Here is a 72089-nt window from a genome sequence, read left to right as displayed (position 1 = left end):
CTTTTCATGTTTCTCTCGATTTTTGTGGTTGGATATCAAACTTTCCATTTAGCCCTGGTCTTTTCTGTGCAAATACCTGAATTCTTCAATTTTGTTGAATGCCCATACTTTCCTCTGGAAATATATAGTCAATTTTGATGGGTAGTTGATCCGTGGTTGCAGGCCCAGCTCTCTTGTCTTTCTGAATATCGTATTCCAAGCCTTGAGATCTTTTAGCGTGGAGGCTGCCAGATGCTGTGTGATCCTGATTGGTGCTCCTTGATATTTGAATTGTTTCTTTCTGGCTTCTTGTAAGATTCTTTCTTTTGTTTGGAAACTCTTGAATTTGGCAATTATATTTCTGGGTGTTTTCTTTTCTTGATCGAATGTCGCAGGTGTTCTATGAATCCTTTCAATGTCTATATTGCCCTCTTGTTGTAGGACTTCAGGGCAATTTTGCTGAATTATTTCTGTTAGTTTGGAGTACAGGTTTCTATTAATTTCTAGTTTTTCTGGTAGACCAATTATTCTCAAATTGTCTCTTCTAGACCGGTTTTCTTGGTCTGTCACTCTCTCATTGAGATATTTCATGTTTCCTTCTATTTTTTCAGTCTTTTGACTTTGTTTTATTTGTTCTTGTTGTCTTGAGAGATCATTAGCTTCTACTTGCTCAATTCTAGCCTTTAGGGATTGATTTTCGGCTATAATCTTTCGGTTTTCGGCTATGATCTTTTGATTTTCGGCTGTAATCTTCTGGTTTTTGGCTGTAATCTTCTGGTTTTCGGCCATAATCTTCTGGTTTTCGGCCATAATCTTCTGGTATTCCTTTTCAATCTTGTCATTTCTGGTGTTCAATTTGCTTATCATTTCATTTGGTTTCTGAGTCTCACTTTCCAATTGCAAGACTCTACCTTTTAAACAGTTATTTTCTTGCCAGATTTCTTCCATTTTCCTCAAAATCTCAGTTGAACTCTTCCATAGCTTGTGAGGAGTTTTCCTTATTTGAGGAGGGTCCGGATGCTTATTTGTTCTCCTCTTCTGTTTGCTCAGTTGTCTGGATTTTCTCTGTGTAAAAGTTGTCGAGTGTTAAAGACTTCTTTTTCTTGTTGTTAATCTTTCTCTTCTGAACTTCCTGAGACTGGGTGGCCATTGTTAGCCCAGCAGCTTCTCAGGTTTATCCTCACGGTCACGGTCTGTCCTCAGTCAAGCCCCCCGGTGGACCCCCTTACTTGATCGTCTGCCAGAGGTTTCTTTACAAGTGTCAGGGCGCTGCTTCCACAGTCATATACCAGTCTGCACTGGTTCCCACTCAAGGTTTCAAAGCTTTAGCTTGTGGCTGTGTCTGCCTCCACCTAGGCCTCCTCTCGTGCCTGCGCTCTCAGCTGGAGCTCTGTGCCAGAGCTCTGCGCCCTGCATCCATTCTCGGCGCCCTGCTCCCACTCTCAAATTCGTTAGCTTTTTGGGGTCCTAAATCTTGCTGCTTTCAGGAACAGGCCCCAGAGTTGCCAATGACTCGATGGGTGCCCCAAACTTGCTCTACTATTTTTTAGTTGGCTTTGGTGCTATAGGTGTTGTGTGTGGAGGGGCTCGGGGTGGGGTGGTTGCTCAACCCACGATTTAGTGAGAGCTGTTTCACCCCTTTATAGCATGGAAATGCCTCGATTCCACATACCTTCCACTCTGTGCCCTGTTGTGGGGTTCCTCCATTCCTCTGGACTTGTTTTTATGTCCCCTTGAGGAGTTTTGTGTGTTTTGGTCAGGAGAGGTTAAGAGCTGCTTCTTACTCTGCCGCCATCTTAACCCGGAACCTCTAGGAGAAAATTATTTTAATGATTACTGCTTTATAGAACAGTTTCAGATCTGATACTACTAGGCCACCATACTTCACAATTTTTCCCATTAATTCCCTTGATATTCTTGATCTTTCATTCTTCCAATATGAATTTTATCATTATTTTTCTAGTTCTATAAAATAATTTTTTGGTAATTTGATTGACATGACACTGAATAAGTAAATTAACTTGGCTAGAATTATTATTTTTATTATATTAGGTTTGCCTACCCACATATTTGTGAGAATGGTGTTTTGTAATTTTTTTGCTATAATTCATGTGTTTTTCTTGGCAAGTAGATTCCCAAGTATTTTATATTGTTTAGAGTTATTTTAAATGGGATTTCTCTTTCCATTTCTTGCTTCTGGACTTTGTTGGTAATATAGAGAAATACTGTAGACATCTTTATTTTTATTTTATTTTATACAATAAATAATAATAATATTTTATATAATAAATAATAAAAGGGTTTATTTTATATCCTGCATCTTTGCTAAAGTTATTAATTATTCCAGCTAGTTGTTTAGTTGATTCTAGGATTCTCTAAGCATATCATGATATCATCCACAAAGAGTAATAGTTTAGTTTCCTAGTAATAGTTTAGTTTAGCTCCCTCAATTTCTTATTCTTCTCCTGTTGCTGATGCTAGCATTTTCTGGTACAATATTAAAAAATGGTGGTGATAATTAGCATCCTTGCTTCATTCCTGATATTATCAGGAAGGCTTCTAACTTATTCCCATTGCAGAACATATTTGCTAATGGTTTTAGGCAGATCCTACTTGTCATTTTGTATGGAGTGAAAATTAGTTTATTATTCTCAAGGTATTTCTAGCTAACAGTAGAAACTCCAAGTAGAGGTTAAGGTTAAATCATTAGCTTAATTGGATACAGCTTCCCTCATCCTTTCCCCTTCCTAGTCTTTCACATAAACTTTTTATTGGTACTCTTTTGCTCAGGTGTAGGGCATTGTTTTAGTTTCCTATAAATTAGGCAATTCATTTTTATCTTTGGGCCTCTAACTTAAGCACAATATCCCTGTCCTTTGCACAATATGCAATAAAGCCATATTTGTGTGCATTTTATCATGGCCTCTCTGATTATTTGAGTGATTAATAGTGAAAGACCCTAATGATTTATTGCTATAGTCTCTTTGCTAGGTTTTCATTTAAGATTTTTGTATCAATATTAATTAAAGAAATTGGTCTGTAATTTTATGTATCTGATTTTGCTTCTCCTGGGGTAGGTATTAGTACTATATTTATTTCATAAAAAGAATTAGGTATTTTGCAAAATTATTTAAGTAGTATTGGGACTCATTGTATTTTAAATATTTGATAGAATTCACTTCTGAATACATTTAGCCCTTTGGATTTTTTCTTAGGGAGTTATTTCATGGCTTATTCAATTTCTTTTCTTGAGATGGGATTATCTAGGTATCCTGTTTCCTCTTTTGTAAATCTGGGAAATTTGTGTTTTTGTAAATATCCATCTGGTTCATCTAGATTGTCAGATTTATTGTCATATAATTGGGCAAAATAGCTTCTAATGATCACTTTAATTTACTCTTCACTCATGGTGAATTCACCATTTTCATTTGTATATGGTAATTTGATTTTCCTCTTTCCTTTTTTTTAAATCAAATTAGCCAATGCTCTATTTTATTTTTTAATAACCAACCCTACACTTATTTATTAGTTCCAAAGCTCTTTTACTTTAAATTTTATTAATTTCTCCTTTGATTTTAAGATTTCCAATTTAGTCTTTAATTGGTAATTTTTTATTTATTCTTTCTCTATTATTTTAGTTGCATGCCCAATTCATTATTCTGCTTTTTCTCTATTTTATTGATATAAGCATTCAGAGATATGCATTTTCCCCTAAGTACTGCCTTTCCTGTATCCCATCAATATTGTCCTGTCATTGTCATTCTCTTAAATGAAATTATTATTTCTATAATTTGTTCTATGACCTACTCCTTTTATAGAATTAATTTTAATTAATTTCCAATTATTTTTAAATTTCTTTCCATGAACCCTTATTGATTATAATTTTATTGTTCTATTAGCTGTAAAGGATGCATTTATTATTTCTATTTTTCTGTATTTGGTTGTGAAATGTTTATACCCTAGTAAATAATCAATTTTATGTACATACCATATGCTACTAAAAAGAAGGTATATTCCTTTTTATCCCCTTCAATTTTCTCTAGAGATCTATTAAATGTAACTTTTCTAAAATTTCCTTCACTTCATTTACTTCTTTCTTGTTCCTTTTTTCATTAGATTTATCTATTTTTGAGAGGGGAAGTTTGAATTTCCCCTCTAATATAGTTTAATTCTCTATTTCCTCTTTAAGCTGATATAATTTCTTCTTGGGACTATACCATTTAATGTATATATGTTAAATATTGATAAGCTATGAACTTGAAATTCTCAGACATTCTCTTTTTAGGCAGATGTTCCCTTCTTATGTCTCTCTTTTTGAACACTCATGCTTTCCATTGGTGCCCATGATTAAAATACTATCTGTGCCCATATGTTCTTCAGTTTCTTAAATAAGACTTTTAAGCATCTAGAAATATTTTCTAAATTCCTTCTGGAATTGTCATTTGTGTCCGTGTAAATCACTAGAAGCGAGAAGTACTTATCAATTTGGACAATTTTTAGCTTATTCTTCAGCAGAGATTTACCAAACACTATCTCTTCTTTCTATGATAATTGATCAATCACTTGAAAATACATGTGGATTCATTTCATCATTTTTCAGAGGACCAGAGTGCTTTTATGCCCAGAGGCTCAAACATTTTGCTTTTCATTAAGAGTTTATATCATGGCTCCAAGTATCCAGAAGGAATTTTTATCTTTCTTTTCTGTCAAATTCTTCTATCTTCCAGACCTCTGACCTAAGTCAGGATTACCCTATTCCTATTTCAATTCTATTTTCTTCCATGTTTCAATTTGGAATATTTATAATAGTTAATTATTGTGAGAATAAAATGAGATAACACACATAAAGCATTTTGCAAACCATATAAATCATGTAACTATTGTTATAAGTTGATTGGATGATAGGGATGAGTGAAAAGAAAGAGTCAATTGAAATTGAAGATGTAGACCTAGATAGTTAAGGGGATTATTCAGCCATTTTAAAAAACCACCACCAACAACTATAAAGTTAGGAAGAAGAAATATTTTTCAGGAAAATAATTACCACTTGGACGTATTGTGCTTAAATCACTGGTAAGACATCATCAGGGATATATCCAGCTAGTAGCTGGTCATAGAAGAATGAGGATCTTTGGAGAAATTGAGGTTGAAGATAGACATTTTAGGGATAATTGGATGGAAGTAGGTAAGAACATTAAAGGAGAAACTGTAAAAAAAAAAGAGTAAAAGAATTAGGACATAGTCTATGTGGACATCCACAATTAAGTGTTTGAAAGAGGAAATAAAGAAGATCTCAAAAAGGTATGGTAATCCATCACCGGTATATACCACAATTTATTCAGTCATTCCCCAATTGAAGGACATGTCCTCATTTTCCAGTTTTTTGCCACCACAAAAAGCTCAGCTATAAATATTTTTGTACAGGTCTGTTTATCTATGATCTCTTTGGGGTACAAACCCAACAATGGTATGGCTGGATCAAAGGGCAGGCATTCTTTTATAGCACTTTGAGCATAGTTCCAAATTGTCATCCAGAATGGTTGGATCAATTCACAACTCCACCAGCAGTGCATTAATGTCCCAATTTTGCCACATCTCCTCCAACATTCATTGCTCTCCCCTTCTATCATTTTAGCCAATCTTCTAGGTGTGAGGTGGTACTTCAGAGTTGTTTTTATTTGCATTTCTCTAATTATTAGAGACTTAGAAGAACACTTTCTCATGTGCTTATTGATACTTTTGATTTCTTTATCTGAAAATTGCCTATTCATGTCCCTTGCCCATTTATCAATTTTGGAATGGCTTGATTTTTTATACAATTGATTAAACTCCTTGTATATTTGAATAATTAGACCCCTGTCAGAGTTTTTTGTTATAAAGATTTTTTCCCAGTTTGTTGTTTCCCTTCTGATTTTGGCTGCAGTGTTTTAGTTTGTGCAAAAGCTTTTTAGTTTAATATAATCAAAATCATTTATTTTACATTTTGTAATTTTCTTTAACTCTTTCTTGGTTTTAAAATCTTTCCTTTCCCAGAGATCTGACATGTATACTCTGTGTTCACTTAATTTATATTTATATAATTCAAGTCATTCACTTTATATTCAAGTCATTCACCCATTCTGAATTTATCTTGGTGTAGGGTGTGAGATGTTGATCTAAGCCTAATCTCTCCCATATTGTTTTCCAAATTTCCCAGCAGTTTTTGTCAAATAGTGAACAAATTGTAGTGTATGCTGGTGATGGAATACTATTAAGCTCAAAGGATTAATAAACTGGAGGAATTCATGTGAACTGGAAAGACCTCCAGGAAGTGATGCAGAGCAAAAGAAGCAGAGCCAGAAGAACATTGTACACAGAGACCAATACACTGTGGTAAAATAGAACATGGTGGACTTCTGTACTGGCAGTAATGCAGTGTCCCAGGACAATTCTGAGGGATTTATGGAAAAGAACACTACCCACATTCAGAGGAAGAACAGAGGGGAGACTGCTTGAACACATGGGTTGAGGTGGACATGATTGGGGATGTAGTTTGGAAACTACCACACCAATGCAACTATCAACAATTTGGAAATGAGTCTTAATCAATGACACATGTTAAAACCAGTGGAAATGCGCAACAGCTATGGGAGGGGGGGAAGTTATGGGGTGAAGGGGAAAGTAAGAGCATGAATCATGTAATCATGTTAACTTTTCTAAAAAATAAATATTTAAAAAAATAAAAGTATGATAAGAGCCTAAGAGAGAGAGTGACTTTTCATGGAAAGTGAGGAAAGGGAGAGAAATAAGCCAGTATGATAGGTCAAACATGATGACAAAAGAAAAAAAAATCATACCATTGAATTTAATAATAGGATAAGTTTTGTTTTCATTAGAGTTTTGGTGAGTCAAAAGATTAAGTTTGCAAGGGGTTAAGTAGGTGATAAACAGGTAGTAACCATAGTAACAAACAAAATATAAGAAAAAATTTAAAAAGAATAAATGTAAAGTCCTACATTTAAGCTAAAATATCAGTTGCAAAATACAGGATGTGGGAAATGTGGTTAGTAGATCTTGGCAATAAAAGCCCATTTTTTATTGATTAAAAAATTGATTACTGAAGATTCCAACCTCAAAAAGAGAAACTAAGGGAAAGGTATTGATATATCTTACAACAGAGAAATTTAGGGTAGGTAAAAAAACAAACAATTCTGTGACTTTGAGGGATACAAGTTGGTTACTAAGAAAGTTTTTACATTGCCCTAGACAAGTAAAAGCGAACCTTTTTCATCATATGCTATGCTATGCTCTCCCTAGACTTAGCACTGCACCTCCCCCTTGCTGTCTTACCCAAGACAAGGAAGGGGAAAAAAGATGGGAGTGGCCTGAGCACTCTGCAAAGGAGTGGGAGAAAGCACTTCCATTGGGTTGCTGGGCAGAGGGGCAGGGAGTCAAGATGGAGAGGAGGAAGGAAGCAGCTCCACCTGAATCCCTCTGCTTTTCTAATAACTATCTATTTCTGGTGAAGGCATGTGTGCTGTAGTGCAAATAGGGTGCATGTCAGCCCTGCAAAGCCTTAATGCAGAATTTCTGACAGTTGAGAAGGGTTTAGAATCTTGAGGAAAGTTCAGTTGACCCTGGGTACTCATGGAGAGGAGCAGGGTTAATCTGAGCTCTTTCTTTGGATTGAAACCTTGCCTTTATTCTGTAGCTTTTCTCTTAAAAATTGTTAGCTTAAATATTTCCTTTGAATCTCCATAACCTCACTTATTCCCCATCTTCATTTTCCCTGCCTGAATTTCTGTGAGGTTTCAAAGGAGGGTAGATCAGAGTGTTAGTTTTAAACTTGATAATTTAGATAGTCAAATAGGGCTTACCCTTGTTACAAATTATCTATTGAATCATTGTATCCAACTTTCCTAACCCTATTGATTACAAAAATACTTGAGCTGAGTAAAGGCAGGTCCTTTCTCAGTTTCACGTTCCTGTCTCCCTCCCCCACCTGAAGCTTTCTCTAGGCGGCTGTTAGGGCTACCTTGTATCTGTCATCCCTTCCAATCAACTCTAGAAATCAATAAACACTGTTTGTCTTTTAATCAAAACCTTTGGCTACTTCATTAGTTGATTGATAAGAGAAGGAGGAAGAGAGAGAGAGGAATAACATTCTCTCTGGGTTCTGAGGAATTGAAGGTGTTCATTTTGAAGGAAGTGAAATCTTAATACTTCCTCTGAACTCTTCCTTTGTAAACCTGAGAAACTGACTAGCAGCCCTCTAGTTAGTTTCAAGCCATTCTTGGCTGGCCCTAACCTTTGTCTGTAACAGTGCCCTTCCTAGCTGAGGGGCTCAGTCTGATCCCTTTAGTGTCTCTGTCTTCAAACTTGTGTCCCAGTCTGAGTTTCCTAGGCAGTAGCTGTTTGCCCAAAGTATCTCAACCTATCCTTTACAACTCCTTATACCTCTGTGCTTATATTCCCTAAATCCAGTCATTCCCTTACCTCTCCTACTATCTCAATCTAGTACCTTCACCATTGAACCTTCCTTATACACTTTACTACCTTAGGGATCCACAAAACCCCTATCCACAGTGCCTTATTCCTTATTCACTTTACCTTTAGTCCCTTGCTTGCCTATTCCTCTATTCCAACCATACCTCTGCCTTAATTTCTGTACTACCTCTAGCCTATTCACCCTACCTCTAGTCCCTTGCCTTATTCCCTATTACAACCAGCTACTACCCCTAGCCTAATCCCCTTATTACATCTGCCTAAATTCCCTTATTACAGTGCCCACAGAGAGGTCTCTGAGTGTCATCTTTGACACATGTACCATAGGTTCACCATCATGGCCATAGACAATAGCTTGATACTAGCTCTGGATCCTAGGCTCCAGATAACTCTTTTATTTCTTATGCTTATACAATTTTAATTTATTGTAAATGTTTATTTCTATATGTTTTTCTTACTTTATTTTTATCTTTTACATGAATCTTATTTCTAATAAATTTGTTGTATCATATCATCCTTTCTAAACAATTTCATGTATCATATTTTGTCTGTGCCTCATAACATTCTAATAAAGTAGATATCACAATCTCCATTTAAAAGATAAAGAAGAGGTAAATCAAGGTTCATTGACAAATTGAAGGTCATTGTAACAAGTTAATTTAAGAGGCATGACCAGAATCCCAATCTTTATACATAATAGTTATATAGAGAGTTAGAGAGTTTTATCTATCTATCTATCTATCTATCTATCTATCTATCTATCTGCATATATAGTTATATAGAAAAAGATAGTATGTGTGTAGACACGTTGGAATAGAATTATTTTGTATATATATTGTTGTATATGTACACAGACATACATATCTTTCCCTCTGACTATATGTGATCATTAACTATATGGAATAAGATTAGGTAGGATTAAAATTAACATCACTGTATGCAATTCCTACTTAGAAGACCCTAAACATATGCTTTCAGATACAAAGAAGAATAACAGAGTTCCTGCCTTCAGGAATTTAAAGACTAGTAATATATGCATTCAAATTATTTTAGTATAATTTATCTGGCACTTTACACTTCATGAACTGCTATGCAAATATTATCACATTTTATCCTCACAGAAATTCTGGGAGGTAGATGCTTTTATAACTCCTATTTGAGGGATGAAAGAACTGAGGCAGGCAGAGGTTTGGTGGATTATATATTTTTTAAATGTCTAAGGCCATATTTGCACTAGTGTCTTCCTGGAAACAGATCCAGTGCTCTTTAATACACTGCAGTAAAAAGAGCAGTACAAAGTGCTAGTTTAACATAGGAGGGAGAAGTTAGCTTTCTTCTAGTTAGAGGATTTTTCCATGTCATCAAGCCATTGGATATATTTGTCACCTATTTGATTAGACTCTAAACTACCTAAGGATAATTATTTATTTCTTTTGTTTTGTTTTATTTCAATTGAATATCCTCACACAACCTGGCACAGAGTCCTGAACATAAGAGTTTATCAATCGATATCATAAACTGATTGACAGTTACCCTCCTAGAGTACCTTAATATCAGCTCTACAAAGTCATAGAGAAAGGATAGGTGATCTATTGAGGTAGTCATTCTATAATAAAAGTGTTAGGTTTTGGCAGTCACACAAGTAGATCCCCAGGGCAGGCCTTGTGCTCATTCCTCTGACTGCCAAACCAGATACTTCATTAGACTTTAAGAAGACTTTTACATCTCTATTTTAAGTGGTTGGTGTTTGTTCATTTGAAAGAGAAAGAATGCTTTGGGAACAACAGAAAATATGTCTCTTCACACAAACTTCTCTTGTATGATTCCATCAGGTTGCAGTGTGATCTTCATATTCATTAGTTTAATTAAAATACTATTATGTTCTTCCTCCTCTTTGATAAGGGATGGTCATTTCCTAGCACACCAAGGGGAAAAATTTCTCAAACCTCTTCCTCATATCCATTTTCTGTGTCTGTGATAGGAAGATTGGGAAGCTGCAGAGGGGAAGGATAAGAGGGTCATGTGCTTCTTTGATTAAGTTGATCATTTCTGGTGAGTGTCTGTATATGGATATTTATTCAGGACACAGAACACATCTTATCATTCATTTCTGTTCTTGTTTAGTGTTGGAAGATACTCTGAAAACAATCATTTTCCTAATGTCAAATTGTTGTGAGGAGAAAAAGTGTAGGAAAATGATTTGGAAGAGTGAAATAGTTTTAGAAATTTTTTGCAGTGGCCCAAAAACATAAAAGTATTAAGAAATCATGCATGAGGCAGTGAAGTGGCTCAGAAGTTAGATAGCCAGGCCTAGAGATGGGAGGTCCTGAGTTCAAATTTGGCCTCAGACACCTCCTAGTTGTGCGACTCTGAGCAACCACTTAACCCCAATTGCCTAGCCCTTACCAGTCTTCTGGAACCAAGATATGGTGGCAGAGAGTAAGGGTTTATAAAAAAAGAAAATAGAATCATGTAACTATTAGTATCTATCTTTAACAGATAAGAAAACAAGCCTCATAGTTTTGCCTAAGGTCACAGAATTAGTAAAAGTGACTAGAACTGAGATGTATATTCAGGTCCCCTAACATAGCACAATACTCTTTTCATCATGCTGATGACATTCCATTGTCAATTAAATGTGAGAATTAAAAATAGGGTAGTGAAATGGTAGAGAATAATATTTCTTGAAAGTTTTGATAAACAAAAAGTTCTTTCATGTCTCATTCTTCCTTTAACCCCTGTAATTTTTTCTATGTCTTCTTTTCATACTTAATCAACCCCTACTCTAAGATACCAAGTGTTATTCTTTCTCTTTTCCCTCCTACCAAAATTTCCTCTCATATCTTTCAGTCATCCTGAGTATTATCCCTCATAGTGAACTTTTTTTTTCATTAAGATCTAGGTCTTAAGACTTAGAAATCTAAGGCTGTTAGCTCAAGCCTCAGTGAAGAGTTAGACAAGGTATTTGGAAGGGCAGTGGAAATTTTCCATTATCTTCAAGGTTATATCCTGCAGTTAGCTACCTTCTCTGCCTATAGTCATGCTCTTGACTAAAATAATACAAGGGTTAGTCCAAACTCAACAAGTTAACAAAAATGACTAAGAAATAGTCAATATTGAAGGGATTATACAAAGACAGGAACATTAATTTGTTGGTAGTTAAACTGTGGACTTTTCCACCATTCTAGAAGACTAGTTCAAATTATGCTAAAAGAAAAAAAAAACTATAAACACATGGAGGATTTTTATAGGTGGGTATATACTCAAAAAGATTAAAGATAAAAAAGATTGTTCCATATGTTTGTTTTCAAGAGAAACTTATCAGTATTAAGCAAATTTTGTTAATTTGCCAAGAGTTAAATTATGGCAAAGAGGGATTCTGTTGTCAGAGATCAAAACAACAACAACAACAACAACAACAACAACAACAACAAACCCAGGAACTAAAACAGAAAACAAGTAGCTGTGTAATCCAAATATCAGAGTGGAAAATATCAGGAGAATGCAAATGGTTTAGCCATGGTAAGAATTTGTCTAAGCACAGCATGGGAGTTGGAAGTGATTAGGTTAAAACATTGACTTAGTAGAGTGCCAGGTTTGTAATCCCTTCAAAAAGAAATGATTAGATTTGTCTATGTAGAAGCAATTTCTTGTTTGGTCCAGTCCTCCTCTGCCCTTGTGTCCCAAATATGATTCATGCAGTGTTAATAACTTAGCTTTAACTGTGACCCATGTTGTAATCTTTTGATTCTAGATTGGAATTCCCAGCAACCTGTTGGTCTACATCTTGATCTTGGACAGCCTAGGTAACTCCTAATTAATCCAACTTTCTTTCTGTTTTTAAAAGGATTATAGTAGCCTACTGGCCCTGGGCATCTGATCTTTAAAATACTCCCAACCTGGTGCAGTAGAAGATCAAGTTCAATTAAAAATTGTTATTATCTTTTCTTTTAGGAAATTGGAATAGATAACCTGCCCTTTTCAGAGAGATGGGAAGAAAAAAAAAACCCTTTATTTCATGAGAGAAAAAAATTCTCATAAGAAACTAAATAGCTTTGCAATCCATTGCTGCCAAGACATTAAATAATTCTATATTTTGAATGGCAATTTGCTGGTATTGAAATATTTTATATGTTAAAAAATTCAAGGAAAATGTAATTAACTGTTTCTAATGATATTTCAGAGTTTAATTTGTCAGTATTGATTTTCAGTACTTATATACAAGATTGAATTCCATCAAAGTAATTTTTGGGTAAGGGAGGGAGTTGCTCTTTCTTGATTATTTGAATAATTCAAGGAAACTAAAATGTTATAGGTATGGTTATTCCTTTCACTAGTGCACATGGAAACCTTATACCTTAGTTGATTTTTACCAATTGCCATAACCACAAAATTCATCACCTTGTCAACAACTTGTTCATCACCAAATATAGCTAGGCTTATTCTTGGATTACATATATCTAGTCAGTCCATCACTGAATTCATATTTTCCTGCACAACATTATTATATGCTCTATATGGAATGGATTGTTTCTCAAAACATTTAACAAGTTCTTTGGTTAAAGATGATCTGATCAAATCTCAATTCTCCCACCTCTATTTGTAAGTACATAAGCAGGTCACTTCATCCTAAGTCTCAATTTCTTCATCTGTAAAATGGAAATAACATTTTCCCAGCCTAGATCATAAATTTTTGAGACACTTTATATAATTTGAAAGTGCTTTATTTCTTTCCAGAAGCCTTTAAAACACTCATGAATATTTCATTGCTCTTGATCAGTGCCAGGAAGATATATCATTAGTTGGGGAACCAGATGCTACTAAAGATTTCTTTTTTTCCCCTGAGTTACTTAGACCCAGCATTGTTACCTAAGAGGACATTTCACTGAGGGTTAAAGTTTATTAAGTGATTATGTGCTGGACTAATTAATGGTGTCAGTATAAGAGATTACCTCCACCAAAAGAGATTCAGTTTGGATATGACCTGACAGAAAGGTAAGGTTCTCCAGCCAAGTGCCAAGAAGAGGATTTAACCCTAGATCTTTTGGACTCCACACTTGGTATGCAACCTGCTACACGACCCTGCCACAGTTATGCAAATATTTATTATATTACTATTATTATTACTGAACTTTTCTATATCCCCAGAACAGACCTTGTATGATTTTTGATCTCTAAAATTTTGTCTGTTTCTATTTTAAAAATTGGCTTCCAGTTTAGTTATATTTGAGTAGAGCATCTCTTCCTTATGTCCCCAATCATATGGCCCTAGAACATATAGAGAAGAGTGTGAAAGAACAGGAGGGAAATCTTACATTAACAATTCAATCCTCTTGGATCTTTCTGGGCATAGTATGTTTCAGAAAATATACAATTCAAATGTCATCACTTCTGTTATGTTTATTTGATAAAACTGCCCCAAGTTATGAAGAACCGATTCACTTGAGGCTTTATAGTATAATAGACGAAGACACAGACGATGTCAAAATGATACAAGTTCAAGACCTGATTCTAATAAACATTGACAGTGTGACCCTTGACAACACATCAATCAACCTCTCAGTATTCTAGGCAATTTTCTAAAACTCCATGTTGCAAAAAATTTAATGATCTGCATTTGTAGAAGCTTTCTCACAAGGAGTTCCTTGTTCCAATGAAATCATAATCCAGACCCAAAAAATATTTTCTGGGTCCTTCCTTCTTCTGCAATTTTTCATCTTACATCAGTGAGAAATTAGAATCTTTATATCTTCTTTAAGTTTGTTTGAGGATGCTAACACAATTTGAAAATAGGGTTGAAACATTAAAAATGGGAGGGGCACATACCATGCTTCCTATTTCAGTAACTTGCCTGTTCCAGTATGTGCCCTACATCTCTGGTATCACTTAATAAACATTGACCCACAATGAAGTGATCTCTAAGGGGACACACACTGGGTTTAAGTAACTCAGAGAGGGAAAGACATCCAGTAGCATCTGGTTTCCCAACTAATGGTATATCTTCCTGGCACTGATGAAGAACAATGAAATATTCATGAGTTTCTTAAAGACTTCTGGAGAGAAAATGTTTTGGAATGGAGCATTAATGTACCTGATCCTTTCCTGAATCTTTCCCACACCCAATGCTCTCAGGGATGCTAAATAATTAAGATGCAACAAGCTAGAATGAACAAAAAAAAAATAGTGAGTGAAAGAAGGCCCTGGAAGGCTATTTCTTCCATAGTGAAATAAACAAGCAACAGATTCCAGGTACTTCTAGTTCCAAATGGGAATTTTCTCCAAAAGTTTATTAGAGCCCTGAGCAAGTTAATAACCTCTCCAGGGTTTCACATATCCTCATCTGTAGAATAAGGGCATTGAGTCTATTGACTTCTAAACAATTTTCAGCTCTAAATCTATGATCCAGTGTTCTTATCCCTTTCATTTCCTCATCACTTGGCCTACTATTCCACCCTTCCAATCATACTTTTTATCACAACTTCCTAGCATCCTAGCTTCTCTACTTCTTCCTCCTTTTCAGAACCATTATCCAATTAACTTTGACATTATTCATGGGAGTGTTATAACAATTTATTCTTCTTACTACACTAACCATTCTAGTACTTTTCCTAAGCTTTGTATCACATTATACAGTACTTGCTTAATTAATGCTTTTGAATAAAATGAATAAATGTGCTCATGGAGTTATTTCTGATTATGTAAAGGTATATTTACAAACAAATATATTGAAATATTTCTAAAACCCATCTGTGAAGGGTGATTGACAGCTGTCAAGATGGAACATAAGGGTGGTCAAAGAGAACAATATTAATCTTTTTAGGTTACAAGTTTGGAATTATATCTATTTAGTGTGGAGCTTTGAAACTGCTTGTGAGGTACATACACAGTAAATTCTCCAGAACTCAATTAGTCTACTTTGCTGATTCACCAACCCAGCTCTAGCTAGAATCTCAACTCTTCATATTCCTAAGAGTCTGAATGTTCAAAATGGGTTTTAAACCCTTTATTATTAGTCTATTTATGCCTCTGGGGTGTGAAGCCTTGCTTTAAATATTATTTCTGTGGGTTGGGGAATGGAAACTTTGTTTATTTCCCATCTAGTTACTTGCAATAATTTCATAGGATCTTATTTTCCCTTTCCTCTCAGTCTCCTGCTTCTATGCCTTATCTTAAGTTTATTTTCTTTTCTCCTGAAAGACATACAGATAAAGTGGCATTTACCACCCAATCTCTGCATTTCAGAAAGTACCTTAAGAGAGATAAGGGATGTGCCCAAATAGATTCAAAACTAGTTATGATCTGTAACAAGTGAGTAGCAGTACTATTATAAGGAGTTCAGAAAAACAATGAGAGATTGGAGAAGACTTGGAGAATTACTTCAGCACAAAGTGGTTTTTTAAATTTGTTTTCACCCATTCTTTTCTTCTGAACAAAGACTTGGTGCTGGGAACCACTCAGAGAAATAAAGGTCTCCATCAGTGTCCATCTAGTCAATGTAGACAGCAGAACCTTACATTGATCCCTATTGTCTGAAAATCAGGTCACAGAATGGATGGATACCCAATCAGACCCCTCTGTGTGACTCTTCTGACCAACATTTTTTTATTATTAAAATTACTATAATCTATATTTTTAGGATAGCCTCAAGTTTTCAGTATAGATATAAAATTTCTTTGTAGAGATCCATTTATAGAACTCCCATTATAGAATTCCCCTTAATACTCCATAATAAACCAGCATTTAATGAGTTAATAGTTCATACCCTTGAAGCTGCTTTAATTTTTTCCTTTCTCTCTACCTTGAGAGTAGGAAGGACACAGCATGGCAAATCAAAACATAATACACTCTCACTTGTTTTCTCATGCTGAATTTAACCCTATGAAACCAAAACATTCTATGTTGGATTTGGGTCAGAATAGCAATGGTTTCTTCAGGTCCCAGATCAGAGGAGAAGCAGGCAAGCTTAACTGAAGGGGAGGGGCAGGAGTGAGTAGAGTTCTTCTCTTCCTCCCCCACACTGGAAGCAGTTGGAAACAGTTAGCAGAATACCCTCAGAGCTGGCTATGGGGGATATTCAAGCTTGGTAAATTCTGGGCCAAGATGGTAAATGGTTAGGGACTAAACCCCTTGAGATATTAACTTTCTTTATATAAATTATTACCCCACAGAATAGGAATAAATGAAGCTTGGTCTTCTTCTGATCAGACCACAGGCTCTTAGGACTGAGAGAGCATCAGCTTCAGCCTGGATGGAGAACTTGGCTTAGTGAAGTGAGAGATGGTGAGTATGGCCCAAGGTAACTGGATACAGGCTCAATATCCAAAGAATAAAGGATTTAATAGTTTCAGGGAACAGGGAGAAGGGAACTGGTTTAAAGAAGGCTGAGGGAAGGTAAGCTAACTGAAACTGCTAAATGCTGGCTAGAAGCACATTGCCTGGGGGCAGGGGTGGGAGGAAAATGTGTATTGAATGGCTGGATTCTTATCTAAACTCCTAAATAATCTTCCTCTAAATCCTATACAGCCAAACTGAAGGTAGATAGTGGATCTTGCTTGAAGGTCTATCTTGAGCTTAGTTATGAAAGTAAAGCAGCCCCTGGCTGTCAGAGACTGAATGCCTCAGCCCATGAACCTACACAGAGTGTATACCAAGAGCCCCTGCAAGAGGGGTAACCTGGCTTTTATACCAGGTCTCCCACTGTCCTTAACTACTCCCTCTCTTGGATTTCTTGGGGGCACTATGGAATTCTGGGATGCAGCTTTAACCCCTCTCAGGATCATGGATGCTACATCTCACACTTTACTACTTTCCCACGTTCCCTGAATTTGGGGCTTCTCATGCTCTAATCAACTTTTGAAATATGTTGAAGGTTCTTTTTATAAAAATAAAACTTAGATAAAGTAGAGTTTTGGTAGTCTTGAGGCATGTGTAGTCTCAGTGTAATCTATATGTAGGATTTTGTAGAAATTTATTAGGTGTGCCAGCTTAACCAGTATAACCTTGAGTTCTTCTATGTTTTGGGATTGAAATGTAAATTTTCCCAGCATTTGTGTGACTGTGAAAGGAAAGTATAAAAATAAAGATTCACAGGAAGTCTGGGAGAACAGCTTCTGGAAATCCACTGTGTCTCCAACTCTCTCTTCCTCCATTTCGGCTAAACCATCACACTTCTCAAGACAACTGGAAACTGCTAGCTGGCTTCCAGCAATTTGGGACTTAGTCAAGATTATAATAAGGATACATAATCCCTTTCTACATATTACCATTATACTTCCTGTGATATTCACTATCATTGAAATTGCTTAGATTTGTAAGATATACCTGCTAGTAGTCAGATTCTAGAGCCTCAGGGTCATTTTATAACACCTAGGGTTAATGATGATGCCTTTAATGGCATCACTCTCCACTTCGTAGAAGTTATTAAACCTGAAGTTACTGGGAATTGATCAAAGGAGGAAAAAAGTCCCTACTTGATAAATATCCAACCTACGTTAATGATGGCAAATATATCAAAATTATTTATAATACAGAAATAAAAATTTGTTCAACTATATAATTCATTAACTCAGAAAAGTGTTGAAATCCATTAATAATTCTACCTTAGGATTTTTTTTTTGTATGTTATAGAAGGAAAAGATGTGGTAAGAGGAAGAAACAAGGGTGAGAGAGAAGAAAGGAAGAAATTTATTTCAATAGTTAATGAAATAGAGAAAGGAGAAACCCATTCTAAGCTTTTAGTGAACAAAATTATGAAAATTAGCTAGCATGAGATAACAGCAAAAGATGCTGAGTAGCCTCCTTCACTACAAATGATCAGGTTGGCAAGAGAAGAGGAGTAATATGAGAGAAAACTAGAAAAAGTGACTTGTATCAGGTTATAGAGGGCCTTAAGTGTCAAGATCAGAATTCTATATTGAAGCATTTGGGAATCTTGGGAAAAGTTTTGGTCAGAACAAAAGGGTGCATTTAGAATGTGAGCAGACAAGGATGGATTAGAGAGGCAAGAAAATAAAAGTCAAAGAATCATCTGGTAGGAAGAAACAACGTGGCAAACTAAAGGTAAAAGGTAACTAAAAGAAAGAAAGAATCTGAACTAGTATTATAACCTTACTGGTGTAGAGAGAAAAGGTGTAATGGAATACGGTGATTAATTGGATATAATGGGTAAGAAAAATAACAGCCATTTTTTTGTTAAGTTTGGACGATAATGATACTATCTAAATTACATTCTTAATTTGATTCTTCATGCTTACTTGAAAATCAAGCTCCAAATTTTGTTCCAGTATTCAAGTTTAACTCCCACCTATGCTGTCTGGTATTCTTGGATCTCTTCAAGTATTATTTAAATATTAATAATCAATATTTTGTCAATAATGATAATTTTTTATTATAATAGTAACAATGATAACACATTGATATGTCAGTTTACAGTTGCAGAGGGCTTTCCATATATTATCTTATTTGATCCACACAATAAATCCATGGGGCAGATAACTTATTAATATTAATCTATACATGAAGAAACTAAGGCTCAGAGATTATAACTTGTCCAAGGTCACACAGTGAGCAAATAGTGAAGCTGTCAGGCCAACTGACTTTCTGACTCCATTATGCTTCTGTTTGTGTCATCTTATTTGCTTTAGATATTTGGATACTTATTAGTAGTCTATATGCTTTGTGTTCCCACCACAGACTTTTATGTATGCTTCAGATCTCATTGATAACCTTGGTCAGCTTTCCTACATCTTTTGATATATTATGTTGCCCCAAACTCTGATTTCAGATTTGCTCTTACAACTTCTAATAGGGACATTTTTAAAAACCTTACCTTCTGTCTTAGAATCAATACTAAGAATCAGTTCCAAGGTTGAAGAGCAATACAGGCTAGGCAATATTAAGGTCAAACAGTTGGGACGTGTCAGAGGTCATATTGGGATGCAGAACCTCCAGTCTCTAGGCCTGGTCCTCTATCCACTGAGTCATGTTGCTGCCTCCAAACTCACTTTCTATAAAAAGGATCTACTGATCATGTTATCTAGGTTCACAACAAGATATTCTTTCTCCCACTATCCCATCTCATCCCACGGCTTGAAGCTAAGACAAGGCACATGTATGTATTCACTACATTTAAATGATATACATACTTGGTGGGTGCTGTGTCTAGGTGGACAGATAGATAATTTAGAAAGTACTTTTTTTAGATCAGATCACTGCAACAATGCCCCCCACCTCCTAAACACACACACACACACACACACACACACACTCACACTCTTCTCCTACATATCCTTAACTTAGCTGAATCAATGATGAGATTCACATGAGGCTGCATAGTATAGAAACATAACTCCTTATAGTCAGGTATGTGTGGGAAGTGATATTCTGCTCACCGTCACCCAGAGTGCTGTTGAACATCTGGCACTCATTTCCCACTTCAAAACCCTGCTAGCACACCAGTCCCCAACATGAATATAATTACCGTAACTAGAAAATCCCTTGACTCTTTAATTGTTTTGAAGTTGAAACTTCCAAGCTGCTAAATTAACCTTGCTCTGCTGAGAAACAAACTCCTTGTTGAGAGCTGTTGTCAACCTTGATTTTTACTGTAAAACGTAAATTGTCATGATAAAATTTGCAAAAAGGAAAAAAGGAGAGACAATCTCTGTCCCTTTGCTTTGATTCTTTTAGTTCCCTCTGTGCATGTGTTTATGTGACTAGTACTACAAAGTCTAGATTACCATTCACTGTTAACATAACGGATTCTCTCTTTCGTGGTCCCTCAGCTGGGATAGCCTAGAGTGGCAATCAGGCTACGTTTTTCTTTCTTTTTTTTTTCTCAAGTCAGATTCTTTATTATTCTCACACTATTCTTTTCCTGGGGCTGAGTTTTTATTAAGGTTATAAAAGCTTTGACCTTGATGCAGGTGCAGCGACTTTTCTTTTAAGTCCAAAGCTGTTAATGAAGAAGAAAAATTCAGAGGCATCCGATAGCAGCCTCTCTCACCAGCCAAGGAGGATATTCTCATCATTAGCAGCGAGTCTCTAAAAGCTGATAAAGAGTTGTCTCCCCAGCCTTGACAACACGGTTGAAACACTTGACAAATTGCTTTTCAACCTGTGATATAATGTTAACAATGTGACAGCCCAGTGATGTTGCTCGCTCTCTATATTCCACCTCTGTAAGCTTAGTAATTGACGGTGTTTAGGTCCAAGGGTCAAACGATGTTGGTAAGCTTTCAGTGAAAAACTCCACCAGATAGGTGTGACAGGGCTCAGGTGGCTAGGACTTGCAGTGTCTGTTACATTAACACCAGAGGCTAAAAGGAGAAAGGCCACATTTCAGCAGCAATGTTACATTTGCATAAGACTCTTCATGAAAACATGTTAGAGCATCAGTGGAAAATTGGATGCTGACAATGTAAGACAAAGTTACTGATCTGTTACCCAGTGTATTAAGATTTCCTCTCCTTCCTCCTCCCTCTTCAACAAGTCAGCTTGCACCACTGTATATGACAGGTTGTGCAATGCTGATGACAGTGAAGAAAAAGAATTCTCCTTATAAAAAAAACTGTCGAGTAAATTCTTCATTCCAAAAGGACAGTGAAAACCCGGTAACCTTGAGAGGCCATTTCAACTAGCCTACTTCTTTCATGTCTGGCCATGTCCTTCCCAGGAGACTTAGGAGGTAGTGAGATACAGTGGAAAGAAAGCTAGATTTGGAGGTGAAAGAACATCGTTTTGCATCCTCACTTTGTCTTTTACTTACCTGGATGATCTTGAGCAAATAGCATACCCCTTTGTTGCCTCAATTTTCTCATCTATAAAATGAAAACTCGAAATATATAACCTTCAAGTTTCATTCTAATTCCAAATCTATGATCCTGTTATCATAATATTGAGGAGAATGTTGTTGTTACCCAAACTTACTTTCCATGTATAGTTTTTTAAAAGCCACTGAAGACATTTAATTTAAGAGGGCTATATAATGACCTCAGGATCTCCTGAGCATGAAGGTTTAGGGCAAAAAAAACAAAAACAAACAAACAAAAAACATCAGAGTTGTGAAAGACAGATTTTTTTTGGCTTTATTTTATAGAAGAGAACATCTATTTATTTTATCGATGAGCTTTATTTTATAGATGAGAAAACTGAGCCCCAGAAATATTAAGTGACTTGCACAAAGTTATTTGGCTATTTAGTACTACAGCCAGGACACAGATCTCATAATATATGATTCCTAGTTCAGTTCTCTAGGTTGGAATAATGTCTGAGATATTGTGGTATAGTGGATAGAGCACTGGACTTGGGATTGGGATGAATGGATGTGTGAATCATGACTCAGCTACTTAATAGATGTGTGACCCTGGGAAAGGCAAATTAACTTCTATGGGACTCAGTTTCTTCATCTGTATGAGTTTGTTGGATGATACGATTATTCTTTCCATTATAAACTTTTTTTTTTTTTTTGCTTATAGGTCTGGAGAGTATTTTCCAGCTAAATATCTACAATCATTTCACCATATAAGATTTTAATCAATCAATAAGCATTTTTAAAAATTATGTGCTTTTATGTACTAAGCCTTGTGCTCAAGACTAGAGACACAAAGAAAAAGATGATATAGCCCCTGCCATCATGGAGCTTATGCTCTTCCCAGAGATAGCATAGCATAGGCAAGGTCGGCCTTGAGAATAAGAAGTCTTGGCTTCAAGCCTTATCCCTAACTTATTTTTGTGTAACGGAATTATATTAAACTCTCAGTGTCCCAGACAAGTCAAAGGTTTATAAATTAGAAAAGGAATGTCTACTCAGGAAGTCCTCCAAAGGAGCTGAAATCATATGACCTAATTATATCACCACTAATTCCCTTCCCTAATGATTCCAAGTGTAGTTCTGTAAAAGTTATGAGTAGGATGAAACTTAATATGTTCCAAGTTACATGTAATTCACATTCAAAGGAAAAAAAAAGACAGAAGGAAAAGAACATGCCTGACAGATGTATGATAATTTATGATAAATGTATTGGCAGCCATTTCAGCTCCCCACTTAATGGGCACTGATCCACATCACAGGCAATCACCAGACTGAGAAAAGAACAGCTTTTGGTGAGGAACTAGCCAAACCACAAATGTGTAACATTCCAGTTTGACTTTGTAAAGTATATAGTCCAGGGCCTTAGATCTTGCTGCTTTTAGGCAGCTTCCCTGGAATTCTTACCTCTCCCCAGGACACATTAATATTCATCCTCATGCTTTATTCCACTGATTTCTGAAACTAATCTCTAACTCTTGGATTGAAATACTAGGCTTCCTAATGCTTTTGATCCCTGATAATTCAAGAGTTCCCCAGGATCAGAGATCTGCCACACCAAGTTCCAAATTATATTTTCCTCATTTTTCCATTTCTCCTGCCACTGTCACATTTGCCTGCCTATCCTAGCACTCATTTCCTCTGATAATAAGGGAAGGTTGATCATGATTTTAGCTATATCAGCTTGATGATGTTATCATGATGGGACCATTGTTTATTGTTCTGATTACATCTGTTTTATAGAAGATGAAGGCATCTTTTTGGCAATTTCTTGAGAGGAATAGTCATATCTCCCAGACCTGGGTCATTATCAATTGATTTATTCCTCACTGAAAATTAAGGAATACTCCCTCATTGAAGATGAGGGATCCTGTGTAGTGTTGTGAGGAAGATTATTTAGTTATTAGTTAGGAGACCTAACAGGAAGGGCTGGAGAATTCCAAATGGAATGGGGAAGGAGGAAGTGTGCTTGCTCTCTGAGATGGACTCCATGGTGGTTGGGACAAGCTGTAACTGACCCTGGAAGACTTCAGAGCTAGTGGAGTTGTACCCTGATTCCCTGGGATCCTGGAGAGCAGTGAAGGTTGACAGTAGAAAACATCAACCCTGCAAGGTAACACTGAGTAGGAAAGTGGCCTGTGATCTGGTGGACAGTTTGCAGACTTCACTCCCTACCTGGCTACTTTGGATCATCAGTTCTGGAGGAGTTGGTTCCTGGTATCCTGAAAACATCCCTGGAATAGTTGTGAGATCCCAAGTTCAAGCCCTCTTCCTCAGGTCCTTAGCCAAAAGCCTGGCAGAAGCCAGGTTGGCTAGGGATCTTACCCTTTTTTGACTCCAGTCCTGGGGAAGAGGGCTTGAACTTGGGATCTCACAACTATTCCAGGGATGTTTTCAGGATGCCAGGAACCAACTCCTCCAGAACTGATGATCCAAAGTAGCCAGGTAAGGAGTGAAGTCTGCAAGCTGTCCACCAGATCACAGGCCACTTCCCTACTCAGTGTTACCTTGCAGGGTTGATGTTTTCTACTGTCAACCTTCACTGCTCTCCAGGATCCCAGGGAATCAGGGTACAACTCCACTAGCTCTGAAGTCTTCCAGGGTCAGTTACAGCTTGTCCCAACCACCATGGAGTCCATCTCAGAGAGCAAGCACATTTCCTCCTTCCCCATTCCATTTGGAATTCTCCAGCCCTTCCTGTTAGGTCTCCTAACTAATAACTAAATAGTCTTCCTCACAACAGTAGGTACAATATGACTGGTTTAAGCTTTGTGATTATGAAGCATCTCTTTGTATTGTACCCATAAGGAAAGGAATATAGACTATTTTGAAGAGACCTATATCAATACCTGCGTAGACAATGAGAGTGAATACAGAGAACAAAGTCAGAAATTGATCTTCAGAGAATGGTGAGAAGGGAAACCAATGAATTCATCCTTTAACTGGAAACCACTGATGTCAGATTCAGAGCAGAAGAATTATATATATATTAGTGTCTTGGATTCTCAAACCCATAGTCAAAGAGGTGGCAGGGTAATGTAGTAGTAGATTATCTTCATCACAAAGACCAAGAAGAGAATGGTACTCTATGACAAGGCCTCTATTATGAAAGAGGTAGTGGTGGTAGAAGTATCTGGATCCCAAGTTCTTAACTCCAATCATGGAGAATCAGTAGTATAATTTCTGTTAAGGAGAAGTGGAGAAAGGGACAGCATGACTAAATCGCTAATAAATTTTATAAATAGCAAATTTCCTGAGGACCTATTTTGTGACCCTGAAATTTTGAAAAAAAGAGCAAAGGAAAAATCTCTATGAGAAGCATCAAAAATCTGAATTTTTCTTTTGCTACTATGCTTAGTAGTAGTCCATGTTGATGATCCAATGGAAAAAGAGATTTCTCTTTTAGTTACCTGAAATTTCTTTTATTCTGTGAAGGGTATAAACCCTTAGGTATCATTGTAAGTCAGAAGGCCTCTATAGGCCCTTTGGGGTACAGACCTACTTGTGATATTGTGGAATCAACGACCTTTGAGTTTGTTCTCGAGAATGGTCGAATCAATTCACTACTCCACCACGAGTTCATTAATGTACCTATTTTCTCTCATTCCCTCTAGCATTTGTCATTTGTCATTTCTGATAGATGTGGTTGGTATCTCAGAGTTATTTCAAATTTCCTTTCTCTAATCATTAGTGACTTAGAGGACTTTTTCATGAGTATGAATAACTAATTTTTTTCTGAAAATTTCCTATTTATATCCATTTACCATTTGGCCATGAGAAAAAATAGCTTTTTTTTTTTTTAATAAATTTGACTCGGTTCCCTATATATTTTAGAAATGAGGTCTTCATCTGAGAAATTTGATGTATTTTAAAATATTAATTCATTGTCTATAGTACCATTTAGTTGAATTTAGTTTCCCTATTTATCTCTTTGAATTAGGTATATTTTTGCTTTTGCTTTGTCTAAGATGATAATTACTACTCTGCCTCTGTTTACTTCAGCTGAAGCATAATATATCGTTATAGCTTTTTTTTTTTTTTTAACCCTTGTACTTCGGTGTATTGTCTCATAGGTGGAAGATTGGTAAGGGTGGGCAATGGGGGTCAAGTGACTTGCCCAGGGTCACACAGCTGGGAAGTGGCTGAGGCCGGGTTTGAACCTAGGACCTCCTGTCTCTAGGCCTGACTCTCACTCCATTGAGCTACCCAGCTGCCCCCTCGTTATAGCTTTTTAATATAATTCTGTGTGTCTTTCTTTTTCAAGTGTTTCTTTTGTATAAAACATATTTTTGCATTCTGGTATCTAATCCATTCTGGTATCAGCTTCATTTTATGGGTAAGCTCATCCCATTTACATTCATAGTTAGGACTGCTGTGTATTTCCCTCTCTTTTCTTCTCTTTATCCTTCTTTCTCTTTTTGATTCTGTCCCTCCTCAGAAGTCTGTTTTGTTCTGACTACAGCCTCCTTTAATCTGTCCTCCATTTTATCACCTCCCACCCATATCTCTTAGCTCTTTCCTCTCCTATTTCTCTGTTAGGTAAGATAGATTTATACACCCAATTGAATATGTGTGTGTGTGTGTGTGTGTGTGTGTGTGTGTGTGTGTGTGTGTGTGAGAGAGAGAGAGAGAGAGAGAGAGAGAGAGATATTCTTCTCTTTTCTCCTCCAAAGTTTGATTTGAAGTCTCATTTTAAACTTGTTTGGAGAGGAATGTTGATAGAGTTCAGCTGTGTCCTGATCTTTACTCTGCCATATTCAGTTCAATACAATATTCTGCTCACCTTTCAAGGTTTATAGAATAAAATACTTTTCATTATAGAGGCTTTAGAATAATGGAAAAGTAACAAAGATATAAGAGAACAGAATGATTTGAGAAGCTATCTAGAGAATCAGAAATCTGTCTAGGTAGGGAAAGTATTTAAAACCCCTTTAATATACATAGTGACTTAAACTGTTTAGGAACTTTTTTTACATGATTCCAAATTAACTCTAGACTTGACTGTCACTAAATAATTATGAGACACCAGGAAAGTCACTTCAACTCTTTGGACTGAACCCAGTGCCTACAAGCATGCAAAACATTCTCTGATCATATATTAGCTACATGGAATTCAGAGAATATATGCCTACCATGTGAAGAATATATAGTATTTTATTGATGAATGAGCTAAAAATGAGAATGCTTACAATGGTCACTAATGAAATTACGTGGTTATCTTTTCCTGACTGATTGAGTTCAAGTGAGGAATGTTGTGAGATTCTGCATGGGGAAGAGAGACCTGGGCCTTTATCTCTCTATCAGGATTGCAGCCATATTGCACATGAACACATGATCCTGCTATTGCATCTGTCTCTGTTGTGTCTATTTTTTCCTGCTCTTTTGTGGAGTATTAGAATAGAGAGATGCTCTGAGCATAAAAGATCAGAAGAGCAGGTTGCCAGAGATTTGAGAACTGCAGTCCACTATAGATTTTATGGACAATCAGGCCTATTAAGGAACAAATTCCTAATCATCCTGCTTGGCCCAGCATAGAAGTGACCAAAATGTCACTAAGGAGAACCAATAGTGATTCATTGATGAGATATGTAACATTAAAATTTGGACTTGGTGAGGGAAATTGTTTGCAGAAACTCCTTTGAATTTGATCTCCCTCTCCCCAATGACAAAAATAACATAGAGGAGAGAGTGTCCCAACTTTGAAAATTGTTTTTGTATTTCTTTTTCTTGGAATAATTTTTCAGTAAATATCCTTTGGTAAAGGTTAATTGATATTTTATTAATTCTTATGAGGAAAATTAAATATACCATTAATAATATTTAATATAATTAATAATTAGTGTTAATTAAAATCATATTAGATAAGTGCTTTGAGCCAATAACAATAATGAAGCGCCGCAAACCCTGAGAATGTACTCCTGGAAACCTGAGATGGATAAATACTCATAAGCCTGACACAAATAAGAGTGAACATTGTGACAAAGATACTCAGGTTTTTATGAAGATTACACTCACAATAGCCATAGAAGGCAATCAGATCATATACTATTTTCCTATATTACAGATAATAAAATTGGAATTTAGAGATACAAGGTGAAGTTTGTTCAGTCATGTGAAAGGATAGCTACAAACCTGGGCTTAGACGAAGACCTTGTGTTTCCTTGTTCAGTATTCTTTCCATTACATCACACGGTGTCATCATAGCAATATTTCTGATTTATTACATCTCAATAATCATTTATCATGCTTGTAAGTGATTATGAAACTTTACTCCTACTTGAATTCTATTTACGTTGATATGCTATTATCCTCACAACTTGAAAACTTTTTGATTTGTTTTCCTCTCATTCACAATCTATATCCACAAACCACAGTTACCATGTCCTATCCATTTAAATTCCATAATTCTTTAGGCCTTCCTCACATCTACCACAATCCTCAATATACTCACAACACCACAATCTTGTTTGTGGCTCTCCTTAATTCTTACTCAAGCCATCTTAAAGATTTTTAAACTTTTTCACTAAAATAAATAAACAGCTCATTTCTTGAATTAAATCAACAAATGAATCCCATAAAAACCTTCCTATTGCAAATATTTGATGAAGTTAATGTGCTGATCAAAAAACTTCAGTGGGGGGGCAGCTGGGTAGCTCAGTGGAGTGAGAGCCAGGCCTAGAGACGGGAGGTCCTAGGTTCAAACCTGGCCTCAGCCACTTCCCAGCTGTGTGACCCTGGGCAAGTCACTTGACCCCCATTGCCCACCCTTACCAATCTCTCACCTATGAGACAATACACCGAAGTACAAGGGTTTGAAAAAAAAACAAAAACAAAAACAAAACTTCAGTGGATTTACATTGCCTATAGGATGAAATATAAAATTCTAGGCCTAGTGTTCAAGGAACTTTCTATTCTAGTTTCAATTTGTCTTTCTGGACACATTTCCCTTTTCTTTTTTCCATGCAATTTATGATTACACAAAACTAGGAGAAAATTGCCTTATAGATATTCATTGCCTTCTCCTATGACTCTTACTCTGATCTAGACAATCCTTTTATACTTAGAATATATTTCCTTGGCATATTCCACTTGTTGGAAATCTTGTTTTCCTTAAAGTTTTAAAGCTTAGAGATATAGATGAATATCTTACACCATTCACTCAGATAAGATAAAAATAAGCACATGATCTAGACATAAAAGGAAATACCATAAATAAATTAGAATAATAGGAAATATACTAATTCTGAGACTTACGGAGGGAAGAATTTATGAATCAATAAGAGATGTGAACATTATGAAATACAAAATGGATAATTTTGAGTACATTAAATTGAAAAGTTTTTGTATAAATAAATGCTTCCAAGGTTAGAAGAAAAGCTGAAAATTGGGGGGGGGGGAATTATAGATACATGGCAAAGAGGTTTTAGATCTAAAATATATGAAGAACATTTTCTCATTTATAAGAATAAGAGTCATTCCCCAAATATAAACTGAGCACAAGATATGAAGAGAAAATGTTCAGATGAAGAAATCAAAGTCACTCATAGATTTATGAAAAAATGCTCCAAATCATTACTGATTAAAGAAATACAAACCAAAACAACTCAGAGATATGGTTTCACACCCATCCAACTGGGTAAAATGACAAAAAGACAAAGGGACAAATGTTGGAAGGAATGTGGAAAAATGGGGACACTAATGCATTTTTGGTGGCGCTATGAAATAATCCAACCATTTTGGAAAGCAATTTGAAATCCCACCCAGAGTATTATAAAACTGTGTCTACACTTAGACACTGTTACTTTAGTAAGTCAGGGAAAGAGGAAAATAATTCATATGTTCAAAAATATTTATAACATCTCTCTTTGTAGTGGCAAGGAATTACAAATTATGAAGATGCTCATCATTTGGGGAATGGCGAAACAGTGGTATGTGATTGTGATGAAATTATATTGCACCATAAGAAATGATGATCAGATGGATTAAATAAAACAAACCAAAAAAAAAACTTAAGAAGAACTACACAAGACAATGAAGAGTGAAGTGGGTAGAATAAGGAGAATATTATATCCAGCCACAGAATTAATATTGAAAAAAAAACTGTGAATATTACTTCCAGAAAGCTAAAAGAAAGTTGAAAGATGAAAAACTTAAGTTATAATCAGTAACCAAAATATATATTGGTAAACTGAGGATTTTTTTATATCTTTTGTGATGTGAGGAGTATAAGGAGGAACTGGAACACTTGTGGACAGGAAATTTTTTATAGATATTAAGAAAAGTAAGGTAAACATATAGGAGATTTGTGATTTAATTTGTGTATTATCCTCTTTTCTTTTGTAAAAGGAAATGCTGGTTTTGTAAAATTTAGAATAAAAAAAAGCACAAAAAAGCTAGTTCGTGTACTTACCTCAATTAAATTGAACCCAAATATATATATTTTCTATGGATCCCTTAAAAGAGAGGCAGTGTTATTATTTTAAGGTAAAGAGATTCAAAGCGTTCTGTTATAGGAATAGAGGGTACTAGGGAGATATAGATGGATAATGATGGTGATGATGTGTATCTGACTATAATCTCCTCAGCTGCAGTTGGTGGGCGGGACACCTACTCCTATCACCCTGACTGCTGCTGTAAGATATCCCCTTCTCTCTAACAGGTTTGGTTGATAACCTGTTAGGGATTCTTTAACAGCTGCCCAAGTAAGGACCCTTAAGAGGTTAGATAGATGGTAAACTTTCCAGGCCCAACTTGGGGTTGGATATATTGGTATTGGGCTGTTGATCTGCCTTGGATAACATTCAGGATCTGACTGCATTTGACTCCCTTCCCAAGGGCCATGATAGAAAGACCACTCAGGAAGGTACTTTTTGTTGAACACTCTTTTATCTATAAGAAGGGGAAGGAAAACAAGGTCAAGGATTGGGGATTGGAAACCCTATTGATCTATTATCTATTAGACTAATTAATAATCAGGACAAAAGGCTATTGATCAGGTGGAGGCTGGAGATTTCACCTCTCCCTCTATCTCTGGCTGGACCTGGCCACAGCCAAGCCAGAGAATAGGGAAGGCTATTGCTGCAGACGTATTGATGGTCTTTATTCTCCTAGCTCTCTCACTACCAGTATTGGTGATTCACTAGCTATCACAGTTCATCAGGAAATAGATTCAGACTTATTCCTACCCTCTTCTTCTTAAACCACCCTTTCCACCCTTCAAACAACCCTTCAGCACCCCACTGCCCAGATTGAACCACAGAGGTTGGCAGGGATCTGTGATCTCTAGTTCTTAGCCACTGAGTCCAGAGACCTCTGAGTCCAGATACTTCTCAGTCCAGAGACTTCCCTCCAAAGTGGCTGTGAGGAGTATTTATAGAGTGAGGCCAACAGATGTTTACCCCTGGCTCACAGCACCTGGGAACAGTCTGAGTCTCTCAACTGCCATCCCTATCAGTAAGGTGGCATCCATCTCTTCCCAGATTATTGAATATAACAGTTCCTTTCATTAAGGAACTAAAATTCTATGAAAGAGTGGGTGGGTAGGGATACATCATATACAAAAATGTTTATAATTTCAAGAAAATTTGAGAAAGGGAATAATGTTAAAAATGATCAAATGAAGAAATAATTAATTGGGGAGTTAGAACATGAATTCATCCTTGAATGAAGAAAAATCATCTGATACAGAGATCAGGAGAAAATACATTTCAGGCATGAGAAATAACTTGAGCAAATGTACTGAGGTAGCAGATGTAGTATGGGAATTCAAGTGTATCTGCTTTTGCTAGAAAATGGAATTTGTGAAGGGAATAAATCTGAAATGATGGTAAAAAGATTTTTGAGAATTTGATTGCAAAGACTTTGAATTCCAGCCTAAAGAGTTTGAATTTTAACCTATACATCATGAGAAATCACTGAATCATTGTGGCCACAAGATAGCAGGGGACCCCAGTCATAGAAAAGAATGTTTATATTTACTCCCAGACAAGAGCACAGGCATGGAGAGTATTAAACACATCACTCCTTACATCATACCACCTTGGAAGAACAGATTTCCAGAGCTAGCACTGAAGTCAGTTGAACAAAGACCTGATGTTTAGGACAGTGCTCCCTTCACCATAGAACAGAGCCAAACTTCAATAGTTTCCTTTTTAATTTAAGAAAAGAAAACAATTAGAAATGATTAAACAAAATTAAAAACAACAACAACAACAACTCAATATGGAAAGTTATTTTGATGCTGGGAAAGACCAAAACACAAACTGACAAGGACAACAAATTCAATACTTTTTTTTTTTATTTTACTTTTTTACATCCAAAGTCAAAAAAGAATTAATGGAGGAGATCAAAGAGGATTTTAAAAATAAAATGAGCGAGGCAGAAGAAGAATTGGGAAAAGAATTATGAATGATACAGAAAAATAATGAAAAAGAATTATCAGCTTAGTAAAGGAGAAACAAAAATACTGAAGAAATTATTCTATAAAAAATGGTGCAAGCCAATTATTAAAAGAAGCACAAACATCAAATGAAGAGAAGAATTCCTTAGAAAGAAGAATTGACCAAATGGAAAAAGATATACAAAATTCACTGAAGAAAACAACTTCTTAAAAGGTAGAACTGGCCATGAGGAAAAAGAGATATTCAAATTCACTAAAGAAAAGAACTCTTTACAAAGTAGAATTGGCCAAATGGAGAATGAAGTACAAAAGCACACACAAGAAAGTCATGCTTTAATAATTAGAATTGGGGAAGAGGAAGCTAATGACTTCATGAGATATCAAGAAACAATTAAACAAAATCAAAAGAATGAAAAAATAGAAGAAAATGTGAAATATCTCTTTGGAAAAACAACTGACCTGAAAATCAACCCAGGAGAGATACTCTAAGAATTATTGGGTTACTTTAAAGTACCTATTTATGCTAAATTAATCAATTATTAAATTTAGTATATTTATTGTTTTTATATCTTATATATTCCTACCATTAAGCTATTTGATAAATATATATTTTGTGACTGCTCAAAAAACCACATTTATGGTGACAATCATCTGATATAAGGGAGTCCTTTCTAAGGGGACATAGGGTTCTTTTATTGCCTCTGGCTTTCTACAACTGGGCTCACTGCGCCCTTCTCCCTCACTGTAGGTGTGGCTGTCATTAGGTTAAATGGTTTTCTGAGTACAGAGTATATATCTAAGGAAAGGCCCCTGCACCACTTGTGAGGTCCACCAAGGAAAGCACCATGCTTGTCTGAGATTCCTGGCAAGGCCCCCAATCTCTCACACAAAGAAGCTGCTACTCTCAGCCAAAGGTCATTCCCCCTCACTCTGAAGAGCAAAGAAGTTCTGGTAACATCATGAATGAAAAGTACCAAACCTGCCTTTCCTTAAAAACAGATTAGCAATCACTGTTTTCCAACTTGTTTATATCTATGATAGCAACCCTGGTAATGTTCATGTGTGAAGTGAAATAGTTTGTATACTGAGGTGAAGGAGATCCCTCAGTGTCTGTCAGTAAAGTAAGGCCATTGGCCTTACCTACTGTGGTACAGAGATGGGGGCATAACAGTTTTGCTGGCTTTTGCAGAGTTCTGTCAGTTAAGGAGTTTAGAATCTTGGGAAAAAGTTTCAGTTGGTCGTGGGAACTTGTGCAGGGAACCAGGGTCCAGCTGAGCTCCTTCTTTAGATTGAAACCTGGCCTATATTTGCAGTTTCTTTTGAGATTTGTTAATTTAGCTAAATCCTTTGAATCTCCCTACCCTACCTTATTCCTACCTTCATTTTCCTTACCTGAATGTCTGAGAAGAGTGAAAGGAGAGTGAATCTAAGAGTTAGTTCAAATCTGTGATAGTTTAGTCATACCCTTGCAACAAATTAACTATTGAGTCTTTGTATCCATCTTCCTAACCCCATTGATTGAGTTAAGGCAGGTCCTTTCTCAGTCTCACGTTCCGGCTTCCCTTCCCCCACATGAGGTTTCTCTAAGCAGCTGTTAGGGCTACCTTAATCCTCTACCCTGCCAATCTATCCTAGAAGACAATAAACCCCATTTGTGTTTAAACAAGACCTTTGGCTACTTCATTAGTTAATTAGTAAGAGAGAGAGGAAGAGAGAGAGGAATAACATACTCTCTGGAGTTTTGAGGGAAGCTGAGGGTATCCATTTTGGAGGAAGTGTAACTTCAATACTAGTCCCTTCCTGTGAAACTGACTAGAGCCTGAAGTCAGTTTCCAGCTGTCTTGGCTGACTCTAACTTGGCTCTGTAAAGTGTCCTTTTACTTGAAGGGATCAGTCTATTCTCTTCAGTGTTTTGTCTTTAACCTAAGTCCCAGTCTGAATTTCCCTGCTGCTGTTTGCCTGCCTAAGATTAATTCATCCTCTCCCTTACAACCCTTGTTACCTCAGTGTTATACTCCCTAAACTCAGACATTCCCTTATTTCTCCTACCACCTCAACTACCAACTTTCATCATTATACCTGCCTCATCCACAATATTGCCTTAATTTCCCTACTACCTAATCCCCTTGATTACTTTCAGCTTTGGGTCCCTTGCCTTGCCTTATTCCCTGTTCCTACCAGTGATTATCCTTAGCTTCAGCCTCATATTACATCCTAAAATTCCTTATTACACTATTGGGACCAGTGTGCAATTAGGCCTCAACTCAGTGTTGGTAAACAGGTAAAAGGATTTATTTATAATAAAAGGAAGGGATTAGGATGGGATGATTAAGGTTTCCCTAACTCTAAAAATCTCACTTCTTTCTCCCTCTACATTTCCTGAATGGGAAATTCTTCTGTTATCTTGAAGCTCCTTAAGTCCTTTCCTAATACTGGCTAAGATCCCCAAGCCCTCACTGTCTATACCTGACTCTAATTAATCCTCTTTGGTTTCCCAAGATGAAACAATCTTTAAGATGACAGAGAATGAACTCTTGATGACTGAGTTCAACTGAACTAGGCCAGACACTGAGCTTGGCCTCAGTCTTCCTCAACATGGAATCTGGATTAGACAAGGCTTGTTGATATAAGAATATTCTTAGATATATATCTTGAAGTGAAGAAAAGTACTTCCCAGAAGATCTAAAAGTTTCCCTTCAACCTCACTGTAGATTTATAACAGCAGGAACAGTAGAACTCTGCTACCTTCTCTCCTATCAGCTATAGGACCAGGAAGCAAAAGCTCCTTCAGTTGGTTGGTGTCCCTTCAAAACCTGTATCTGGATTTCAGAATCTCCTATCATCAGGTTCCTAGCACATGGCCAGACCAACTGCTACAAAACCAACATCTCACTTATATTTCAACCCATTTCCCTCTCTTTTCCTTTGTACACTAACAGAAATAATTTTCATAGACATCATCCTTTGGGAAAGTAATACGCCCCCCAAGAATGTTGTAATGCTTAATATTTTATTCTCTAAAAAAGCCTCTCTTTTTGTCACAATAAATGAAGATCCTATAGCCCTCAGTCATGGTGCCTTGATTCTTCTGCTTGGACCTTCTCAGGCATGCTGGCCACGATATTTCTTGTCCTTCATTTTTATCTCACTCTTTCTTTCTAGCTGCTAATCTTCCTAGCAGGCTAACTCTCTCTCTCTCTCCATGGCTACAAAGGCACTCAGATCTAATTACTCATCACCAGACTCCCACATATGACCCATGACACACTAGGCAGAGACAACAAGAAAATAACTCGTTGAGTTCTGATGCAGAAAAAAAATGTGAATAACTTAAATACAAAGTTTTCTTGCAAGCAATGAGGAAGAAAAGGAAGAGAAGATAAGGAAAGGGATCAGATACATAGTTCAGGCTGTAAGAAGGGGTGTGATTAGGAGGATGGGGCCTAGCTTCCTACAAGGCATACACACATATAAAATATAAATTATGTAATCACAGTGTTGTGTTTGGGAGGATCACGACTTGGGTCCATTCACCAGGAAAGAAGTGGTTCAGCAGGAATGTATGGAGCTAGAGCAGTGATTCCCAAAGTGGGCACCACCACCCCCTGGTGGATGTTGCAGCCATCCAGGGGAGCGGTGATGGCCACATGTACATTTGGGAGTGGTGAATAACTGTAAGGGGGTGCTGATAATATGTGACAGGGGGTGCTAAGTAATATTTTTCTGGAAAGGGGGTGGTAGGCTAAAAAAGTTTGGGAACCACTGAGCTAGAGGCAAGAATGGGTTTCAAAGTGAGAGTGTATTTTGTATACTCTGATTTTGGATGGTCTACTTAGAATTGTTTGATTTGCCTGTCAGAGGTCAGGACTAAATGTTATTTGGGGTTTTGTAAACAGAGAGAAAAAAACAAGTTGATGGTAGACAAAATATTATTAAGGGGGAGTGCATATTGGGGAGAAAAAAGCTAGTGGTTTTATTTATGGGGCAGAGCTTTACCAACCTTTGAAAACTATTATTCTCAGCATAGTGTATGCTATAAGTTTACAGTCTTACAGTCTTCATAACAGCTTCAAAACCATTAGATCTAGGCTTATAACAATGGTCTTCATGCATAGATTCTATAAGCTTCAGCCTCACAAGCTAAAATTGTCACGGAAGTCTCAGGAATTACTAGGTATAATTTTATAACAGTATATCATATATAATTTCATCTAAGTAATTTCTTAGAAAACAGTTTCATGAACTGGTATTTTTGTACCTATCTTTATGCCTGCCTTTTCTTCCATCTTCTATATGAATCCTAAAACCAGAAAAATTTATTTCTCTGAGTAATTTTATGTGCAGCCAAATCATGCTCTTTAGGAGTAACCCTTTATTCCTTTTTGTTGGGATAATTATTATGTACATATCAGGTGCAGTGTTTCAATTATATTTTTAATCTTATATGTCTTTGGGCTGTTGAAATCATTCCATATTATTGAAGACTGTGCTAGCAGGACTAATAAAGCAAGAAAGGCTCTAAGAATTGACGAAGAAATGAACTGAGCACCAACTTAGTCAATTTCAGAAATGCTTATCACCAAAATCTATCCTTCATCTGCTAAATTAATTTGATTCCTTGATAATAGTTCACATTCACTGGTGTTTTAGAGGATGATGAACAGTAACAGAAATTGGCTTTAACTCATTGTGATTTTTTTGTATGCTCTTAAAGGCAGTTAACAAAATCTATTCATATCACGCACAACCACTCTCACATATGTGAGCAAAAGTTTGTAAGTTCTTAATTGGGAACGAAGCCTTTATTTCAACTGTCAAACAGAGAAGGCACAAAATACTGGTCTTTTGGTATAGGGAAAGGAATACCTTATACCCCTAATAGGAAACAAATGATTTTATTTTCTCAAACACAGTTTTTATTAGGGTAAAAATAAAAGAAAAAAGAAAAGGATTGGGGTTGAAAAGGCATGGAGTCATTTGAGAGAGAGGATAACATAAGTGAAAAGAATGCTAAAGTTAAAAACAAAGGATTTCAGTTTAAATACCACCTCCATCATTTACCACCTATTTGACCTTCAACAAAGCTTATAAGTTTTCTGGGGCTCTATTACCTTATCTGTAAAATAAGACAGCTTTGCTACATTATCCAAAAGGTGTTTAGTTTTAGTTTAGTTTAGTTGTTTTTTTTTTTTTTTTTTTTTTTTTTTTTTTGCTCTCTGAATAACAAATCATTTAGCTTGAAACACTGGATGTACATCAACAAAGCTACAATGGCCACAAATATGAAATTATTGGGGACTGAAAGAGGGCATTACATCTTCACCAGAATATATTAACATTCTGGTGAAGAATTCCAACATCAGCATTACCAGCAACTATATATAACTTTAAGCAAGTTATTTTCCTCCTCTAATTCTCAGTTACTTCATTTCAAAATTATTTTGTTGGACTAAATGATCCTTTACATCACTGAAATCCAAAGAAATACTCCAACCTCATTGATATAATTTTTGAAACCGAGTGTGAGAGTGTAATAGCAGGATTGAGCAATAATTTCTCATTTATTTGGGTATTCTCTATTTAACCCAACAGGAAAGGCAAAAATCAGGCATGTTCTGTTGAATGGGAGCTCATTAGATCAGTTGCTCCATTACATGAACTTGAACTAAATTTATATGAGACATTCATCTCAACCTTAAAGAAAACCTAATATAGAAATTCAAAAAGTATTTTCTGCCTTAGTTTCTTCTTTTCTTCTACAAATTGTAGGTCATTATGTCTTTGATTCTGACTTCTAAAGTCATCATGATAATACCATGATAAGCATGTTAGAAATAATTTCTTTATGGGTAGAAGATATTCTAAAAGAATGTTTCTCAAATGTTTGGTTTTCAGGTCCCTTTTCCATCTATAAAAATGATTGAGGATTCCAAATAGTTTTTATTTAGATAGGATATACCTACCAATATTTATTGTTTGTAGCTTAAATTATGTTAGAATTATTATGAAAATATTTTTAATCTTATTAATTTTCTGAAATGTTCCAAGGAATCACATTTTGAGATCTACTATTTTTTGACATCTAATATTAAAGGAACTAAAAGTGAATTACCTGATCGATGTTACAATTTAGTACTTGATGGAGAAACTGTCAATGAATGCTTTTGTGATTTTTTTGTTTTATTTGAAAAATGGTCATATTGCTGGAATTTTGCCTAAATGTCTTGATTTTATTATAAATAAAATTATTGTCATCTGTGTTGTCACCATTCCTCTACAGTATGTGTTCATTCAAATGTGCTAATTATAAACTTCTCATTCAAATATGCTAATTAGAAGTTTCTCATTAAATAATAATTCTCTGCTGATTTCAGACTATTAAGTGTGTTCAAATTATTTGAAGTAAAAATAGGGGAAAGTTCAACCATTTTAGGAGCCCAGATGATCAATTACAAGCAACCCAGCTGAATTCTCATCACAATTCTCTACAAACTTTATGATATCTCCTCAAATCAAATTTAAGAGCAGAAAAGTCAATAAAAGGTCAGAGGTATACATTTTTCCACCCTAACATCACTTCAGATGTCCACAGGGGTGGTCTCCACTCCAAAGAGTAGCAGCACAAGCACTGGACCAGGATAACAGCAATAACTGAAGCAACAACTTCAAGAGCTCTCAGCTCAGAGATAGCAGAGGGATCAGAAAACTGATCAGAAAGAAATTATAGGGGAAATTTGCTGGCAGTGGGCACAATTGACATTGATTAGCAACTCTATTGCTCATATGAAGTTCTAAGTTGCATTTTTAGGGTGGAGAGGAGCAATTCTGGTAAGTCATAAGGGATTGGGAATCTCTAGGCACAGAAGAGCACTTATGTCTGCAAGGGACCAGAAGACCTGTTCATGGATTCAGGGACAATAGGAGCTCTATTAATTTCTGTGGCAGGGGAGCAGAGAATCTTTCTGAGTAAAAATCAGAGCAGAGACCAAGAAGTTTGTAATCTCACTTTTCTCCAGATCACATGACTTTGGAAGAAGCGAAAACTTCCAGATCCCCAGAACTAGCTTTGAAAATAGAAGCACGAAAAACACTTAAATTTGAAACAATTCCTCCCCACTCTTAGGTGAGCAGAATCCAACTTAAAGATGAAGTTCAGTCAAGAAATGAGCTAGAAAAATGAATGAACAATAATTAAAGAAAAAAAGAACTTAAACTTTAAAAGCTACCACAGAGACAGGGAAGACAAAAAACACAAAATTGGAAGAAGACAACAATTTGAAAGCAGGTACAAACAGAACCTCAAAGGAAAAAATGCTAAGCAGATGCAAAGCAGAAAAAAAGAATTCCTGGAAGAGCTATGGAAGGATATAAAACTAACAGAGGAAAAATTAGGTAGAGAAACGAGACTGATATATGACAATTGTGAAATGGAAATTAGCAGTTAATTAAAAGAGGCACAAAAATAGTGAAGAAAATAAGACTTAAAAACAGAATTGGCTTAATTATAAAAGAGGCAACAAAATCAACAAAAGACCTCTTTAAAATGTAGAACTAGCCCAGTGATTCCCAAAGTGGGCGTTACCACCCCCTGGTGGGTGCTGCAGTGATCCAGGGAGCCGGTGAAGACCACAGGAGCATTTATCTTTCCTATTAATTGCTATTAAAATTTAAAAAATCAATTTCCAGGGGTCTAAGTAATATTTTTTTCTGGAAAGGGGGCGGTAGGCCAAAAAAGTTTGGGAACCACTGAACTAGCCTATTGGAAGAAGAGTTATAAAAGCTCACTGAAGAAAATAATACCTTAAAAATTAGAATTTGGCAAGTGGAGAAATAATTTAACAAAATCAAAAGCATTAGAAAAAGAAAATGTGGAATGTATTATTGAAAAAAAACTGACCTAGAAAATAGAAAGAGGAGAGATAATTTAATAATTATTGGACTATCTGGACGCCATGACCAAAGAATGATCATACATATCATATTTCAAGAAATTATAAAGAAAAACGGTCTCAATTCCTTAGATCTAGAGAATAAAATAGAAACTGAAACAATTTACTGATCATCTCAAGAAAAAGAATTCCAAAGTGAAAAGTCAATTAAATATTATAGCCAAATTCTGTAGTTCTCAGATCAAGGGGGAGAAAAAAATCTTGAAATCATCAAGAAAAACAATTCAAATATTGTGTAACCACACTCAGGGTCAAAGAAGATATATCTATCAACTTCTATGTTAAATGAATGAAGGTTTTATAATCTGATATTACAGAAGGCAAAAGAGTTAGGATTTATAATCACAAATAATTTACCCAGCAAAACTAAGTGTAATCTTTCAAGGGAAAAATGGAAATTAATTGAAACTTAAAGAACTTCCAAGCATTCCTAATGAAGAATCCAGTGCTAAATAGAAAATTTAACATTCAAACACAAAAACAAAGAAAAGCATGAAAAGAGAAACATAATACCATATTCATGAGACTAAATAAACTATTTTCATACCTATATTATAAGTTGATACATTTAACTCATAATAATGCTATCAATATAAAGCAGTTAGAAGGAGTGTATACTGACAGAGAGTGAATACATCTTAATTTTGTTGGGATGATCACCCCTCTCCCAAAATAAAAGGAATGAAAAAGAGGGATGTACTAGGAGAATAGTATGTGAAGGAAATTATTGAGGGGACTGATCATTAGGATAAAATAGAAGCTCTGGTGCCCCCTGTAGTCCACAGAAAAATCCAGCAAATGAGGCAAGGGTTGATGAAGCAGAAGGCATCTGAGCGACTAACCCCTGGGCTGCTCCCTGGGTTGCTCCCTGCATAGTCCAGGCAAAGGAGAAAGAAGAAGGTTGGCTTACTAGGCATGAAGTGTCAGTGGATGGAGAGAAAGTTTGATAAATTGAGGCGACCAGATTTCTGTCTCTAGTCTTCCATGTTGGGCCAGACGGGAAGGACCACATGGCTGCTGTAGAACAGGAAGCTAATTGTAGCGACCTAGATTGGGGTAAAAACTTCTCTAAGTAATCTACCTCTTTTCTCTCTCTTTAATCCTTCTCCCCTATTCCTTTCTGATTAAAGAAATAATAAAATTTGCAACTGGTCTCACAATTTTAATCTAACAATGGGGAGGGAGAAGTCAATGGGGAAATTTTTCTTATATAAAAGAGGATTGCAAGGAAGAACTTATAAAGTAGAAAGTAAATGGAGGGGGCAGATGGAGAGCTACTAATCAATGCTTGAACCTCACTTATTAGAATTATTTCACAGTGCTTGAACCTCACTTTTATTAGGATTGGTTCAAAGACAGAAAAAGAAATGTATACACATGAAGGAGGGTATAAAAATCTATCCTACTAAATAGGGAAATAAGAGGGGAAGCATATAAGAGATATGAGAGGGGACAAAAGCAAAGATGATTAAGGTTGGAAGGGATCAGAAGCAAAACAGACTTTTGAGGGGGGCAGGATCAAAAGAGAGAGGATAAAGAGAATAAAATGGAATGGAGTGAAAATACAGTAATCTTAACTGTGAATGTGAATGGAATGGTAGATAGCAGAATGAATTTGCAATAGAAATCCAACGATACATTGTTTACAGGAGACAAACTTGAAACCAAAAGACACACAGAGTTAAAAAAGCGTGGGGCAAAAATCTACTAAGTTTGAGATGAAGTAATAAAAAAAAAAAGTTAGGGATATCAAGATATCAGGCAAAACAAAATTAAAAAATAGACCTTATTGGGGGCAGCTGGGTGGCTCAGGGGATTGAGAGCCAGGCTCAGAGATGGGAGGTCCTGGGTTCAAATCTGGCCTCAGACACTTCCTAGCTGTGTGACCCTGGGTAAGTCACTTAACCCCCATTGCCTAACTCTTGCCACTCTTCTGCCTTTGAACCAATACAAAATATTGATTCCAAGACAGAAGGTAAGGGTTTAAAAAAATAGACCTCATTAAAATATTCAGGGCAGCTAAATTCTGCAAAAAGAAGTCATAGATAATGAAATATCAAAGCATTTTATGTCATTTCTCTGATCAAGGCCTCATTTCCTGAATACATAGGGGACTGTGTTAAATTTATAAAAATAAGAGCCATTTCTCAATTGATAAAGGGTCAAAGGATATGAACAGGCAGTTTTCAAAAGAAATCAAAACTATATATAGTCATTTGAAAAAATGCTATCTATTAAAATTATTTAGTGAAGTGAAAATTAAAACAACTCTGAGTTATTACTTCACAATAATCAAAAAGAAGAAATACTGGAGGAGATGAGGGAAAATAGGTACACTAATGCAATGAAGGTGGAGTAGTGAACTGATCAAATCATTCTGGAGAACAAAGTTGGACTATAACCAAAAGCCTATCAAACCTATATGTACAAAAATGTTTATAGCTATTCTTTTTCAGTGGTGTCAAAGAATTGGAAATTGAAGGGATATTCATTAATTAAGGAAATAAGTAAGTTTTGGCATATGCTTGTGATGGAGTGCTATTGTGCTTTATGAAATGATAAGGGACATTGTTTTGAGAACAAACATGGCAGGACCTATGTGAAAACTACTCTAAAGTAAAGTGAGACAAACCAATAAATCATTGTTTGAAGTAACAGCAATGTTGTAATGATGATCAATTGTGAAAGACTTGGCTACTCTGAGCAATAAAATAATCCAAGACAATTCCTTTAATTTTTTTTAAAGTTACAAATAGAAACAATATCTGAAAATTGTTTTTTTGACATTTTACAATTCAAGTTTTATCCTTCTCTCATCACCCCCTTCTCCAAGATGATGAATAGTCTGAAATAAATTATATCTCTACTTTCATGTGATACATATTTCCTTATTGCTTTTGTCATGATGGAAGTCACAGATCACACATACAATATATATCTCATGCAGGAAATAAAGTGGAAGATGGCAAGCTTTTATCAGTGCTCAGACTCCAAAAGTTTCTTCTTTGGCTATGGCAACATTTTCATGAGTCCCTTGTGATTATCTTCGACATATGTTTTGCTGATTATGGTTTCGTCCTTTACAGTTGATCATTGCACAGTATTTCTGTTATTATATACATTGTTCACCTGGATCTGCTTAGTTCCCTTTGAATCAATTCTTAAAAGTCTTTTCAGATTTTTTTCCTGAATTCATCTATTCCTTGTGATGCAATAGTATTTCTTTACAACCATATATCACAACTTGTTCATCCATTCCTCACATGATGGACACTCCCTCGGTTTCCAATTCTTTGCCACCACAATATGAGTTGCTAAAATATTTTGGTACTTGCAAGTCATTTTACCTTATCTCTGATCTCTTTCAGATACAGATCCAGCAGTGATCTAGGACAAGTCCAAAGGACTCACAATGAAAATTGCTATCAATCTCCAGATAGACTCTGAATAAAAAAGTGAAGTATAATATTCTATCTTTTTTTTAGTTTATTCTTCATTTTTTGATACTACTGATGAAGAAATATGTTTTATGTGATTTCATATGTATAATTAATATTTTTATCAGTATGTGGGAGAAGGATAGGAGAGACGCAGTGAGAAAAATTGAAACTCAATTTAAAACAAAATAATGTTTAAAATAAATAATATTAAAAAAACAACAACAGTATAACCATATTGCTTTTTCTTCTATAGATATTCTCACTAATGAAGGCTCTGGGGATATGAACTAGTCTTGATAAAATACAACTTCCCTTTACTTTTCAAGATTTCCAAACTAGTGTTTGAATGTTTCCATTTCATCTTATGCTGTACATATTCCAGCAGCCACTATCAAGTCCGCACAAATTTTCCACTGGTTAAAAGAAGTCAGGGTCATGGATGAAGGTGATTTATCAATTCTTAGAAGTCAGAGAGCAAAATGTTTTACTAGACTTTTGCTGTCAAAGCTTGATTTAAATCTTCTTTCCTTACTCCAATCTGGAGTACTTCTCAGAATCTTTATATAATTTAAAGATAATGGAGAGATAGATAATATATATGCATATATATGTACACATATCAATACAGAGAGGCAGATGTATATAAGTATCTCTATGTATAGGTGGCTAAATATTTTATGATATAAATTACTATTTATATATATATAGACATCTCTATACATAGACATAGATTTTGTCCTAAAGACTGAAATTTATATTTCAATAGATTGATACCAATCAATCTATCACCATCCACAAATAACACACAAATAAAAATCTAGATATATTTATATTTGATTATAATAATTTCCCCACATATTATATATGCTAATAAGTAGGTAGATGTCTATACACATCTTCAAATATAGTTCTTTATTTTATTCTGTGACTGAAATGCAAAATTTGAGTAGATAGACACACAGATTTCTAGAAATGGCTATCCATTTCCCAATAGTGATTATATTACTTAATTTCACTAGATAAAATGTATATAGATACCTATAGATATTACTAATTTTTACATTAGGGTATATCATATTATTTTTCTTATATAGATTGATAAATAGACACGTGTGTTTGTATCACACAGAGAATAAAGTACTAGATTTAGAGTCATGAAGATCTAAATTTCAATCTTCCTTCAGATACTTAAAGTAGTTTTTTTTTTAAACCCCTACCTTCCATCTTGGAGTCAATACTGTGCATTGGCTCTAAGGCAGAAGAGTGGTAAGGGTAGGCAATGGGGGTCAAGTGATTTGCCCAGGGTCACATATATCAATCCACTGAGCTACTTAAAGTGGTTTTACCTTTGGCAAAATCACTTGACCTCTCTGAGCATCAATTTCATCATCTATAATATGAAGATAATTAAAGTACATTGCAGGACTGTTTTAAGGATCAAATCTGATAATATAACAAAGTGTTGTATAAGTTTTGAGGTGATTATATATGTATATGATAATATGCATATATACATTTATGTTTATATACATATGCAAGAATCAAATGTGCTTAATTTTTATTAATTGAGAAAACATATTTTAGTTTTAAAAGGATCTCTGGAAACTCGCTTTTGATGCTAGATAAAATTGAGAAAAAAGAAAAAATATGAGATCCATAATGACAAATCAACTATGCTTAGCAAAGGATGGGCACTTCTTGTATGTATGATGAATACTTCTAAGCCAACTAAGTGTACCAATAATTCTATTTCTATCTTAAGTACATGTTTAACTATTATTACTTCTCCTTAGATACTTTTCAAATTAAGTTATACTTATGCCAACCACTACAATTTCTACTTTTAGCTGTTAAAAAAATCACCCCTTTAATAATATCTCCTACTCTTTTGCTAGATCAACTAACATAAAATGTGCTATCACTTGCCTCTATGTTTTGAATACCAATTTCTGTATTCATTAATCTATGATATTATGACTATTTTCCAAAGAATAAAATCAATTATTGATGTTTATTTTTCAGGATCTGGGAATGTAATTTATCTGATCATGGTGAGCTGAATCCACTGAGGGCAATAAAGCCCTCTCCCATTATTTCCTCCTTTGACTGGTTTAAATTCTTTAAATTCTAAGGTAGTCACTTTTCCTCCATCACTTTTAGTCCAGATATAATTATCCTTGGCAAGGAAAATAGAAATAAAATAAAATAGAGTCAATCTACGTTTTCCCCTATCATCTGTTATTTTCATCCTGTCTACCTTGTGCAAAAATGTTATACATATTTTCATCTGCTCCTTTCATCCCAAATATGTGAAGCAGTTTTTTTCATTTTATTAGCATTAGTTACAAATATTATGTCATTGTGTAATTCATTTGTCCCCGCATTATTTGTTATTATTTGTATAGGCTGAATGTAAAGAACCTTAGATATGACATAGTCTGCCATCAAAACTCTCTACACATTGTCCACACACACACACACACACACACACACACACACACACACACACACACACACACATCTTCTTTCTTTCTAGTGCTATGGAGACCCCAGCTCCAGGCTATGGGAATTTGCTAAGGCTTCAGCAATCAGTATGATCACAACCCTTTAGGGAATAAACCCTGCCACTGCCTACAAGCTGGAAGCATGGTCTGAATGACCCAGTGCAAGAGGAAATAGGCCCTGAATTGGCAGTAATAGGCCAGAGAACTGGTGAACAGAGGCAGTGTCCTGTCACCAGAAAAGAACAACAGGTCTGAACACAGGTAGAGGAGGTCTAAGGGCCATTCCACTGAGACTGAGAGAAAGAGTATAGCATCCAGAGAAGGACAGTTCTGACTATGCAAAAATCAACTAAGGGGCAGCAGGGTGGCTCAGTGGTTGAGAGTCAGATCCAGAGATGGGAGGTCCTTGATTCAAATCTGGCATAAACACTTCCCAGATGTGTGGCCCTGGGCAAGTCACTTGACCCCCATTGCCTAGCCCTTACCAGTCTTCTGCCTTGGAACCAGTACCCAGTATTGATTCTAAGACAGAAGGTAAGGGTTTTTAAAAAGTCACCTGGGTTAGAGACTGAGGCCATTGAACTTTGAAATGCCCAGTGTAGGAGTCATCTGAGACAGTTTGATATCTAGCCTACAAGGAAGCCATAATCAGAAGGGAACATTCATAAGCAGATAAATTAACAGGAAAAAGAAACAAAGAATAGCAGAAGGGAATATGGTCTCCAGATCTAGTAAATAAATATAGGAATCCATTAATAAATACTGCAAAAAAAGAGAATTATTCTATATTTGATGAGACAGAGAGTCCAGAAGAATTTGAGGAGAACCTGGAACCACAACACACCATTTCTGAATGATTTCAAAAGAACTGAGAATTATGAGAGTAGAATTTATGTCCCACACAGCAAAAATAGTGAACAGGATAGAAAAATTTGAATCTACAATCACAAACTTACAAAAGAAGCCAAAGAACAGCCTCAATGCCAGCAGCACTGGAGGTGGGGGAGAAAGGCTAAATGAGCTTGGGATCACAATAAGGAAGTATGCCTTTAGCAAAGGAAGATACTTCTTCAATCAACTTGGAACTATAAAATTATAACCACTTCCTTTATTAAAGGATTAACCATGTCCTTGTGAACCTTAAATGTAAGCAAACTCTGAGAAAGGATGATCTCTCCTAATCAAGAAGACTATAGGGACAATTTAACTCTTGAAAATCACTCCTTGCCTTTTTCCCCGTCTGCTACTGTTAAAAGGCAGGAATTTCCTTTCTCCCTTTCTTTTGACCACCACACCTCTCCACCCCCCACCAGAAGATTCTTGAGCAGGAAGAGATTTTTTGCCCAGTGGAAAGCAGCCCCAGAGAATCTAATTGCTAGTTGTGGAGTCAAGCTAAGCATTCAAAAGGAGCAGGCTTGGAGATCACAGTGAAGCACCATGTCCTTCATATGTTCTAGATATGAGGATATCACAAGAAAAGAAAATATATCTAGGACCCTCAGGCAAAGGAAATATAAATTACCAGAACAGTAATTCCCCAAATCTAACTGATCTGAAGCATTTCTAGAAAAATGTGAACTAGAGTCCAGCATTACTGTGCAGAAATGTCAGAGGTCTACTGGCCCCCTGTTCTTAAGAGGCCTTACCAAAATGCTTCTTTGGTGTTAGCCTTTTATTGTTACAATGGTAGTATTTTTGTTAGATGTTAAACCTATCCTTGTAGCTATAATTTCCAGAGCCTTGTAAGGTTAGATATACCTATATGTATGTGAGTAGATATATGCACATAAGTACATACATTCAAATCTGTAGTAAATGTTTAGAGATGTGGAGTTGGGGCCATTAGTTAATTTTGAGATGAAAAACCTAAATAAGAGTTAATGAGCAGTGATTGTAGTGGCATATATTCAGCTGGCCCCTATGGCGTAGGCTACTGATTAGATTCCCATCAAAATAAAATCCCTTGTGGTAACAAAGCTTAGAGCCATGATAAAAATTATGTATAAAGTGACTAACGTTCAAGGTATCCCCTGAAATTAGGATAGGGAGATAAAGAGATCTCACTAACACAGTCCTGAAGCACTTTCTGAAAAGCTACACTTCTTGTAGTGCAACTTGGACCCCTGGGAAAGTGGTATTAAATAAATACTGCTTCTGAAAACACAACAGGAGCTTAGTTCTGCTACTGAGCATAGCTTTGCAGAGGTGAATTAATGAGGACATCCTGTATTAAATCATTTGACAAGCTGGATATTATTTGTCATAGAACTGTTAATTAATATACATTTTATATGCTACAAAAGGCTCACTTTCAGACTGAATGCATTACAGTTCTCTACGGGTAGCAAATGACAGTATTATGTCAATAAGGAATTACTGGACTTATAGTCAGGGCACCTGAGTTCTCATCCTACTTCTGTTTCCAATTTGCTGTTTTCCCTTGGGGAAAAAAATCCTTTATCTTCCTGCATTTGTTTCAATGCCTAGAGAAATAAAGGTTTTGAACTAGGACATTTAAAAAGTCTCATGTGTCTCTCGATTTCAAGGTGAAAAGTTTAGGTGTTGAATAGAAAAGTCAGAAGCAGATATTACATCCCCATAAATACTTAGGAAGGCAGACATGATGAAATTGTACTTCACTGGACTAGATATTCCCTCCTCTGTGATACATGTTATGATCCCTCCTCAACTTTAGAGATAATTTTCATGAGATGCTTTGGTTAACTAATTTGATCATTTGATATCTTACCTATTGATAAGTCTGTTATATGGGCCTGATGATGGACTATGCAGGTTTGCCTGAGGGTCATCTTAGCAAAGTTCAAATAAATCTATCATTGTAAGGCCAAATGCATTCATCTCCGCCAATGGGAGAGGAGAGGAAAACTTATTCGAGGTTAGAGCTGAGGTTGTATATAGACAAATATGTGTGAATGAGGAGGTCTAAATACATGCATTTATATGTGTAATAGAAGTTTAAAGATGTGTATAAACAAGTAAATATAAAAATAATCCATACGTAATAATTCTTGAAGCTGGTAGCCTCATTTATTGAGGAAATGTGAATTATAATTAAAAAATTTCTCCTAACATAGTGTTATTTATAATCCATTGAAGACCAATTTTATTTTTAATATATTGAGATTAAAGAGCCTTGGGGAATGTCAAGAGTTAGGCTAGCTCAAAGTGGGAAATAGTAGATATGTTGGAAGAGGCATCAGGAACATAGATAGATAGAAATGGAAAAATAGGACACCAGTTGCAACAGTGATAGCAGGGACCATGTGCAAAGAAGATGATAATGCACACAGAACTGGGTCAATATCCCTGAGCTCTGGCTACCATATAGATTCTGATGGTGGCTCAAGGCTTAAAAGGATATAATTCTTCTAATAAATAGTGTGGCACAAAAATACACAAAAGATAGAAAACCATTACTGAGACAATTCATATTAAATTTGGGGAATTGGTCTCTCTGAAAAATAAATACAGCGAACAGTAAAGACCCCACAAGGATAATGTATTAAAAATGCTTGTTGTTTTCTAGAGTTAGTCTATTGCCATGATAACCAGAAGAAAAAGAGTGATGGATAATCAGTCAAGCATATATTCTATAATATTCTAGTTGCCCTAGAAGCAAAAGAACAAAATCAGCTATTTTAAAGCAACTACCATATGGATTGCATGCCTGCACCTCTTCCCAGACCCAGGCAACCCTCGATCACTTTATAGACACACCAAGACCAGGAGTTTTAGGATGCATTTCTAATGATCAAACTAAGTTGTGACTATGTATGACTATGAAAAGAAATACAGTCCCTTAGATAATAGAAAAGATGGAGAACAAGAGAAGAATGGCAGTTCTGATTTGTTAGAATAACAATCTCATGGGAGAATCCTTTTTTCTCTGCTGAGTCCTGCTGTTGAGTTCCACCATTCTATTCCATTAGTAATGAACAAGAAGAAAATGTTGAGGGCCCATACAATCCAAAGAACAAATGGATATTATTGAAGATTTCTTTCATGGCAAAATAAAAAATTGAGAAGTAATGGCATCAGAAGCTTGCCCTAAGTTCTAAATACTTCAACTGGTTAGACTTACTCTTCAGGGATTCAGGAATAAATAGTGGTTGTGATGAGGGAGGAAGAAAGAGGAATAGGGGAGTGATTAATTATCTTTTAGGAATCACAACTTAGTTGTCAACATTATTATGATATACTCAAGTGACTGGGACTAATTGAAATGGAGAGGTAAATGAAGAAGCATTTCTATGATATTGTGGAGACATTTCAGTAGACTAATAAAATGATTCTCTTAGAACCACAGAAAGCTTAACATTTCCCCTAAGCAATTTCTGACTTGCCTTGACATAAAGAAATTAAATGATTTGCCTAGGATCCTAAAACTAGTGAATGTTAAAGGTGGAATTTGAATCCAGGTCTTCATAGCCTGATTCTAAGCACAGAACTTGATTGCTATGCTTCTCTTTATAGACACAGTGCTATGCTTTTATGATATATTAGAAATTTCTTAGCCTATGCAATCATATATTTAACTATAAACTGTCCTTATCCTTCTCTAATTGTTTGTAAATTTTATGTGTTGTCTTTTTTTTTTCTTAACTAGGTTGTTAGCTTCCTGAAGACAGGAATTGTGTCTTTTGTTTCTCATGTATTACTAGAAGTACGGGGATAAGTGTTTAGAAAATACTTAAATGCTTTACTGCCAGGCTGAATAAATGAATGAATGGGTAGTAGGTGCTTAAGCAATTTTGGCTCTATTTATTTCACAGAATTATTAGGATACATAATGATAATGAAGATGAATTATGCAAATGTTTTTTCAATTTAAAAAATCCTATGATTCTCTCATTGTTGGTAAATTCTGTTAAGGAACTATCTCTACCAATAGAATCCAGCAGATTCTTTGTAACTTAAGGTCTTAGAGTACTGGCTAGAAGCAATGAAAAGCTAAGTGACTTCTGTGGAGTCTATCAGTCCTATAGAACTGAACAGAACTTGACCACAGATCTTTCAGATTCAAGGAAAGTTCTTTACTATGCATATTTTCCTTTGTAAACTATAAAGCTCAATATACATGCCAACTATTAGTATCACAATTGAATATTTCCTATAGTTTGTATTTAATAAACATATCCACTGGTCAACATGTGGCTATCTAAAGCTCAAAAATCAAAATTAATATTGGCCAAGATATACAAAGTATATATTGAAATTTTAAAAGTAACATGACATAAATATAGACATGGATATAGATGATATGGCATAGACATGTAGATGACAAAGATATAGAAATGAAATTATAGAGATATATATTGATTGAGATAGAAATAGAGATAGATAACTGTAAATGATCAGTCCTGAACACTGAATCTTGAGAAACACTTCAGTTCTACTTTCACCATTTACTGCTTGTTTATCTTTGTGCAAATTATTTGACCTGATGGATTCTGAGTTTTGTTATTTGCAAAATTTGATGATAACACCTACTTCCTGGAATTGGTACGTAGATTAAATTAGATATAGTCTCTAGAGCACATAAAGTATTCTCAGTGTAAGCACTATCATAGTATGTAAAGGGCAATGATTTCCTCAGCCTAGAACCTCAAAGGATCTAGAAGATTAATGTGTTTGAGTTAGTGGCCTAGAAACAACTGAGAAGGATTAATTATAGGAGTATAGAAATATGATTTTTTAAGTACGTCCTGCTGAAAGTTATTAATGTTTAGTAAAAAAATTAGTGAATTAAAACTCTCCGAGTCCCCTAAGCACCAAGAGGCCTTATATTGTGTTTTAATTTAAACACACACACACACACACACACACACACACACACACACACGCACGCACAAAGGCACAGACACATACACATACACAATGGTAAAATACTGAGATTTTTAAGAATCATCACACCTCTTAAATGAAAAACAGATTTCTTTTCAACTTTTCAATGTACATATTAATACTGAAATATTTACATATAATTAATATTGCTCTACTTTCATTTTTAGAATATTTAAAAGACATTTAACAATATAAAATAAAAAAATAAATTTAGAAAACACAAAAATTATAATGGGAAATTGTAACCTATATAAAACTAAGGGGGAAAAGAGTTCTCAGAACACTATAAATTGTTTTATAAAATAGATTATCTTGACAAAAGGATGTTTTCCCATAAAAATTATTTATATGTATTAACTCTTTTGAAGCTAAATGCTTTAATGTTTTTTAAAGAAAACAGTTCTTAGAAGAGCTTGGAAGAAGCAGAATGGAGAAGAGAGAGGTGGAAGGACAAAACTGTCAGGTTCAAATCTGGACTTGGAAACAGTTCTCATGGATGTTACATCCAGTTGACCTTAGTGATTAGGACTATAATAGTTGGGTGGTGGGTGGAAAGAAGGTGTGGAATGGCCATAAAATGAAAAAAAAAAAAGAAAGAAAATTGTTCTGTGAAACAGGTTTTCAATGAGTATACTTTAATTTCACTTCTATTCAATTACTGTGTTGTTCTTCCAATTCCTTTCTCTAGTCATTCACAAGTCTTATATGTTTAATAGCCAATCTGGCATTGAAGATATTGTTAACTTTTGGATTTACCAACATAAGTTTAAAGAATAATATATTATGGAAATGTCTTAAAGATTAGTTGGAAACAGGTACTTTAAAGCATAGCAATTCCAGCAAGTATACTATAAAAAAGGAAAACAAACTTGCTAAATTCTAAATAGGTCAATACAACATAGGTTCTTAGATTTAAAACAGAAAGTAATATTAGAGATCATCTCGTATAATCCCTAACTTTATAGGTGAGACTGGTTCTCAGAGAGTTTAATTGACTTATCCCAGGGCACATAGGTTGTAAGCAATAAAAGTAGAATCTAACATCACAATTAAAATATCAGTGACAGTAAGTGTTTCAAAAACTTCCTTGGCCTAATTGATGTGGTGGTCAATGAAGGGCTTAACCAGGCACTTTAGCAGCAGCTATACTTTTTTCCCCCAAAAGCTTTTGCTATTTAACAAGTGGTCCATTAATAGCCTAGTGATTGCACAGGATAAATGAAAAATCTTAACTGCTGAACATATCCATTCAGCTAAAATCACTTTTGGAGACACCTAAGTACTACAGCTTTAATTCATCTGAAAAGACAAATTTTAAAGGAGGTAAAGGTAGCAAGCCCCTGGAAGCAATCATTTCAGCCCTCTTCTATTCCAACTAATTGAGGCAAATGACCCAGTTGCAGAGTTTTACAACAGCCTAGGTTTTATTTAAAGCACAAACCTGGCTTATCTGTTGGAAGCAGCAGAAAAAGCCTTTGGCACAGACATTTGTCTATGCAATTGGGCCCTTCCTGGGTCCTGCCCTTTGGGAAGGGAAACAACAGAACAAAGAATCTGTTTCCCTACTCAATGAATACCTGCTTGCCTGCTTGCCTGCTTGCCTGCTTGCCTGCTTACCTGCTTTTGTGAGGGACCCAGAGGCAAGGGCTCTCTCCACTCTTTGATACTGGATTTATTCAGCTAGGGGTCCAAATGAGTCTTAATTCCTGCTCTTGCAGACCCAGGGATTCTTACACTGTTTTGTGTTATGGAATCTTTTGAAAGTCTGGTGAACTCTTAGAAAAAAAATTTAAATTCATAAAATAAATTACATATGATTATAAAGGTAATCAATTATAGTAAAATATGGTTATAAATATATGTATGGTATATATTTACACATGTTATATGTGAAATTATGTGGTACAGATACATATATGAGGTAACTATTATTATTTATGCATTTATCACTTATATCTCTATATATATACTTAGGTGTGGTTTGTATTTGATGTGTGTACAATATATTTTGTATGTAATAGGTGTGTTGAGGTTAAGACCAGTTTAAGAACTCCTGACTGTACCCATTTCTCAAGTACTAATGATTATTTTTATTTCCGACAAAGGAATCAGGACTCAACCTCCTTTCCTATCTATTTACAATAACCTTTCAACATATTTTCCATATTTTCAGGCTAATATCAGTTTATTTTAACTGATATCAGAAAATGCCAGAGGAAAAAAATAAAAAGTTCAGTGCTTTAAACTCACTTGAACAGCCACTTCCTTAATATATTGCTGCTCTTGTTCATTATAATCCTCATCAATTTAGGAATTTTCGGTTAATGTTAGGATATCTTCATTATTTACCTTAACTGAAATAGACTGATTTTGAAATCAACCTTAGTCCATAAATGAACCTTCACTCCATTAAGAAGAGAGACTAGGATACTTGTGTATGGCATTTATTATATAGATATGAAGAAGAGTAAGTTAAATATATGAGATTTGTGATTTCATTTATATACAATCTTTATTTTCTTTGTATATGGAAATGCTTATTTTATTAGCCTTTGTAAAATTTGAGATTAAATTAAAATAAAAATAAGACTCTTCTTCCCACAAAAAATTAAAACAGGTATTAATAAGAAATGAATAAATACTTACTTGGGATCAGTTAGTTTGCTAGGCACTGAGGATGCAAAGATAAAAGTGAAATAAGACATACCCACCATGAAATTTAATTTTTTTTTAAATCCTTGTACTTCGGTGTATTGTCTCATAGGTGGAAGATTGGTAAGGGTGGGCAATGGTGGTCAAGTGACTTGCCCAGGGTCACACAGCTGGGAAGTGGCTGAGGCCAGGTTTGAACCTAGGACCTCCTGTCTCTAGGCCTGACTCTCACTCCACTGAGCTACCCAGCTGCCCATGAAATTTAATTTTGATGGAGACAATATATCAATTTTTCCTTCTGGCACCTTATATTAGTTTTACTTAGATTCTTTACAAAATGTTTTGAAAGAATCTAAGCAAAACTAATAAAAGATAATTTTATCAGAAAGGATGCTGTTGTCTTAGAGAAAAGGTTTTAAATAGAATTTGACACTTGGATTTTAAAGTAAAAAATGGATTCTGTGAGGTAGACATGAGGAGAAAATACATTCCATTTAGGGGAGACACCCAAAGAAATGATAGCCAAAAAAAAAAAACCCACAACAAAATGCTAAGTACATTAAAAGAACATTGGATGTGGAATCATAAAATCTTGGTTGAATCCTAACCTGAAAAGAATCATTGTGATACTGCAAAAGACATTCCTCCTCTCTTTGCCTTAGTTTCTTCCTTTTTTGTGTGTGTGTGTGTTTTTTTAAACCCTTGTACTTCGGTGTATTGTCTCATAGGTGGAAGATTGGTAAGGGTGGGCAATGGGGATCAAGTGACTTGCCCAGGGTCACACAGCTGGGAAGTGGCTGAGGAGTTTCTTCCTTTTTTTAAAAGGAAATGGGTAAAAATATGTTGCACAGGTTCTGGATTTCCTCTCCTAGACCCATTCAAAATGACAGATTAGATTCCCCCAAGGGTGCAAAATCAGTCTCCCTTCAGGAGGGGGAACATCTTATTTTGATAACTCATCAACTTCCATCTATGTGCATTTTCATATCAGTTTATATTCATTAGTTAGACAAGCATAATTAGGTTTGGTAAAAGGATATTTATTAAGTTGATAATGTAAGGATAATTGGTATAAAACATCATCCTAAACATCTTTCCCACAAAAACATACTTTCCTATTCATGTAGAGTCCAAGGGGAAAATGGGTTTATTTAGAGAAAATATGCGGCAAAGTCATAATTCACCAATTCTGATTGCTGATAGTCCTTGGGGTGCCTTGAAGTTGCCCTTTCTTTGGTGTGTCCAGTTTATCTTCATTCCTTAATTCAAACATTGAATAAGTTTTACTGGGGATGCTTTTAAGAATAGGAAACAATGAAACAGTTCCAATCCTCTGATTTTCCAATGTTTACAAGGTCTAGCCCCATTCTTGACTTCCTTTTCTAGAGATAGGAAGTAGAGTGAGCCTTCTGTATAGTGAATGAAATAATGCCCAATTTGGCAGTGCAATAAATAGTAATTTCTGAACTTCAGGCAAATTATCATGAGGATGAGAGAGAGAGAAAAGTAGAACTCAAAAGAGGGTAGGAGCCAAAGCAAGATGGAACAGTTAGTAGAGAACCTCAAGGTGACTCTCAAGCATAATAGTAAAAGGAAAGGAAGTACATCTTTCTTCCCAAATGTCAATAGCATATGTCTTCTTTCTGGGCAGTTACCCAGCCTGCCATTCATAGTATGACCTTACAAATTGATTGGAAATAGTAGAAGGAGAACTGGCTTGGGTTGTCAACATATGTGGCTTTGAATTTTATCTTTATTAGTCACCAGGCTCACCTCTATAAAGCACTTCCTTGGTGCTTTATTTTTCTGAGTTGACAAATTTATGTTCCTAAAGGCATTGCCACTAAAGGGCAACATCTCCACATATAGTCCTGGCAATGCATTGGGTCTGATTTCTAATCACTAAACTATATTACTATGGAAGAATTTCATCACAAGAAAACAACCTACTTGGTGCTGAATTATTTGGCTATATAAATCTGTAAAGCAGAGTGGAAAAAAATGGCCCTTGATATAGTGTAGCCCCTTTTTGCTTCCACATTGATAGTTATAAAATGGTTTAATGGGGACAAAAAGTATCCAGAATTACCCTGCTCAGATGAATTAGAAACTGTAGAATCAACTTAGTTTTGGAGACTCTAAAGCTGAAATCCTTCCTAAGTGACTAATGAGTAGACATAATTTTGTAGCATCTGAGTCTCTTCCAATGACAAGGGCTTTGACTAGTGATATATTTTTCTCCCTGACAAAGGAAAATCCAGCAATGTGATGTGTCTAAGCTATAACAATGACATGTTTAATGGAGGAATCAGGAAGACTTGAAGGAAAGAATTATATACCAACCTTAGTATCATAATAATCAGTCAACAAGCACCTAAATATGTCATTCTCTCTATTAGTTTCTTGTTATAGGAAGATAAAAATGAAATAGTCCCTCCAACTAAATAGATAACACTATGCCATCATATTCATGGTTGTATATCTTTAGGATGGTATTAGGGAAATGTTGGGGAAGAAGGGAAATTGGCTATAATAATGGTAACTCTTATTATAGATCTATAGATGAGATTCTGGTAGTGAAAAATCTAATATATGTCTTAGTCTAGGTCCCTGAAGTGTAGGCTAGTTGATGATTCATGGGCTATTATATAATTAAAATAGTTTAAAAGTGGCTGTTAAAGACATTTACCATCTAGAGTAGCTCGGTGGCTCACTGAATAGAGGGACAGGCCTGGAGAAGGGTAATCTTGGGTTCAAATCAGGCCTCAGAAACTTTCTGGCTATGTGACCCTGTGCAAGTCACTTAGCCTCAATTTTCTAGCCCTTATCAGTCTTCTGCCTTGGAAACAGTACTGATTATCTAATCTAAGACAAAAAGTAAGGGTCTTTGTTTTGTTGTTGTTATTGTGAATATTAGCCCACCTAAATGTATCTAAAAGGAATGTCTTAATCTCTGTTGACCATTGCTTTGCACACAATAAATCAGACAATATCACTAATTTTTAATTCATTCTCCAACTTATATGTTGTCATTCAATCAACAAATCAAAATTTATTAAATGCCTATTATTTTCAAAATACTAGATTAGGCATTGAGAGCTGTTCCTGTTCTCAAGGAGCTGATAGTCCAATGGGTAAGAAAATGCAGATCACTAAGTACAAGCATTATCATCATCATCATCATCATCATCATCATCATCATCATCATCATAATTATGTCAAATTGATATAGCACTTTAAAGCTATAAAAAAATATATATATATACATATATTCTCAATTGCCATTCTCATCCATATTGTGTGGTATGCTGTATATGTGTACTGTGATTATTTTAAAGATTTGGAAACTGAGGTCCAAAAAAGTGAATTTATTTGACAATGGTCACAAAACCAATAAGTAATGGAACCAAATTTTTTATACATATCTTAGAATTCCAAGTTAAGCACTCTTTCCAAAATTTCTTCTAGAATTTTTTTCCAATACAACACAATACCACTCATAAATCCAATGGTGTACCTTTGACCATGGTCCTTTGGAAATTTTATGATTGAATTAATTGTCTTTGGAGTCTCTTCCAAATTTGAAATCTTATAAATACTGATTCTTTTTTATAAAAATCAAAATCGGACAGAAAAAGGAACTTCTAATAATCTAGCAACAACCTTCTGGAGGCAAAGAAAGGAGTTAGGAAATTGTTTTATTGCATATTCAGAAACATCAAGAAGCATTGTTTCATGGGACATTTGTTCACATTTTATTGCAGTGCTCATGATGAACAGTCATAAGAAAGTTCACCATGAAGATAATTGCAACTTATGTTCCAACATCTGTTGCAAAGTATCAGGAATTTGAGAAACATATATTGTAATACTGTGCAACTTCACTGGAAAGGTGGGGATAAGAAAAGAACAAAAAAACAGATGACTAAAAAGTAGGAGATGAAAAAAGCCAATAGTTTGTAGAATGTACAGAATCTTCACATCTAGGAATCATTAATATTTTCTTCAAATAGCAAAACAAGATGGACTCAGTAAACAGTTACCAAGAACATATACAAATATATAACTGATTATAACTTTAAAAATCAGTAATTAAGTGCTTAAAGATATGTAAGTTCTTTTTTAAATTCAATAAAGAAAACAAATTCTATCATTAACTGGGGGAAGGAAGGAAAGAAGGAAGGAAGCAAGGAAATTATGCTTTACTTTGATTCAAATTCCTCTTCTCTATTGGGAGGTGGATATCATGTTTTGTCATGAGACTTTTTGAATCCTGATTGTTCATTGTATTGATTATATTTTAAGGAAGTCATTTCTTAATTGGCTTTCTACCTTCAGTTGAACTATTGGCTAGAAAATTGGTAAAAGGCAAATATCAAATTATAAAACTGAATAACATGAAACATTGAATATAACATATAAGTAATTAAAAACGTACATATTTTTAAAGGGGATTGTTTTCAAAATTAGGAATGAACTTTACTAAACAATACAGCAACAAAGTCTATTAACACATTGTATGGCTACAAGAAGCCAGTTAAAAGTTCCTAGAAACTACTTTAGCTATCAAACAGTTGATTTAATTGCTAAGAGATATACACAAAATAATTTGTGAATATAATCTTATGAAGAAGAGTTTGGCAGGATTTTGAACAAAGTAATCTTGTAAAAACATGAGAACCAATAAAAAGAAAAAAGAAACTTACAGAAATCTCATCTGAAAATTCCAATAAATCCATTTCATCTTGAGAGTATTTAAAGATAAAAATTGGAAAATAATAATACATAAAATAATAAAATATCTTCCATGAATACTAAGTAATTTTTACCATTTATTATCCCTAATAGTGTGCTTGATTATCAACCAGATAATAGCTTGTTTACTTAGAAAGAATAAAAAGGACAATTTAAAATATTCCTTACCCAAAGACTAGCTTTCCCCTCCCATACATAAGGACTTTGGAGAAAATGGGCTTGAAATTAAACAACACAGGTGATGAAGGACATCTAAGAAAAGCACATATAATCAGGACTTAACTCCTGGTTCTTGATTATCAGGAGTCTTGTTCTCTTTTATTAAGAGTCCTTATAAGATTCTCCATAGTGCTGGACTCTTAGAGGCCTCTGTAGGATCCATAACTGGACTTCTCTCTATTATAGCCTTGTGCAAAAGGACTTTCAATTTCATCATTCAATTGAAACTGACTGCACATAAGATCATTGAAAGCAGGAAATTTTTGCCTGTCTTTTTTGTTTTGTTTTGTCTTTTTATCCCCAGTACCTAGTACAGTGCCTGAAACAACAGAAGTGCTTAATAAAACCTTAATTGTCAATGGATTCAATGACTCTCTGATTATCTGATAGTTGTCCTTTATTTGGAAGAGGACCAATGAAATCATGAGGTAATGTCTTGCTTTCTTCATAAATTGAATTTAAATGAGGCAGAATTGCACAAAATCATCCACCCAACTTCCTCTTCCAGAATCATCAAAGTCTAGTGGTATGACAAGAGTTAGGATGATTAGTGAAGTAATGGGATGTAATGGATGACCTTGGCGTCCTCAATGTTTGACTAAGCTCTAAGTGTTCCATAGCATATACTGCAGAGATTTTCATGGACATTGGAACAAATTGTTCTCATAAGCCCATTCTAGCAGAGGGATTCTTTTTTTTCCCTTGAAGGTTTGCAAAGCATCACATTCATATATTCATTCATTCATTCATTCATTCATTCATTTTTTGTTTTTATTTTTTAGAAAAAAATTTTCCATTTTGTTTTTCTTGTGTTTCCACTCCTAAAGTTATTCCTCTGAATGTGAGTAGTGTTCTTTTCCATAAATCCCTCAAAATTGTCCTGGCTCATTGCATTGTTGCTAGTTCAGAAGTCCATTACATTCGATTTTACCACAGTGTCTCAGTCTCTGTGTATAATGTTCTCCTGGTTCTGCTCCTTTCACTCTGCATCAATTCCTGGAGGTCATTCCAATTCACATGGAATTCCTCCAGTTCGTTATTCCTTTGAGCACAATAGTATTCCATCACCAACAGATACCACAGTTTGTTCAGCCATTCCCCAATTTATGGGCATACCCTTGTTGTCCAGTTTTGTTTTGTTTTGTTTTGTTTTTTTGCCTCCACAAAGTGAGGCTATAAATATTTTTGTACATGTCTTTTTTTCCCTATGATCTCTTTGGGGGTACAAACCCAGCCATTGTATGGCTGGATCAAAAGGCAGATAGTCTTTTAGCACTCTTTGGGCATAGTTCCAAATTGCCATCCAGAATGGTTGAATCAATTCACAACTCCACCAGCAGTGCATTAATGTCCCAATTTTGCCACATCCCCTCCAACATTTATTACTCTCACCTGTGTTATGAGTAAGATTAGATTAGCTAGTTATTAGGTATTGATTATATATTGATTAGGAAGTACCTAGCAGGAAGGAGCTGGAGCTGGGAATTCCAGGTTGGAATGAAGGAGGAGGAAGTCTATGTGTGTTCTGTGTGTGGACTCCATTAGTGGTAGGCAAAAACTGTTGCCAGCCTGGGAGAACTCAGAGCAAAGGACACCTTGCATCCTGTTTTTCCCTGGGATCCTGTATGGTGTAGCTGTACAAGACTTCAGTGTCCAGTTATAGTCTCTCTTACATCCCAGAGAGTGTTCCCACAAACCCTATAGTTGATTTTAATATCCCTGGTGACCCCATTACTTATATTTTCCTACACCTGCTATCATTTTAACCAATCTGCTAGGTATGAGGTGGTACCTCAGAGTTGTTTTGATTTGCATTTCTCTAATTATTAGAGATTTAGAACACTTTCTCATGTGCTTATTGATAGTTTTGATTTCTTTATCTGAAAATTGCCTATTCATGTTCTATGCCCATTTATCAATTGGAGAATGACTTGAATTTTTTGTACAATTGATTTAGCTCCTTGTATATTTGAGTAATTAGAACTTTGTCGGAGTTTTTTGTTATAAAGATTTTTCCCAGTTTGTTGTTTCCCTTCTGATTTTAGTTGCATTGTTTTTATTTGTACAAAAACTTTTAAATTTTATGTAATTGAAATTATTTTACATTTTGTAATTTTTTCTAACTCTTGCTTGGTTTTAAAATCTTTCCTTTCTCAGAGATCTGACAAGTATACTATTTTGTGTTCATCTAATTTTCTTATAGTTTCCTTCTTTATATTCAAGTCATTCACCCACTCTAGCAGAGGGAATTCTTCACAAACTTGAGGTAAGAGATACTTCTAAGTAAGTGACAGTGTTTAAGTCTGTCAGTTATCCTCAAACTAGTTTCACATACCTGACCAGATGATTTTACCAGAGTGTAATTCTATGCGTGTTACAGTTTCTTGGAGCCACAGATGAGAATTGGGTGACAGGTAATCACCAAATGTAAATGAATAGTCCTAAAATGTCTCCACAAACCCTCTCACCAGAGGTACCAAACCTTGCTCCTCACCCATATCCACCTCTGATTATCTGGAGGGGGTAGGCAGGAGGGTAGGGAAAGAACATGAATCATGGAACCATGGGAAATATTGTAAATGAATCAATTAATAAAATTTCTAAATTAAAAAAAAATAAAAGCACAACAAAGCAAAAAAGAAACTAATAAAAGAAAGATGAGTGCTGGCTAAAAGTATTTCCTGTCATTATAGAGGGGAAGGGGAAGGGGATAAATAATGAAGTTGCTGCTATTATCTGCATTTTATAGTTGAAGAAATTGAGGCAAACAGAAGTTAAACGATTTGCCCAGGGTCTCGCAGCTAGAAAGGGTCTTAGGCCAGAAAAGTATCTTGGGTTTCCCTACCACCATGCCCAGTATCTATCTGCTATACTATCTAGATGCCCTGCAAATGTCCAAAGGGATGTTGCCCTAAATTAAGGAAGTCCTTTGGAAATGGTATCATGTTGAATGAATCTGACCTGAAAATCTTTTAAAAAATTCTAAGATCTTTAATTATTTATTTGTCCTAATTATCTGCACAATAAAATCCAGAAGGATGAAAAATACCTTTTGTTCAGATTATGAAAAAAAAGTAAATAGTGCAGATTTTGCCTCATTACAACCTACAATCTGACCTAGTCCTTCTAGCTGGCCAATGAACTAAGGTCAAAATTTAGTAGTAAGAAGAGAGGAGAAAAGCCTATGCTACATGGGGAAATTGTTTAGTGCTTTTTAATGACTCCAGGGTTCTCCAAGAGGCCAAAGTTAATTTTTTTAATGCCAGTATTCTTCTTGGGATGTTATAGACTGCAATGCATGTAATACCACAATATCTAGAGAAATGAAATTTCAGATCATCCAGAGGGCAATGGAGATATATATATATATATATATATATATATATATATATATATATATATATATATATATATATATATATATGTAGTGGTCAGGAATGGCCACAAAATACTAGCAATAAAGAACTGTGAAAAAATAGTACCCCAAAGATGCATTTTTAAGAAAATAATATACCAGAATAATGGACATAAAAAGGAGCTGAATGATCATGGTTTTAGAGTGATGGATAAATAGTGTATAGTCTGTGCTATATTGATGCCTTTACAATGGTAAGAAACTTAAAGCTAATGCTACTCTTTTCAGTGAATTCCTTGTGAAGGATTCCTCAAAGGATATATACAAAGGTCAAATAAACTAAAATGATTTGTGAAATGTGGAGAGCCCTGGACATGGAATCATTAAGACTAAAGTTTGAATCCTGCCTCAGAAACTTAGTAAGTATGTGACCCTGAGCAAGTCACTTAAACTCTACATCTTGAAGGAAAATGAGAGAGTTTGATCTAAGGCCTTTATGATTATTTCGATCTCTAAATCTACAATCCTTTCTTCTTTTTTTCTGGTTGTGATCTGAACCATTAAAGTATAAATCAGCAATGATGAGGTCAGATTCATTGTGATTTCCTCTATTATCTCCTAGTTTGTTTTTTTGAGGGGATTTCTGAACTGTTTTCCAACCCTAACATTTAATATTTTTAGTTGTATTTGTGCAAAGATCTTCCTTGTAGAGCTGAATGGAGCAAAAGCAGGAGCACAGAAAACAACCTGGTTCTCAGTTGTAGCTCTCTTCTTCTCCAACCAGAAACATGTGCCTATCTTTAAATCCTTTCCCAATATCTCATATTTGTATAGTTTCATTTTTCAATGTTAGAAACAATCACATGTCCATTTTTGTGTGATGTTGGTAACATTTTATATTAAATGTACAAAATGAAATTCTATTTTTTCTTCTTTATTTACTAATTGTATTCTTCCTGGGAAAGCTCACACTAGTAGAATGTATACCTGGTGGATTTTCTTTTCCTTTTTTTGTCAGGAATAATCAGATATTTATTTGCTTGACTACAAAACAAATGCTTAAACTAAAGAATTCATATAAGAACATTGTTAAATACTTAAATCATAATATAATTATTCATAATCTATTATACTCTTCAGTGCAGTTAGGGCAACTTTACCTGACCATGGCTCATCTAAGATATTTCCTGATCCTTTGGGATTTGTTTTCAGAAACCTTTCAGCATTGGTTTAATTCAAATTCCCTGCATATTGTTCTCCTATTCTTTTTTTTCCAGTCTACATCGGTATTTTATAGACTTCCCATTTTTACTCTAAATGTTTCATATTTGTTATTTCTTCTATTGCAATCTCTTTCCATTATGTTCACATATCACAATTCGTTCATTCATTTTAAAAAAATACAGGAAAATATAGCTTGCAAAACTGATTACTAAAATGTTGTGATTAGAAAGTTCATATCAACACTAGTAGATTTTGGACTCTGTATAGGTTAGAAGGAAAAACTCTTCTTTATTGCAAGAAAGTTATGACAATTTAATATGATATTTAATGTTAAAATCCTTAGCTACTAACTATATGTTGTTATTTCTTCTTCATCTCTATCAACATCATCATTATTTAATAGAAAGTAAGTAAATCTTGGATTTTTTCACTAGTTTTTTCTGAAATGGGCTATTTTGATATCTAATTGCTTAAAATGGTATATAGTTTCTAGTGCACTGTAATCCAGGACACAGATACACCATATACTACCAACCTCACCAACGCAATTATTATGGCCATATTTTTGCAGCAACAGACCATGTCAGGAAGGTTTATGTGTGTTTTGTTGTCTTGTAAATAGATGAATGAGTTTCAGAAGGAGAATTGTATAGCTGAATTGTAGATCTGGTTTGCTTCCTAACAACCATTAAGAAGAAATATGAAGCAGCAAGAGACTTAGTTTTCAGCAGAAAACATCTGAGCTAAGAAGATGATGTCTATGAATGAAAGCAAACTCACTTAAAGTAGCAATAAGAACAAATGCGTGAGGCTCAAGAGAAAAATGGAAGCATTTAATAGGGACTGCTTGGATTGATGGATCTTGATCATTAAAAGGACCATGAAATTACTTTCAAACCTTCTTCCCTATTTTGTGGTTTCTCTCTCTCATTTCTGCATCAGTGAAAGTGCATAGCTTGCTAATCAAGAGCAAAGCACCCACCCCACCTATTTTAGGGTGTACAAAAAGACCAGACAGTTTTGAATTTCAAAGAATCCTACTATTTGCGATGACAGAAAAGACAGGGAGAGAAAACATTATACTATAAAATAATGAAGGTATTTACAAAAAAGTAAAATGAGTTCAGAGGAAGGAAATAGAAATCTTGTCAGCTAACAGACTTTTTGGGGACTGAATTATAGAAAAACCCAGAGCTTCAGAGATTAAAGGATTCAAAATAGAATCCAGTACATTTCCTTGGAAGTGTTATAAACAAAGTTTTGATTATCTTCTTTTCCTGTCCATTTATGATTTTATTGATATTAAAAGTTCCCAAGATGGAAAATCATTCTAAAATATAGATTGATATTTTGAAAATATACTTTTGACTATATTTGAAAAATAGAAAGTACCACAACTCATTCAGCCACTCCCCAATTGATAGATATTTCTTTTGCTTCCAGTTTTTTGACACCACAAAAAGAGATGTTATAAATAGTTTTTGTACTAATTGGTCCTTTCTCTCTCTTTTTGATCTTTTTGGAAAGTGAATTTCTACTTTTACAATATTTTGCAACGTCCTCCTAGGAAGACTTCCACTTTATTTTAATTATCTCTCCTGAATATCTTCCAGATGGGTTGTTTTTTCAATGAGAGATTTCAAATTTTCTTCTTTTTTTTCATTTTTTTCATTATTTTATTGTTTCCTTCTATCTAATGAAGTCATTAACTTCCATTTGTCCAAATTTTTAGGGAGACATTTTCTTCTTTGACACTTTGTAATGCCTTTCTTAGCTATTTTTCTGTTTGAGGTATTCTTTTTCCTTCTTTTGTGAACTCTATGCTTAAGTAAATTTTTGTTCCTTCTTTTATTTTTCGTTTCTAATTTTTTCTCAGCTTTTATTATTTGTTTTCCTATCCTTTTTTGGGACTTTTCTAGTGATCATTTAGAACTCAGCATCCTTTCACATTTTCCTTTGAAGTTTTATTTTTGTATTACTGTCTTCTTCTGAACTTGTTTTTGGTCATCTCTCTTGTTGAAATATTTTTTTTTCTATTATCAGGTCCTTTCTCTGTCCTTTATATATTATAGAGTTGTTTTTTTCTTTTTCCCTTGCTTTTGTCTATATGCTGAAGCTTAGGTCTGTTCCTGGAGTGGGGGGGGGGGGAGTATTGTCTTATGTCTTATACTGTACTTAGGATCAGCTCAGTTCTCTTGGTCTCAGGATGAGCACTCTACAGAGGCAGCCTGGTTGGTTTTCTGTATGGAGGTTTGAAGCTGCTAAGTTAAGTTTGCTCAAATTGTATTCTGCCTACTTCTGTCCAGGCTGGACCTTGTAGGACTGAGTTCCTCCCACAGTTGCCCTTGCTGGATTTAACCTGTCTTCTCTTCCTGATTGTATTATGCAGAGCTGCTTTTCTCCCACTGCTGCTTGATCTGTATTACATTGGTTTCCACTCCCACCCTGCTGAACCTGGACTGAACCAGAGGAAAGAACTATGTTCTTTCCTCTGCCACTTATGGTATAATAAGTCTAAGTTCTCCTGAGGCTTGTTCACTCTCTCCTTGTAACCCTGTGAGATGAGTCCTCCTTGTTTCTTTCCTTTCTCCTCTGATTCTACCACTCCAGTATTCATTTTGGGTTGTTTTGTTTTTATTCTCCTCTGTTCTTTTGGAAGATGGCTAGTGGGGTGTGAGTGTTTCTTACTTCATCTTTTTGACCTGATCTGCTTCTTCAGCTGTGGTCATGGCTGCCACTACCTCAGTTGCTGCTCCACTCCTGACTTTTGTTTGAAGAGCCTCTTCCAATTTATTTTCATGACAAAGCATGTACATCTGGAATGATAGTACACTAAGAAAAAAGTGCAGCAATAAATTATAAAGACTAGATGATGAAATAAGATTGTTATAAAAACTTGTTAGCAGCTAGGAAATCAGGCTGCTAATGAAAAAGGAGCTAAAGATGTGAGATTATTAAAGGCAAGAGATATCAGGCTATGTTTCATGGAAAAAGGACTTTAATGATGGTTCTGATTCAACTGAGAGAAGAGGAAGAAGAATAAGGCTAGGGGAACAACAAAAATAAGATAAAGATACACTAGTAAGTATTGTAACTGGTTGCCTAGCAGTCAAACTTAATTGGTTCATAGAGTTCCTTTAAGGTAATGGTAATAGAGCCTCTCTTTATAATGATTTTGGCTTAGTGTAACTGGTTGCAGAATAATGAACCACATAACCCAACACATACCAGTATAAGTCTGACCTTAATTGGGATGCCTTAATTATAGGAAAACTAGGCATGGTAGTTCACATTGGTTTGAAATAGTGTACATTTATAGCTGACAAAACACTCTTGTTTTCTTGACTTCCGTATAGGTGCCAGTGACTAATTGGATCTTTGACTATAGGAGATTTCTTCAATTAATTTCTTATTCAAACTATTAGTTTTGCAGAATGAAATATAGAGAGAAAATTCTGAAATTATCTGACTCATAGTCAGTCTGTCTAAAAGAAAATTACTCATCCTAGGTACTTTTGTACTATCTAGTTAGTATTTTAATTAGGTAGTATTATTATTATGTCATTTTGAAGGTACATAATGGCATGTGACTATCTCAGATCTATTAGAAGATACGGCCCTAGGAGCTGATGGGAAGTATCAGGCACGTTGCAACTATTTTTTGGAGGGGAAGGAAAACAGTTACACTTGGGTTACACAAAGGAGGAACGATAGCTATTCTGCTACCAAACAAGATGGTGCTATTATATAGTACCAAAGAATAGATTTCTGGATTGGAGAGTGGAGGTAGTTTGAGTGGTGGTGAATAGGATTTAAAAAAAAAACCTACACTAAAAGGAATGGAATCATCAGATAATTATGTATTTTATACATAATTATTTCTAAAATGCACCAGAATTGATATACAAACATTAAATTTTATTATTTTTCTCAGTGGCAACATATATTTAAAAACCCACTTCTGCCTTAGGTAGAGGAAGATAATTAAAACTTTTGTTGGCAATTATGACTGTCCTCACACTATTATTGTCCTTAAACCTCAAAGGTTAAGTTTAGCTAACAACCAGTTAGTTCCTATTATTTATTATTTAAGATATGTTCAATATTTTCAAGCATTGAAAACCTTAAAAATAATATTTGGAATATACTCAAAAATATAATTAGAGATTCTTTCATATAGGGCAATGAACAAAGTAACTAATAAAGTTTGAATTTCCATGATGCAGAAGACAATCCAACTGTCTTCCATCAGAGTTGAAGAATGATATAGTGGTGTTGCAGCAGTCGTTGGTGAGTCAGCTTAATAGGGACTTAAAATTAATGGAAGACTGTAAGGCAATGGAATGGTGATTATCATTTGATAAGGTATTAGGATGAAAGTTAGTGAGTGCTATCATAGTACCTATTAGGTGATATATGGTGCTAGAGATGGTGGTAATCATGGGTAAAAGGGTCCTGTCCTGTAAAGAAATTACACCCTAGAAACTGGGGATCGATTCATGCCTACTTGGATGTTGGAATCTCCAGGAAATACTTTGTTTACTCCATGATAGCTCCAGTTCTGTGAGAGTATGCAGAAAGAAATATGGATTGTTTGTAGTTAAAGAGATTGAAATTCTGAAAGGAATTTGTTTTTCAAGAGATATAGGGGCAAATATGACATTTTTAAGATCATAGAATAAAACCAAAAGGCATAACATGAGAAAAAGAGGAATTTTTTTGGTCCTAGGTTTATTTTCTTATTGGATTCATATTAGCTTTTGTTCTCTAATAGTGACCTTAGTGATGTTTTGAGGGGACTACATATTTAATCACATTCTTACTAGGTCTCAACCTCAAGTTTTAGTTAGCATTAATAACTTTTTTATTTTCTTTGATTTATGTTTTCAAATATTTTAATGGATATGTAATCTTATTTGATGTAAGTAGCAACCTGTCATGTCCATCTTGAGCAACACTTGCTTATGTAGTCTAAAATACTCTCTATAAATGGTCCACAAAAGGTCTTAGAATCTTTATTTTCTCTTGATATCCTGTATATTGATTGAAATATTTGGGTGGCTTATCTGTAATTCCTCATACCCACCAATTGACTAGAATTCTTTTTTCCTTTATAAATGACATTCTCCAAATATAATTCCTTATTCTTGTTCTTCTTACAAATTTCTTCTTTGCCCTCTATATGATGCTTATTTTAAGTTCTTTAGAGTTTATTGTGTTCCCAGTCTTTCAGCTATATAACATTAGAATATTGGTTTTAAGAAATAGACCCCTTTTGACAAAATACAATACCCAGTCATACTAAAAATACTAGAGAACATAAGAATAAATGAAGTATTCCTTAAAATAAGTAGTATCTATCTAAAACTATTAGCAGGCATTACCTATAATAGGGTTAAGCTAGAAGCCTTATCAAAAAGATCAATTAGAATCAATAAGATTAGGAGTGATGTAAGGATGCCCATTATAACCACTATTATTCAATTTTATACTAAAACTATGATCTATAAAAATAAGGAATATTGGAATTAGAATAGGCAATGAAGAAAGAAAATTATCATTTTTTGCAGACAATATGATGATATACTTAGGCAATCTGAGAGAATCAACTAAAATTAGTGGAAATAAACACATCTTTAGCAAAGTTGCAGGATATAAAATAAACTCACATAAGTCATCAGTATTTCTATATATTTCCAATAAAGCCCTGCAGTAAGAGATAGATAGAATAAATTCCATTTAAAGGAACAGTAGATAATATAAAACATTTGGGGATCTATCTGCCAAAAAATCAAACAAGCAAACAAACAAACAAAAAACAGGGACTGTATTAACTAAAATACAAAACAAGTTTCACACAAATAAAGTCAGATCTAAATTAATTGCTCATGGGAAGGCTGAACAAATATAATAAAAATGACAATTTTACCTAAACTAATTTGTTTATTAGGTGCTATATACCAAACTACCTCAAAATTACTTTTTAGAGCTAGAAAAAATAATAACAGAAATCATCTGAAAGAATAAAAGGTCAAGAATATTAAGGGAATGAATGAAAAAAGTACAGTAAGATGGCCTCAGGAGTGACAGATTTCAAACTGTAATATATAGCAGGAATCATCAAAACAATCTGGTATTGGTTAATAAATAGATTTGTGGATCATTGGAAAATATAGGGTACCCAAAACCTAGAAATAAATTACTATAGTTATTTTTTGTTTCATAAATAAAAATATCTGAACTTTTGGAATAGGAATTCACTGGCAAAAACTGTTAGGAAAATTGGAAAATGAAATGGCAGAGATTTGGAATAGATCAACATTTCATACAATATTTCAAGATAATGTCAACATGAGTACATGCTCTAAATATAAAGGGAAATACCATAAACAAGTTACTAGAGCAAAGAATAATAATTTATCTCTTAGATGTCTAGATAAAGGAATAATTTAGGACAAGAGATAGAGAGCATTATAAAATGTAAAACTGATCATTTTGTTTCTTTAAATTAAAGAGATGTAGAAAAAAAAACAAATGCAACCAAGATTAGAAGGAAAGCAGAAAGCTGAGAAAAAGCATTTTGCTTTGTTTTGTTTTGTTTTGTTTTTCTGAAAATATCTCTGATAGAAGAACTAAGCCAATGTTATAAAAATAAACATGATTCTCCAATTGATAAATGGTCAAAGGATAGAGACAGGAGGTCGTGGGTTCAAATCTGGATTCAGACACTTCCTAGCTGGGCAAGTCACTTAATCCTCATTCCCTAGCCCTTACCATTCTTCTGCTTTGGAACCAATACACAGTATTGATTCCAAGACAGAAGGTAAAACAAAAGCAAAAAACAAAACCAAAAAAAAAAGAACACACACACTAAAAAGATCTGATCAAACCATTCCAGAGAGTTATTTGTAACTGTCCTCAAAGAACTCTAAAACTGTGCATATTTTCTGATCCATGGATAGCATTACAAGGTCTATATCTCAAAGATAAAAGACAAAAAAACCCCAAGAAATGACATATTTGCACAAAAATATTTATTACAACTCTTTTTATGACAGCAAAGAATTGGAAATTGAGGGGTTGTTCATCAAATGGGAAATGTCTGAAAAAGTGGTGACAATGAGGATGACTTCAGAAAAATCTGGGAAGACTTACATGAACTGATGAACACTGAAATGAACAGAAACAGAAGAATGCTGTAGACAATAATAGTAATACTTCTTTCTGAACAACTGTGAAAGAATGAATATTCTCAGTAATGTAGTGATCCAAGACAATCTCAGAGATTGATGGTGAAAAATGACTTTTCCTCTCCAAGACATAATTGACAAAATCAGAATACAGACTGAAATGTATTATATTTTCTTTTCTTTCTTCTTTTTTCTTTCATTTGAGATCTCCCCCACAAAATGGCTAATATGAAAAAAATGTTTTACATGATTACACATGCAAAAACTATATGATATTGCCTACCCTGTCAGAGAGGGGAGATGGAAGGGACAGAGAAAGGGAAGGAGGAACAAAAGAAGGATAAGAATGTAAAATTCAATACTTCAAAAAATTATGAACAGAACTCTTGTTTCTGGGAGAAATGTGGAGTTGTGAAAGGTTTTTAATAATTGCCTGAAGGCAACTATCTCATTTTCCTCCCTGCTTAATTCTGGGCACAAATTTTGTATATTTCTAATGTCTATTGAGTCTACTTTCTAATGCTAATAAGCTTTCTTGGTTGTCCAGCCAACTATATGTCATGATCTGGGCAATAAGCATTCTTCATTTATTTTTATATTGCTGTGTAGATGATCAGGTCAAACTTGCTGAATGGTGATAGTTTTTTCCCCCTAGGTAACTTCAAGACACTTTCCAATTTGGTTAAATCCACACAATGACATCCATAAATAAAAAAAATATCTCAAGGGCCTTGCCATCTTTAGAGCAATCATTTGCTTTTATACTTATTCTCTTCTAGCACAGTGACAAATACCTTTGACAGACATCTATCTCATTGAATAAGGCCTTCCTTGATATTTATGATCACCTATTTACTGGATAAGATTGACTAATTTTTTTTCAATGGAAATTTGAAAGATCTTGATATGTGAATGAGAAACATTTGGTTGGAAAAGAATATTTTAGACTATTTTTCTCTACCTAATCAAAGACTTTTAAAAATCAATAAATAATTCTCATTACCTTCTATTCTAATGTGTATGATAATATTACATGTCAAGCCTGCCAGATTCTTATCAATGCTTCATTTCAAGATGCTCTCGATTTCTGCCCTTGATTATTATTAAAATTAATATGTCTATTGAAATAGGTACAAAATTAATTTAGTTGTTGTTCTGTAGCATCTTTCAATATTAATTTTTCCCATATCTTCAGTATCTGCCTTCTTCAGGTATCTCTCAATTCCCTCACAATTATGTTATCTCAATCCTAAATATTCTTTAGGT

The sequence above is a fragment of the Gracilinanus agilis genome, chromosome 1 (genome assembly GCF_016433145.1).
Source record: "Gracilinanus agilis isolate LMUSP501 chromosome 1, AgileGrace, whole genome shotgun sequence".
NCBI lineage: Eukaryota > Metazoa > Chordata > Mammalia > Didelphimorphia > Didelphidae > Gracilinanus > Gracilinanus agilis.
The sequence above is the reverse complement of the archived record's forward strand: the minus strand, read 5'-3'. Positions refer to the sequence as shown.